General features: G+C 38.1%; 1 long non-coding RNA gene across 1 annotated transcript; it reads left to right on the top strand.

Annotated features, from left to right (window-relative positions):
• The first annotated feature begins 34,074 nt into the window (after positions 1-34,074).
• LOC142601252 (uncharacterized) lies at positions 34,075-62,548 on the top strand. Its single transcript, XR_012834855.1, has 3 exons — positions 34,075-34,348; positions 61,272-61,489; positions 62,246-62,548. It is a non-coding gene; the product is annotated as an uncharacterized LOC142601252 (long non-coding RNA).
• The last annotated feature ends 9,541 nt before the right edge of the window (positions 62,549-72,089 follow it).

The raw sequence follows: 72,089 nt of genomic DNA, 5'->3' as shown, positions 1-72,089 counted from the left end.
CTTTGCTATGCCTATCAAATGATGGCATCACATTTGTTTAATTTAGATATTATGGTCCAGATCCTTAACTGGGATATGAACCAACAAATACAAACACAAAACCTTAGAATTGATTCTGCATCTCCAGTTTAAAGAGCTGAAAGTCTGGTCCTGTTTCAGCTTTCAGTAGACATTCTTCTATATTAAACAAAGAAAGTAGGTTCACTTTCCTCAAGCTTTTAGACACAGCGGAAAGAAATGATAAAGAACAAATGTGTGGTGTTTAAGTATTACATTGCTCCATTCATTTTCATGGGTCAAAAATGCATGAGTACTCTGCAATTTACAGCTAAGCCAGGAGGAGAAATCACTTGCAATGAACAGCCTCCTCATTGTCAGTCCAAATATTTTGTTAACATAGAGGTTAAAATTCAAGTAAGCTTCAGATATAGGAATACTGTGTTACTGTATCTGTTGTATGGCTGAGACAGAAGGAACTCTCTATAATATGGACCAAATGCCAAAGGCACAAAATGTGCCTCTACGTAGTAACAGAGACGTTGAAGGTTTGTGAGGGAGTACTGAGGTAGGTGTGGCTCCACCTGTCCCAGCCTTTATAAGCCCATCTTTGACCCGCCTTGATAGAAGCATATACATTAAAGCATAGGATCAGTTCAAGGAACCTGTGTTCCATTTAACTGTATCGGTAATGCAGTCCAGAGGTCAAATGAGTAGTCCGAGATCTTCCTGAAAGGTAATGGGAGCTTTGTGCTAAAGCTGTAGGTTATATCAAGAGCTGAATTAAATCTTGTGATAGCCCTCTTTTCTCAGACAACCACAGAGCTCAAATCAGCACAGCTTTGGAGAATGCCACAGATGAACCTGGCATTAAAAAGATGGCAGCACTTCTTTGCTGAAGATTGTTACAGATTGTTACCTACAGCAGCTGACCTGGAAAAAAACAGGAAGGCTTTTCTGCACAGCATTTACAAATCTGAAGGTAGATGCTCATGGTTCACCAGGCTGTTGCAAAGATGCTTGAAGGTGCCTTCAAGAGGTCATTTAACGGGCATACTCCACTTATGGGGTGGGTTTAGAAACATTTATGATCCTGTCTGAGCAGGCCATGTACAACATGTCTCTGACCAGGTACTTGTACTAACTCCCTGCTAATGAGCAGAAAAGCCCTAATCTGTGTAGGCATGTCCAAAGAAGCCATTGAGTATTTCTATTGAGGGCCTAGAAATGAATCTGTCCAAGTGGGTTCCTGAGTCTGAACCTTCACTAAGAGAAAATAAATGCAGGTCACAAGGAATAAAACCAAGAAATATGTGTGTCAAAGGGATGTTTATCCAATGGGTATTTGCATCAGCACATAAGGAAGCAAAGGAAAAAGTTTATTGTCAAAATTAATTTTGAGCTATGTGTTTTATACATTATTTACATTTTACTAATTCCTTATTGCTTGTGCTCTCTTTCACCTTAATATAAATGTTTTGGGCTTTTTTTTATTATTATTATTTGCACACATTAGGCACTCCTTGAGAATAGAGAAGTATTGACTACCTTTGGCCTTCAGAGGAAGGGTTTCATTTTCCCAGGTGCTTGAATGAATACTCATCTGGTTTTGTTTTGTAATTTTACAAAGAAGTCATAGATTTTGAACCTGACCCTTGCTGCTGCTGACAAAACTTGGCAAAAATGTTCCAGTGATATAATGCAGAAATGCAACGCTGAGTTGTGCCTCTCCCTGTGATGTAATGCACCTAGAGTGACCTTACAGAGAGTGACTGATAATATAGATTTGTCATATGCTTAAAGCAAAACAGTACTGCTTTTATCTGAAGGAAAGTAGAAGGAAGTAATTGTACTGCAAGTGCAGCCATCTTCCTGCAGTCAAGAGGTACAATAAAAATTAGACTCGTAGCTTTACTTTATCAAGAGTCATTGTATTTCATTTGTAGCAATGTATGTGTTTTAAGCAGGTTATTTGGGGTTTCAACAGAAGTTGTTGCTCTGTTGTATGTACAATGAACTGGAGAATGGGATTAGTATCAGAGGCAGAGGAAGGAAATGCAATATTGGGAGGTAAGGAGGAGGATATGGAAATAAATACTCCATATTCAGGAGATAACAGGTAATAACCCTCCCTCTGAAAATATCCATGGAACTTGGGCAATATGAAAGTGAAGAAAACATTAATAATTATATCATTAAAATTTTGAATGCCTAATATTATTGATTAGAGTATTAATTACTGAATGATGAAAAATAGTAAAAGTCATTCAACTGAAGGCACAATTCAGAACCAGAATTTCAGAGGGAATGCTCTGAGTACAATTTCCTTTACACTAATTTCTTTTTTATACTTTCTGCGTTGGTTTAAGTTACCCATATGGGGGCGGGGGGGGAAACCCAAACAGTAAATATAATTAAAAGTACAGACCAACAAGGATATGTGTGGAAAACTAGATCATAGTATAAATGAAAATAAAGATAGTTTAGGTGGTATAGAATGTTGATTCTGAAACAAAAAATAATTGCATATTTATGTAAGTGCTGTATTCCATTAAAATCTCTGCTACAAGATCACAGTAACTGAAAGTATCTCTGATAAGGCTGACTCAACATGCTATCTCCACTTCCTTCAGCTAGGGAATACAAAAATACTTCCAAGGATATTTGTTAAAATTTTCCCGAAAGTGATTTGTAAGCAAGATAAGACCAGCAGTCCTCCACAGGTGCAGTGCTGCCAATTTTTACTCTTAGTTTTTGTCAAGGTCTCTGGATTTCCTTTATCCTGATGATGATACCAGCCTCCTCTCTTTCTATTTCCCTGTCCAGTTTTCCTACATTACTCAAATTTCTTTATCTTTCCCTAGCTGGAAACACAACATGACTTACTCCATATTCCCCTCAGTCTTCTTCACCATATATATACATATGTTCCCTTGAATTGTCTGTTCTAATGGAGCTGAATTGCCTGCAGCTGAAAAGACATAGAAATTTGATGTATATATAATGGGAAAATTTGATTTTACCGAATACTGAGTATCTCAAGTTTTGGTGGGTGGATCTGTGGAGTTCTGAAGTGGTGGATCATGCAGAGGCAAGATTTATTGCTGAGAACTGGAACCTGGTTTTAATGTCCCTGAAGAAGACTTCCCTAGCTGCTGTATATGCGAATATAATTTCTTCAACTGGGATAGCTTTTCTTTGGACATTTTGATGGACTGACTTGTGGTTGGGATTCTGCAAATCTGGAATGTCAAACTGAGTAGAGTGAGTGAAAGAAGATAATACTAGAAGTAATTGTTTCCTGAATTAGTCATCTTTAAAGGTTTTTTTTTTTTTTTCCATCAGTGCCAGTTTTTTAACTGATATATCATGAAACCTCACTAACAGCTGTGTGATCTGGTTGTGAAACAGTACAGGGGTCAGAAGAAACAGCTGGTAAGAAGGGAGGAAGAGGGGTCTGTCATCTGCACGCACTAGCCCTACTGCTGAAGGAAATTGCATTTAACCATACCTTGGGACTTCTTAGAGTGGGCAGCTTCCCTAACAATGGACATGCTGATTTACTCATTGCTGCGTTTCCTGAGTTTATTCTGTCTCCACCTTTTTCCACTTAATAATGGTTTCAAGATTCAGCTTATGAATGAGGAAGCATTGCTTGATAAAAATAGCCATGGAAGGCAATTTGTTGCCCAAATTTCTGGTGAGGGAATCCAAGACTTTGTGGATTTGCTGAAGTATCACGATTTATAATAAAGTGCATTTTTTGTTTATTGTTTGTTTGTTTGTTATGATTAAGTCTAGTAAAGGATTCAATGCAGTCTTAAAGCACTAATGAAGAATCAGATAGATGATGGAATATATGAGACCGCTAATGTGGTATGGTTTAATTCTTTCATTCCAAGTAACTTTTAAAAATTGGAAAATTTGACATACCTCACCACTTTTCCATTAATGTTTATAGTTCTAACAAATTACATTACATCTTTATTCAAATTTTTACTCTAGTCAAATATAAAAGGGAGTGCTTAGTTTTACTGCAAACAGAAGCCTCTTCCTTACATTATCATAAAGAAATTCCCAGCTGTAAGCTCTGAGTTTATACTTTTTTTACATAGAAACACTGTGTTTAGTGAATTAAAGATGAAAGTACTTGATCAAATTTGCTGATAAGGCAAATCTTGGAGGGATCACAGGCACTTTGGAGGACTCATAATGATTTTGGTAAATTGGAGAATGGTTTCTAACAGAAGAAAATCAGTACAAACAGACTAGTAAGAAGAAGAAGAAAGTCAGATACAAAATATAGATTAATAAGTACAAAATATAGTATAATAACTCCTGCTTTTTTAAGACCATGGATATTATAAATGAAAGGGAAGGAAAGGAGGCAGGCTTTGTAACTGCACATACAAATAAGGACAAGTCAAAGATAAGCTTTACTAATAACAAAATACCTGTGCTAGAAATGTTTTTTCAGGCACCATAACCTCAACCTTGTAATTTCTTAAACTAAAACCTTTCAGAAAGCTCTAATGAAATCTAAAATGAATTGGATTGCAGAAAGGGGTCTAAAAGTTGGACATAAAAGATCTACCATTTTTTTGTCAGAAGGAAAAGTATTTATGTTCTAATGAGGATTTCTCAGAGAAATCTTTGTGGGAATATTTTTTTATTAGATGATTGCTCATCTGTCAGCTAAGTCTTAAGAGGAATAAGAGTCACATATAATGGTGAGTTAGCCTTGGCTAGCAGCCAAAGTCCCACCCAGCTGCTCACTCACTTCCCATCTTCAGTGGGACCAGGGAAAGAAAATAGGATGAGAGAGCTCATGGGCTGAGATAAATTCAGGGAGATCACTTACCAATGACCATCGCAGGCAAACCAGACTTGACTTCAGGAAAAATAATTTAATTTGTTGTCAATTAAAATAGATTCAGGTAGTGAGAAACATACATTAAACCAACACTTTTCCTCACCCTCTCTCCTGGCTCCTCTAGCACCCCTCCGAGAAGCACAGAGGAGATGGGGAATGGGGTTGTGGTCAGCCCACAACAGCTCCTCTCTGCCGCTCCTTCCTTCTCACACTTCTCCCCTGTCCCGGTGTCAGTCCTTCCATGGGCTGCAACATGGACGTCTCACATGTGGTCCTACACAGGTTCCGGGAGATGCCTGCTCCACCATGGTGTCTCCACAGGCTGCAGGGGAATCTGCGCCCTGCCCGCTGCCAGCGCCTGGGCACCCACACCCCGCACACATACATGTGTACACACTCAACAAGCTGACTGCAACTTTTGTAATGACTGCTAGAATGAGCTTGAATGAGATCGTCTTGCTATTTTTTTGTTCTTCAATAATCCTTTACCCTCTGTAATTTTTTCTCCATAAAAACCTATAAATAGTTCATGAGGAGATAAGGTCATCTTTAGGTCTGTTACTGAGTCTGCTCAGGAATTGTACAGACAATAGGCGATTCAAGGCAAGGAAATAGTTGAATGGTTTCAACATATAAAAATTTTCCCTCCAAGGAATCACCAAATATCTTGATGTTCACCTGCCTTTTTTGAGCAGAAACCTTCAGTGTGGTTGTTGAAAACATAGGCAAAACATCTCTCTGTGTTGGTTTTGCATGGCAAGGTTTTGGTAGCGGGGGCGGGGCTACAGGGGTGGCTTCTGTGAGAAGCTGCTAGAAGCTTCCCCTGTGTCTGATAGAGCCAATGCCAGCTGGCTCCAAGACGGACCCGCCGCTGGCCAAGGCTGAGCCCATCAGCGCCTCTGTGATAACATATTTAAGAAAGAGAAAAAACACAGTGAGAGCGCGCTTTTGCAGCCAGAGAGAGGAGTGAGAAGATGTAAGAAACTCTGCAGACACCAAGGTCAGTGAAGAAGGAGGGGGAGGAGGTGCTCCAGGCGCCGGAGCAAGATTCCCCTGCAGCCCGTGGTGAAGACCCTGGCGAAGCAGGCTGTCCCCCTGCAGCCCATGGAGGGAGGATGAGGGGGTGTAGCGATTCCACCTGCAGCCCGTGGAGGACCCCACGCCGGAGCAGGTGGGGACACCTGAAGGAGGCTGTGGCCCCGTGGGAAGCCCGCGCTGGAGCAAGCTCCTGGCAGGACCTGTGGATCCGTGGAGAGAGGAGCCCACGCCAGAGCAGGTTTGGTGGCAGGACTTGTGACCCCGTGGGGGACCCCCGCTGGAGCAGTTTGCTCCTGAAGGTCTGCACCCCGTGGAGCAGACTCACGTTGGAGAAGGTCGTGAAGAACTGTCTCCCGTGAGAGGGACCCCACACTGGAGCAGGGGAACGATGAGAGGAGTCCTCCCCCTGAGGAGGAAGAAGCGGCAGAAACACCGCGTGATAAACTGACCGTAACCCCCATTCCCCGTCCCCCTGTGCCGCTGAGGGGGCGGAGGTTGAAGCCGGGAGTGAAGTTGAGCCCGGGAAGATGGGAGGGGTGGGGGGAGGTGTTTTAAGATTTGGTTTTATTTCTCATTCCTCTCCTCTGTTTTGCTTAGTAATAAATAAGATGAATTCCCTCTCTAAGTTCGGTCTGTTTTGCTCGTGATGATAATTAGAGAATGATCTCTCCCTGTCCTTATCTCGACCCACAAGCTTTCCGTTATACCTTTTCTCCCCTGTCTAATGAAAGAGGGGAGTGATAGAGCAGCTCTGGTGGGCACCTGGCCCTCAGCCAGGGTCAACCCATCACACTCTCTTATAATTTCATCTAACAGGTGCATAATCCTTTTAAAGACTTACAACTTCAATATCACAGATGTTTGGCTACCATATATTAGAAGCAGAGCGAGTAGTGTGACACTGCATCCTTTTAAAATCTTGATAAATACCATCTCTATTGTACATTTTCTTTTTTAATAATAGTAGTAAAATAGGGTTTGAATATATTAATTCCTTTTTCCTGACTCAAGTTCCTTACACCTGTTTCTTTAAATAAAGTTTAGGGGACCCAAATGCCTTCTGAGATATGGACCTTAGTCCCTAGCATTTATGTTTGTTTCTAGGGGTAACTGATTTAATTTTTACTTGTTCCAACTTCCTTCATTCTTAACCAGATCTGACTGTGCTTTTTCTAGAGAATGTATCTAATCAAGGCAAAGACACACATCCTGGGTACTTCTACGCAATTCACGGTACCAAGTTTGCTGTACAATAACCAGAAGTGAGGCAAGGATATAAGGCCATGACCCTTCAAAGTGCTTCATGCTATATTAGCAGGGACTAGCCATTAAACAGGACATTACAAAGATTGCTCTATTTCCCATTAATTTCATAAGCCTCACACTGAGTTATCTGTGAATGCATGTGTATCACTTACAGTCACTTTTCTTAATAAATGATTCATATTTAATGGGAATAATAAGTGTTGCTGCAAGTTTGTAATATGATTTTTTTTCACTGCAATTTCCTTCTCGCTGTTCTTTCAAAACACTTAATCTTCCATGCTAATAATTAGCAAATTCTTGTTAGCTGAAGGGGAAATCATATCTTACGGTATTTGCACCAGATAAACCAGATCCATTATAACCCATCTCAGTACTATATTTTGCAGGACATGGGAAATGAATTCCCAAAGCATAAAACTATGCATTATTTTTTTATCATGAGCCTAAAAAATTGTCTCTCCTGATCTTCTACTGTAAATATTTTCATTTGTCTTTAGTAGTAGCACTCTGGGTTAAATGATGAAGGAGAAATGAAACACAAAAAGCTGTTGAACTCCATAATAAATAATGTACAGTACCTTGAGTGGTTTATGCCCTCAGCTATGCATGTGCTCCTTTTCAACATATGTGTTTTACATATAAATTGGAGAATTGAGTTTAGTCAGTAATGCTTTAATTTAATTGATTTTGACAACAGTGACAGTCACCTAAATTTAATCTGCTTGTGATGGACTTTAGTACAAGCCAACAAAAGATGTCAGTGTACCAGCAAAGTAGGAACACAGAGTCACAGAGGCGCTGAGGTTAGAAGGGGCCTCTGGAGGCCATTAAGTCTGACCCCCTGCTCAGAGCACGGTTACCTAGAACAGGATGCCCAGGACCATGTCCAGTCTGGCTCTGAACATTTCCAAGGACGGAGACTCCACAATGTCTCTGGGCAACCTGTGCCAGTGTTTGACCACCCCCACTGTGAAAAGGTTTTTCTTATGTTCATATGGAATGCCTATGTTTCAATTTGTGTCCATTACCTCTTGTCCTGTCAGTGGACGTTACTGAGAAGAGCCTGGCTCTCTTTTCATCATTCCTTCCCATCATGTGTTTAAACACATTGATAAAATCTCCACTCCAGACCCTTCTCTTCAAGCTGCGGAGAGCAGCAATTTCACTGCTGTGCTCCCCTTACCCACCAAGCCAGTCATCTCAGGCTATAAGGTTGGTTAACATCCTAGAGCTGAACATACAAGATTCAAGAATGTTAAGAGTTTAATTGTAAGAGTGTTCCAGATCTGGATCTCAACCTGAATAAAAGACTTTAAAAAGGATGGATCCAAACCCTTAGATCCAAGTACAGGTGGACTGCACTTTATTAGAAATACATGTTCAGATCCAGACCTGGCAATCCAGACAATGATACAAATCCAGTTTCAGAATCTATGAAAATGTAATCCAGAAGATCATGTGGTAGTGTCTCCAGAAGGTATATTATTGAATATGTATGGCAAATATGTTTCATTGCATTACAGAACATTGCATTGCATTCATAATCAGTTGCTCCAAGACAATGTATACTTTGTTTACTATACTGCTTCCTGGGGTGACTGGGCAGTGGGTGGTTGAGCTTGTCCCCCACTACATGATTCACACCTCCTTCCACTGCTGTTGCTGAGAAATGAACTCTATTGAGTTGCAAATTGACTGCCAGATAAACTGAAGAGGAGGTACTTACAGATGAACAGTAGGTAACAGCTGTGGAATTGCACCTAATGAAGAAAGGAACAGGACCACTGAAAATATCATGCCACAACTGTGATACTCTGGAGTGATAAACTGGTGGACTGACATGATTAAGACAGGTATTGATCGATTTTGGAGGCGGGTGATGGTAAGAGAGCTATGTGGCTGTAGCACTCACCCAAATGTCTGTCATGTCCCTTGGAAGATAGAATTAGCATGAGTGACCTTGTGATACAGTGCTGCAAGACCATCCTATTGCAAATCATTTCAAGATATTTTGATACTCACATGGATGACATCATAGTGCAATTGTCCACATTCATGTAAATTTTAATTGTTTTTATATAATTAAAAAAAGATAAAAGCATCCTTTTTTATTATTATTATCAGAGAATATAACAAAAAAGTGCAATTCTGTATTTGTGTGTATGTTTCTCTGATGAAATACCTTCTTTTATTCTGAAAACAATTATTTCCTCTCTGATATCAAAAAGTGGCCATTACACCATCTTGATTCCAAAACATGATATAAATCAAGTAGCTACTGGTCTTCAAGTTATGACACTTAAAATTCTACATCAAAATACTTTTTAATGTGAATCCAATGGACACATTTTTACAAATCTATCTATCAAATGCAGTAATTCTGACAGAATAAAACTAATGCTCTGTCTGTGGTCTGAATTAAAGTTATGAAAAAAGCTGTAAGCCTGTAATATATCAATATTTATTACAAAGATGTTATAAAGCTATGACAAATATGTGCCATCAATAGAAGAATAAATATTCACTTTCTGTATGGTTAAGCCATACCCATATGCAAGACAGTGGATGGGGTCACCATAGCATACTCTAACTCTTTGACCATTAGTTAAAATAGTATTAATTATTTGTAGGTTCTGTTATAATCAATTAATAACCAAAATACAAATAACGATCAAGAACTCTTTGAAGTCACATGAGGTAACCACATCTTGGTTATGACATCAATTGTTTTGTTATGCCTCCATTCTGGACACATCTGTAGAAGAGTGATTTATAAAAATATAACTTTTAAATGTTAATATTATTATTTTTTTAATATCTTAGCATATTTTAGGGAAAGGAAATTTTATTTCAGTAAAAGCATTTTCACACCATCATGTGAATTTTCTCTGTATGTTAGGCATCATGCACTCTACAGTTATGCTCCAATAACTTAGTACTCTACACAGATCCATCAAGGCATTATGTCACTTCTGGGAAATTATTTGATTTAATTTGACTTTAATTCAATATATTATACAGATTTAATTGTATCAGCATTTTAGCTTGAACTATATACCATGGCAATATTTTATTTTAGAAGGCACAGAGAACAATCTAATTAGTATTATAAATACAAAATAAATGGCAAGGAAAATGGAAGTAGCTGGGTAGATCTATCTATTACATGAATAGACACAATAAGATAATACATAATATTTAAAAAACCCAGTACTTAGAAGTGTAAAGATGCAGGCAATATCTTGTTTACCAATAGTCACTATTTAGTTTTAAATCTTAAATTAGTGGGGAGTAAAATTAAAAACATAAGAGAAACTAATGTATTTACTGAATCAGAGTTTAAGATCTGTGGGACTTCAGCATAACGGTAGTTTTGATCAATCTTTTGTATTTTCTGGCAATGTAAGGTAACATTCATACTTACATGATGATTTTGCAAGTGTGTTACTGAGGTCACAAGACCATCATGGACAAATACATATTTTCGATTCAATTTGTCCTGTAAATTTAGTGATGCTTACTGCAGTTTTTTTACTACTAACAAACATAGGAAAAAAGTTTTAGAATACATGTCATAGAAAGAAAGCTCAGCTAGTCTTGCTGGAATACATAGTAAGCATATATACGTTGCAAATATCAAGTCGAAATATCAGTATGTCTTTTCACAGATAAACGTGTCTCTATTTTGTCATTATTTGGGATTATGCAAAAGGTATATAACCTTTCTCCATCTGAATTCTTTTTAAGGGCATAATTAAAGTATGTCAAGATCTCACCTCCTGCCTGTTAGTGATAGAAAATTCATAGCTCTGCAGTTTTTCAAAATGTGTTTAACGCCTTCTGAAATATGGGTGGTTTACTGCATTCCCCCTTTTCTGACAGACTAGCAAAACCTCTTCATTTCTTCTCAAATTTCATATCTATGTTTTCAGAGTTTATTTAGTATATATTCAATTTAAAATTTGTTCCCACTTCAGCTGTGATAATTTCTGTTTACACAACCCTCTTACAGGTAACAGCCCAGTCTTTGTTGTGGCGTAAAATATGCTTGTCTTCTTTGTTGAATATAGAAGCAAAGTATTCACTTCATTTTTGGATTCTGACTACATTATCATTGATGCCTGTGTCATCAAGCTCGCTCGCTTGCTTGCTTTCTTTCTTTCTTTCTTTCTTTCTTTCTCTCTCTCTCTCTCTCTCATTTGTTTTGTGTAGATGCTGAAACTACTGCTGGTTTAAAAAAGAACCTACAAAAAGTTGGTCAGCATGAATGTTAGCACCTCTCAGTCTAACTGTTCTTATTATGACTGTTAAAACATTTGATTTACTTTGTCAGTTTGGCCATCATACCATCTGTCTGTGCTGTTGGTTTATTCCTAAAATACATTTTGAAATAAGTTTTTATCCCTCTAGATCTGATCTACACCAATTTTCCGCATGCTCAAGGAAGCTGCAGATAGTTTTTCCATGTCTGACTTGTGATTCAGCAGCAATAGGAAAGAAATAGAGTTGTAAATTATGTACAGTAGGAAATAATAAAAAAAAAACCCAAGCCTCAAGAGCAATTTAGAAAAGTCTGCTGGTACTGCATCTACAGCATTACATGTCTTGACTTTTTTTATCTCCCAGGAGAGTAGATAATGAAGAGGAAACTTGGAAAATTACCATAGACACCAAAGTTTAGCTGAAATTATTTTCATAGGAAACACAAGTATTTATTTTTAAATTCAACCTTAATTTTACCCATAGAGTAAACAGAATAAAGCTAATATTTCAGAATATTTTTTTTCCTCCACTGGATTTTATATCATCTACAAACAAATATCTCAGTACTATCACTTTTTATTTTCTGCTACCACTGACTGTAAAACATCTTTATTGTTCAGATTTACTGTAAGCTTTCAGACAATATTAGTGCCTGAAATCTTTGCTCTGGTAAGCAAAACAACAGAGAAAGGGATGCGTTGGGAAGTGGCATAGTAAATTAAACTATAGCTAAGAGTCTAATCATAATTATATGAAGAAATTATCAGAAGAAGTTGAAATGATTCTCCTAATACGTAAGTGTTCAGGAATTCAAACCTATAAATTGGCTACTACTTAAGATTATAGACTTCTTATTCTGCACACAAGCAAGTAATTAACTTTATGTTTGCTTCTTATGACTCTCAGGCTCTTGTCCTTTTAATTATAAGATCCAGAGGGTAGCTTTTATGTTACTATTATCTCTATTAAACTTTGAATAAAAGCTGCATTGAAACTTGATATATTAGTCATATGTAATAGCCTGCTGGCTTCTTAAAAGATGTAAAGTGCTATTCTGATAAAGTAGCCAGGCATTAGGAAGAATGTACTTTCGTTTCCCTTTTGCACAGATATAAACATTTACTTTTTAAAATGTCAGATTGGTCATTTTAAGTAAGCAGTTATTATTTGGATTATCTATATTAGCATATTATAGAAGGGCCATCTAAACTTCCTGATTTTTCATGTGTTTCTTTATTGTTTCTGATCATGCTACCATAAGCTCAATTTCTACACTGAAATACACAAGCATTCAGTATGACATTACAGATTTGTGGAAAAGGACAATGAAAAGTTAAAAATTCTCATAGGTCTGAAAAGAAAAAATATTTTTTCTTCCTTTGTTCTTAAAGGAATAGTGTATGAATTGCAGAGCTACACACTGCTGACTTGTCTCTTAAAAAATAGATATTGATTACTATTTGGTGAAGGCTTGTCTTTGCTGTTTCTGTTAAAGGAAAACAAAAGATTCAACAAAAATATCTGAAAGATTTTTTAAACTAAAAAAAACCCCAACTGTATGAAATTCAAGCATCTTTGAAGTGTGGAAAATTTTCTCTCTTTGTTTTTTCCTGACCAATTCCTTTGATTCCCACAGGTGCGGAGCAAACACAGCATTCCTCAACAGTCTTGGGAGTTGTCGTTGTTTGCACTTCCGTTAGAAGGGCCTGACAGGTGGAAAGTTCTTATTAGACAAATTATCAAAGAACACCAGAGGCCAGGACAGCATTCATCTTTCAACATTCAGATGATAAAGACGTTGCTCCCATTTCTTCAAGAGAGCAGACCAAATGACAGCAAACAGGAACAAGAATGATTTTGTAGCTTGGTGGCTGGAAAACTCTACCAACATTTTGGTTTTGGGTCCTAGTTCCAGGACTGCTTTTGCATGGTAAAAACCCCATGATCTGAAAGATGAGTACCCATGCTCCCTACCCTTTAGCCAGCTGCTTCATTAGACTAGTCACGCTCTCCTTCCTTTGATCTTCTGTCTCTGCGACTCTTGCAGTTTTCTTTTCAGGGTGGCCCACTTTCAGCAGGAGAGGCACAAAGGTGGGTAGACCTGCCCTCTGTGACCTTCAAAGTGCTCCAATGCCAAGAGTAGGTGGGAGGTGAGCTGCCTCGCTTCTTCAAGGCCTGGAGGATCCAACTCTGTAGACTCTATATAAAGATTTCCAAACTACCGTCTTGTACTAAGCTCTAGTGAATGAATGGCTAATATGTATGAATTAACTGCACCAACTTCTGGTGACCCTGCATTGGATCTGACACTATGGTATAATATCTGTAGATATTTCCGCTAGATAAATCAATCCTCCCTAAAACACTCACAGCACCATGCTACAAAGATGATACAAATATAAGTATTAATCCTGCCTGTACCAAAGGAGTTTGTAATAAGCTCCAGAGAGAGGGAAAATGTTACCTAAGGCATTTTATTTATTGCTTTATTTATAACTCATATAAAGAGTACTTAAGTTGGCAGTGCTTGTCAAAACCATCCATGAAGCGACTAAGTTACAATAAAGACATGTCTACAGTGCCAACCACCGTTAGATGAAGGAGAGTAGGAGTATGAAGATCACAGCATGAAAATGGACAGTTGTGCACCAGCCAGAAGTTCTTCTGTGCTGAAACTGTTCACTTGAGGTTTGACAGCTTTAGGGGCTGGAACACTATCTGAGCTTTAGGGCTGGATTGCAGTCTCTGCTGAGCATTGATTCTTACAATTTATGATATTTACAGCAATTGCATTTTTAGTATGGGTGATGAAAATATGGGAAATAAGGAAATATAGGTAACTTTGGGATTATTGTTTTTTACCTAATGAAGGAAACCCTTGAATAAATAATTGAAGAGTGTTAGCAGAGGAGAAGGATTGCCAGGATAAAAGTTGTTGTTTTAATAAGATCCATACTGCTTTTAATACTGTTTGAGGGCAAAACATTTTAAATAAAAAGATATAATTTAGATGAGTGTTTGAACAGTGGCCTTATTACTTGGCTGTATTATATTTTCAGGTGGGTGAATTAAATAATTGAAGAAATTCCTGGCTGCATTGGACCTTTTAACATCTCTTACTTTAAAGGGCAAGATTACTAAATTATTTAGCTCACTTCATACATTTTGGCATTGCAGTAATAAGGAGCACAACAAAATCACCACATAGATCTGATAACGTATGTCATTAAAGAAATGTGGGAGATACAGGACTATGAATAAAACTCTGACCAAGAAAACAGTTTTAACTCCTCCCTGAATATCTTTTCACTCCCAAGTATATATTTCTTTGCCTATAATTTTCACTGTATTTTGAAGCAAGAGTAAAAGAACACAAATGCCTTGGGACTACTTTAGGCTACTTTAAATACTGACTTTTTACAAAGCAATAAAATGCACCTTCCACGCCTACCTCCCCTAGTACCTTTTGGTGTCTACAATTTTGTGCACCGCTGCTTTGTCTGTCAAGGGACGTTGGGACTGATTAGAAGTCATAAAATAGCTATCACCAGGGATCATAGACTCATAGAATCATAGAATGGTTTGGGTTGGAAGGGACCTTAAAGATCACCTAGTTCCAACCCCTCTGCCATGGGCAGGGACACCCTCCACTTGACCACATTGCCCAATGCCCCATCCAACCTGGCCTTGAACACTTCCAGGGAGGGGGCATCCACAACTTCTCTGGGCAACCTGTGCCAGTGCCTCAACACCCTCACAGTAAAGAATTTCTTTCTAACATCTAATCTCAATCGACCCTCCTTCAGCTTAAACCCATTACCCCTTGTCCTGTCACTACACTCCCTGATAAACAGTCCGTCACCATCTTTCCTGTAGGCCCCTTCAGGTACTGGTAAGCCACAATTAGATCTCCCCTAAGCCTTCTTTTCTCCAGGCTGAACAATCCCAACTCTTTCAGCCTGTCCTCATAGGAGAGGTGCTCCATCCCTCCAATCAGCTTCGTGGCCCTCCTCTGGACTCGCTCCAACAGCTCCATGTCTCTCCTGTACTGTGGCCCCCAGAGCTGGACGCAGTACTCCAGGTGGGGTCTCACAAGAGCAGAGTAGAGGGGCAGGATCACCTCCCTCAACCTGCTGGATCTCCCTGAAGGGACCTTTTCTGATGCACGTTCTCAGAGCCTCTTAGAAGGCAGTGATTACACTGACTTCAGAATGATGGGTATGCCAGCATTGTGACCAGCAACCTGGCGCAGAGGAGGAAGGGTGCTCTTTTCTATCGGGAATTTGGAGATCTGGATTCTAGGCTGTCTTTGGCTCAAACCTCTGAGGCTGAAACCCATGTGGGAGCATGATGTCTTGGTTGTACCGGGCCAGACTGCAGTGCTTGAGCAGTCTGTGTTGAAGCTGACAAGGATCTCTGCAGAAATCAATGCAGCCAGAGAGTCCTCTGGGGGGGAAAAAAAAAAAAAAAAAAAAAAAAAAAAAAAATTTCTTAGGAACTAGGTCAGACTGCCACTACATTTTGCACAACTATTCCTTAATGCAAAAGACAAGTGTTGTTAGCATCTTCTGCAGAGGAAGCTATGCTGCCTAGTGGAAGTGTTAATAGGCAAATTCCTTCTGCAGAGGAAGATGCTAGGAACAGCTACGTGTTCATCCTGTTACAGAGTTAGGAATCACTCTCTCCCTGAGGACCTTAGGTTTGCTAATGTGTGGTTGTCTGACTTCAGCACGTTTTCTTTGAGTGTTGCTGATCACCAAGTATCTGCTGATCCCAGCTGCCTGCTGGGAGAGGAGAGTACAGCTGACTCACAGACAGAGAAAGGCCTCGAGCTCTGGTGTCTCATTTCTGGATGAATCAATTAGCTGGTGGAAATGAAAAACACACATTGGTCTCCCAAGCCTTTGCCTATTATACTTCCAGTAGGGAGCATAGCTTCTAAAGGAGCACTGGAACAGCCACATATATATGTGGGCTGGTTTTGGCTGGGATACAGTTAATTTTCATCATAGTAGCTGGTATGGGATTGTGTTTCGGATTTGTGCTGAAAACAGTGCTGATAACACAGGCATGTTTTCGTTACTGCCGAGCAGTGCTTACACAGAGCCAAGGCCACCTCTGCCCCTCACACCACCCCAACAGCGGGTAGGGTGGGGGTGCACAAGGAGCTGGGAGGGGACAACTCTGGGACAGCTGACCGAGACTGGCCAAAGAGATATTCCATACCATAGGACGTCATGCTCAGCAATAAAACTAGGGGCTACTGCCCGGGGACTGGCTGGGCATCGGTCGGTTGGTGGTGAGCAATTGCTTTCACTGCATCACCTGTTTTTCTCAAGATTTATTTCACTCTCTCTGTTATTTTCCTTTTCATTACAATTATTATAATTATTATTTTCATTTTCATTATTATTTTCATTATTATTTTATTTTATTCCAATTATTAACCTGTTTTCATCTCAATGCACAAATTTTCTCACTTTTACCCTTCCAATTTTCTTCCCCCATGCAGCTGAGGAGGGGGAGTGAGCGAGCCACTGTGTGGTGCTTAGTTGCTGGCTGGGGTTAAACCATGGCAATATGAAATATTCAGACAATTTCTTCATATGGTGGTCATGTACCTTTTCTTTAGATTTTCAGTCCCATAAGTAAAAGCATGTTCTCCAATGCACTGTCTGATTTCTTACAGGTGTTTCTTACAGCATCAAGGAGCCTTGAAAGGGATACTGAGAAACATGAGAGTCCTTATGGTCAAAGGTTGTGATTACATGCAAGTTAAAAGAGATAGGTCTCTGAATTTTCTCATCGGGGTGTGGGATTGAGTGTTCTGTCATATACAGAGTTGTTCTTGATGGTTGGCTTTCAGCAGGGTAATACTTTAGAAAGGATTTTGTCTGGTCACTTTTGTAGGAGGCTTCTTCTCACATTGCTTTTGAGTATGACCCCAGAGCTATTCCATTATGTTTATTTTAGTCAAACTCATGTGCCAAGGGATGTACAAACATAGATGAATAGATTTGCTAAAATAAAAACTTATCAGATTAAGCTAAATATCTACAGATGGACCAGGCTACCCAAATCTACACCACGTTGATCTTATCAAAACATTTCTATTGGAACATTTTACTTTTTCTTTTTTGTCTGAAAAGCGTCAAATTCATATAGAACATTTTTCTATAAATCAAACAGCTATAATCCAAATTTGCAAGTCTGAAACAATGGGAAAAGTTCATGTGGTCCTCAGTCACCAGGTGCTGAGTTTTGCCCCAACAAGGTAAGCCCCTGAGCCAACATCCAGAACGTCATTGAGATGAGTCATTTCTTCGTATCCTGAATTTCAACTGATATAGAAGTGATGCACCTAAATCGTAGTGATGATTCTGTATACCTTTGTGGACTATTACTTTTTTCCAACTAGAATCATTAAAAAAAAAATAATTAGCAGTCTGTTGTTGGCAGCTGCACACTATTACCTCAGAAGTAAGGTTATGGAATCTGATTTGTTTGTACTGTTTGTACAGTATAGGAAGCCTTTCTAAAATCAAGATCCATGTTGTGTACTGCTTCATTTCTGCTACATTATTCCAGTGCCATCAGGAACATTCATCAAGTATGACCTTCATTTAATTAGTCCATCCAGTTTCCTCTTGGTATTATTTCCTACTATATATGTATGGGATCTACGTTAGTCAGCCTGCAGCCTCTGGTACTTGCTGTAGCCTGACGTCTTACATTTTTTCTTTTGCTGCTTTCACAAAATTAATGGATTCTCTTTCTATGGTTCTGGTTCCTCATAAACTTTTTACATTCTTAAAGATTTATGCCCACAAAGGCTTTAGAATGATGTCAGAATTCTTGCTCAGAATTAAAAAAACCCAAGCATTTTCAAGCCATGTCATTACTCTCATTCTTCTGCAAATAGGCAAATACAGTAATGTATTTCACACATAGTTTTTCTTACTGGACAAGAATAACAACAGGTGCAAACCAGCACCAACTCCAACTTCTATTTTCTCATGTAAACAGTGGCTTTGACTTTATGACAAACATGTGCAATGCATTTGCAACCAGCTTAGGAGAGAAAAAAAATTAAGGTTTTCATTTGGACCAGATGACCTTGAGAATATCTTTTCAACTTCCCACAGAGTGGCTGAGCTTTCTAATTAATCATGTGGATACCTAAAAAAAGGACCAGAGGAACATTTTGTGTGAATTGCTCACAAATGAGGAAATATCAAATGGTGACAGAGAATGACAACATGAATTAGAAAACAAATCAAGCTTATTGGAAAACTTCCATTACAACAAATGAAACTATATTTACATTGAAAATGCAAATATATGCCTATACTGATATCAGAAGTCTTATAAGCCTCAGAATCATAGTACAACGATAACAACTGTATTATGATATCACATGTCATGAAAAAGAGAAGCATATTACAATAGATATTTTTGGAGTATAAGTCATGCTGAAAGAATACAGATTTAGTTCCTATGTAGACAACTCTGGAGGTATAAAATTAGCTGGTTTAAAGATTTTGACCACATTAAACATAAACACAACCTTTCCGCATGACCAGCTTTCTTCACAAGCCCTGGGAACAGCTCTCTAATGTCACTTCCAGTCCAAACTAAAAAGACATGAATCTTATGTTTGCTTCTCTGTCATCACAGTTTCTTGACCACCTAAGGCCTCTTTTTTTCAGCAGTGGTCATAGCAATTTGATTTGCTGGAACACACTGAGAAAGGCTATGAGCCAAACTCCTTGCTCCCTCAGTTGGGCAGAATTAGCCCTAAAAAAAGTGTGAAATAATCAAAACAGCTGAGAAAACACAACACAGTCTCCCTGGTAAAATCATATTTGGTCTTTGGAAGAAAAGAGTTGTGGCTCAGGAGCTGCTGGCTGTATACAGTATGTGGCAGAGAAACGCTTTTCCTTACAGAGGCCCCAACTCTGCCACCTTTAACTGTGAGCAGTGAAGCGAACACACGCACACACTTAAAAACTCCTATGGTTTACTAAGATTGTTTTATTTGAGCAACATTTTATAGAATTTCTTTTAAAGTTACAAAAGGCATGAACAAGATTGTAGAGATCAATGCCCAAAGTCCCCTTGGTCGAGTGAGCAGCCATATACACTGCATCAGGAAGCCATGTACACTTGCAGAGTTTTTTCCTTGCCGCTCCTCCTTCATGTTGAAAATTTTGCATCCATCTGTGCAGACATCTTAGTTTCAGCAAGAATGTGACTTTTTTTTTTTTTTTTTTTTCCCCCCTGACTTCTGTGGACTCCCAGCAATCTGCAGACCCCACTGAGGAACATCTGAAGCCTGAACCCTCTGAACCTTGATACCACAAGCTGGCATTATCATCTCTTCTGAACATGTTTGTAAATAAAATGGACTGTGTGTGCATTTGATAGTCATCGTTCGTTTGTGCTTACCAGATTGGGTTTTAAGGTGGCAGTTCAATACCTGCAGAGAAGTTTAACCTCTTAAAATTTTCTGGGGAAAACACAAGCCCTATGGACTTTCAGGTGTCTAAGAGCTTGTTAGGAATTTATGGGTCTCATCTTTGACCTTGCATTCCTTGATTTATGCTTGTTTTCTGCCTTAAATGCCATTTTTTATGCTTAGTGTAATTAATATGCAGTTAGTTCCTCTGATTTTAACTGCAGCCAAAAGGCTGATCTGCTACTCAGTTCGAGCAAGGACAGAAATACAGTGATGCATATTTTTTCCCTATTTAACTGAAAGTGATTTGTAAGAGATTTAGAATTATGTAATGCCAAAGTGACAGCGCATTCAGCATATAAGCACCTTTCTAATTCTACCCTAGATTGAAATGTTATTTGCACCAATGAAGATAAAATGTAATTCTACTGAAATTAGATAAATTTTTCTCAGGTATGTGAGTTGCTGTAAAGCACAAAGAGTGGTGTTGTGGCCTCCAGACAACCACAGTTTTAGTATTTAATATTTGGCAGGATACAAAAGTAAGAGTAAGAGTAAGAGTGAGAGTAGAAGAGTTGCCCTTCATCATTTCCATAGTCAGGATTAGCTGACTGATTTCTGCATGTATCATAGCAGAACTGAATAAAAAAGAGAGATCTGGCAGAGCAATGTTTTCCTCTCCACAAAGATATTTTCAAATATGCTTTCTGAGATTTAAAGAGAAATCACAGCAAAATGGTAATCCAAACAAAAGAAATGCAGGCAACAAACAATTTAAAACAAAATTGCTCTCCCGTTTTTCAAACTTGTCCATGAGACATGAGTCCTGGACTTGTGTTAGCATCTCACTGTGTCAGTGCAGACCTCTGAAGAATATTCAGGGGAGGAAAGAAATTACCAGGTAGTTTGACTGGGAAAGATGTCTCTGATTTCATTTTCATGGCGATTTCACAGAGAGTATTTGATAAAAGGATGCTGTAAATGTAGGCCCAGGAGTGGAAAGAAGCAATACAAATTTTTTTTCCCAGACTTTTTATGTCCTAGAACTGTGGTTCCCAAGAAAAATGGGAATCTTGTTAGCATGTAGCACAAGCTAACAATTACAACCTGACTGGTACTGATTCTGTGGGAGAGGATGAGAAGATTGTAGTGGACCTGGAGCCAGAACAGGGCAGAGGGAAGAGGAAGAGCTGAACCAAGTGACATAGAGAGCAATAACTTTTAGTACTCTCAGGTATGAAGAAGTTACAAAAATATTGGATTCTGTTGATGCTGGGGCTCAGCCATCCCTATTACTGTATTAGCAGAAGCCAGGGGACTTCTCTTTTAATGTTTTGTCTGAATATTTAACTGAACAGAAACTTCAGGACCTAATGCTCTGTGAGTCTTCCAGACTAGCAAGGTTACTGATGCATACGGAAGCTAATCAAATCTCAAAAATAAATTAGCTAGGTACTGAAGCAGAGATAGTTATGAAAACTAAAGCCTTTGCTTTTAGGAGTGATTTTCTCTAGAAGAATCTTTAATTGCTATGTTGAGCAATTCTGTGATGCGGTAATGTCTAACATATGTTGGCTTGCACGATTAAGACTTTTGCTTGTGTTTCTAGTACCTGGGAAAGTTGACTGAGTCTAAGCAACTGTTTTCTAATTTGATTATATATGACAATATTAATGGTCTAGATGTTTATTCGATATATTTAAATTTGTTTATACTTACTTGGGACATATTCAGGATGCAGTGGAAACATGGCAAGTTTAATTAATTTCAAATTCCCAGCTTATTTCCTCTGTTGACGCTCGGCCTGATGTTAGGAGTAATGTACTGTGTTGTTCTTGGAACCCAGTGATAGCTAATGTATCTGATACTTGTGTGCTTCTACTTTGTTTTCCCTCGCTAGTCTCAGATATAAACAGGCTAAGTCTTTCAGAGGCATGAGTTCAATTCCAGCCATGCAGTTATACCACTTGCAGCATGTCAAGATTTGTCCCACATTCTCTTCTGAAATACTTTGTTTGGATGTTTGGAGTCAAACAGATCTCTGTTTCATATTAGCTTGATTAATAGACATGTAATTGTAATATAATTGAGCAATAAAGCTTCTATCTTGAGCAAGTTATACACATGCATTCCACTTTTATAGCTTGTAATTATCCAATAAGCAATCCTGAAGTGACTGTCATCACTTTATTACAGTATTCTGTGTTCTTTTTACATGGGATGAATAATAATGACAACTGATTGGGTTTTTTTGTCAATTAATTATCAAGTAATGTTTTCAGAAAAATGTTTTCTCCTACTCAGCCAACTCTATAGATGGTCAGGCAATATTAATAAAATTAATTATTTGCAATTTTGCCCATTATTTCATGAATATTTTATCTGGAAATAATTGGTCCAGATTCTCAGATGCTTTTAATCAGAAGAGCTCTATTGGAACCCAGAGAATTTTACTGTTTAAAACCAGCTGAAAATTTGACCCATCTGCTGCCACAATGGCCTTAGTGTTGAACATAGGCTTTAACATGGTATTAATTTGTATAAGCTAAGATTGCTTTACTTTTTAACTTTTGTTAACTTTCTTAACATGAGTACTCTCACAACCTTAGTGATATCATAACAGTATAGCATTCAAGTTGTTTCAGTTGACTAAATATTGAAAATCTTTTCAATAAGGTATCAGTTGCTCAAGAAGACATACACTTCTAAGAAAATCACAGACACACTATGATGTTTTAAGAGCAACATAAGGACAATCCCTTTCATATATTGATCATGACACCCACTGTCAATCATAAGTACCATGCTCTCAGTTCCTGCCCTATTACCCTCTGTGGGTACTATTGCAATTGCAAGATTCACAATCAAAATAACTTTGTACTGGCCTTCCCATGGCACCACTGTGAGGAACATTAGAGTTGACAAAGAAGGGTCTTTGTCCCAAATGTCTTTATTCTACCAGTAACAAATACAGTCACTGAACAGCAGCTCCTGTGGATAGTAGGTGGATCAACATCTCAGCATGTGCATTATCTAATGAAGCTGGGTGAGAATTTTTGACGTGTTGTTCGGAAAAGATCACAAAATTCAGATTGTGAGGTTTCTGCGTAATGCTCTAACTTGTAAGCAGACTAGCAAAAGTAAGGGATAGCTGAATTGTGTAGATGTCTGTTATATTGTAAAAGGCTTTCAAACAAAAATGGAAAAGTAAATAGTTTAAGAGGAGTTAAAGGCTATTTTTGACCAAAGCTTTTAGAAGAAAAGGTAATGTTCTCCCTCATTAAATTGCAAGAAATGTTCTCTCCTGTCCCTTCTATCAGAAACAACAATGGTGAAACCGAATTAAACTGCGGCATGAAAAACCTTTAACAATGTTTGTAAGGCTCCATTTTCCTTTCAGCAGAAAGGACAATATTCCTGCAAGGAAATGCCGAGATTGAAAGTGGCAGAATGTATTTATAAATGCGCTTCCTCAGTTTTATTCAGGAAGTTGGGAACTAGTTTTTGGGACTCCATATGGTTGAGCAGGGGGAGGAGGAAAGAGTGGGGTTCCACAGAACTAGGCACAAGAAAACAATTTTTTTCAGAGATAATTGGTACCCAAGTTACCAAAGGTACCAAATTTCCACATTCTTTCCCATAACAGAAGCTTAGGACAAAATACCGGTACCATCCAATTATTTCGGTTCTTCACTCCCCCTCATGAGGAAGCTGTAGGCCGTGATGAGGTCTCCCCTCAGTCTCTTCTTCTCTAGGCTGAACAAACCAAGGGACTTCAGCCTCTCCTCGTATGTCTTCCCCTCTAGACACATCACCATCTTTGTTGCCCTCCTTTGGATACTCTTCAATAGTTTTATGTCCTTTTTGTACTGTGGCGCCCAAAACTGAACGTAGTACTCAAAGTGAGGCCGCACCAGCACAGTGTAGAGTGGGACAATCACTTCCCTAGACCGGCTAGCAAAGCCATGCTTGATGCACCCCAGGACACGGTTGGCCTTCCTGGCAGCCTGGGCGCACTGTTGATTCATGTTCAACTTGCTGTAGACTAAGACCTCCAAGTCCCTTTCAGCATGGCTGGTCTCCAGTGTCTCATCGCCCAGTCTGTATGTATAGCCAGGGTTGCCCCTTCCCAGGTGCAGAATCCTGCACTTGCCCTTGTTAAACCTCGTGTGGTTGGTGATTGCCCAGTTCTCCAGTCTGTCCAGATCTCTCTGCAAGGCCTCTCCACCCTCGATGGAATCAACGGCTCCTCCCAATTTGGTGTCATCTGCAAACTTGCTCACAACACCTTCTAGTCCTACATCCAAGTCATTTATGAAAACATTAAAAAGAACTGGCCCTAAAACTGAGCCCTGGGGAACCCCACTAATGACTGGCCGCCAGCCTGATGTAACCCCGTTTACCATAACTCTTTGGGCTTGACCCATCAGCCAGTTGCTCACCCATCGCACTATGTTTTTGTCAAACTGTGTGCTGGACATTTTGTCCAGAAGGATACTGTGAGAGACAATATCGAAAGCTTTACTGAAATCTAAAAAAATGACATCAAAATTTGAAGAATCACTTTAAATTTCTTTCAATAACAATAAATTTCAATAACTTTCAATAAATTATAATTTAGCTAGTTTGAACTATTATTTCTTTAAAGTTCATATGTTGTGTCTGTTCTACAAAATGTAATTTATAATATTCCACATGTAAATAATAAAAACTACTCCCATCTAAAATTATCTGATTTAGCATTTATGCTTCATATTCTGAGTGCCTGTTTTCAGTCATATAGACTTTTTCATAGATTCATCTCTATGCCACTTCTGAATTTTAATTGCTTTTTTAGCAGGTAGGTGGATTTCTTTCTTTATAATGAGACAGAATAGCTAAAGGACTTGATGATTACCAATGGGACAGTTTACCATTAATTTCAAATACAGCTCTGTTTAATAAATTGCAAAGGAATTACTGAAATTTCTGATTTGTATTACTTACCATTCATTAATTTAATTGTGAATTATGTTGATACCTTGAATGTAACTCCTGCTTCATATTGGATGACAGACAGAAGGAACTGAATAACTGATTTGGTTGGATCTGTAAATGTTTTCCTTTTTTGTCTTCAAGGAGAGGGATGTTTCTTTTCTCTGCTTTATTAGCATGTTTAAGGATAACCTTGTTTTAGTAAAAGAATGGTCCATCCCAATACTCAGAAAAATAATTACACATGTCAGGGCATTAGCTTGGGTAAACAGGAACCTAACAACATAGAAGTGAGGACAAGCTACAAAGAAGGAATAGAAAAGCACTGTCTGGGCATGCAGGGATGGTGTTAGGAAGGAAAGACAAAGCTCTTCTGCATTTGAAACTGGCAAGAGTTGTCAAGGGCAACAAGAATTTCTACCACTGCATTATAGTAAAAGGTGAACAAGAAAAATGTCAGGCCATTGCTGAGTAAGGTAGATCATTTAGTGACAGCAGGTGAAGATAAGGTGATGCTTTCTGAGCCTTTGTGTTCAGGGGATATACCTATAAACTAGTGAAAGGGAAATCTTCAAAAAGGGCAAGAAAATGGGGAACTATACTCAATATTCAGCCTCACTTCTATCCTGCAAAAATCCCAAAGCATATCTCCCACAAAACCATTTATAAGAACAGAAAGGAGAAGACGATTGGCTGATTGGGTGGTGAGCCAGCAGGGATTGAACGAGAGTAAAAATGATTGCCTTCTGTGATGAACTAATCTGTGGATCTGTTGATCTGTGGATGAAGGGGGAGAGGTGGATATCTATTCTGATTTTAGCAAGGCTTTTGACATGGTGTCCTACAGTATCCGTGTATCCAAGTTAGTATGTTACAGTCTAGATTAGGAGTGTATTACATGAGTGAGATGTCAGGTTCAGATAGTATTGGCTAATGGTTCATATTCTGCCTGGATGCTCGTCACAAATGGAGTACCATGGGCTTCTGTCCTGGGATCTGTTCTGTTTAACATCTTTATCCATCACCTGGAGGAAGCAGTGCAGTACACTCTTTGTCAGCATTTTTTAAACACACATTAAGGATAGTGTAAATAACCATTAGACTGCACCTGGAAAACTCCACCCAGTTTTAGACCCCCCCAACATGAGAAAGACTGGAGTGAGTTCAGCAGAGGCCACCAAGATTGACAGAGGCAGGAGCACTTGTCCTGTAAAGAGAGGCTGGCCGTGCGCATCCCTGAGAAAAGGAGACTTCAGGTGGACTGAGAAGAGGACAGTGTGCCTGGAGACTGTATATCCAAGAGGAAGTTTCTGAGAAAAGAGCCAGGCTGTCTATACTGAAGTGCATGGTGGGATAACTACAGACAGTGGTCTTAAATTAAAACAGAGTGAGTTCAGGCTGGGTGAAGGGAAAATAATTTTCACAGTGAGGGCAAACAAGCAGTGGAGCAGGTTGCCCAGAGAGGCTGTGCAGTCTTCATCCTGGGATGTTTTCAAGGCTCAAATGGATGAAGTCCTGAGCAAACTGGTGTGGTCTCGTAGCTGACCCTGCCTTGAGCAGAGGAGTTGGACTGAAGACTTCCTGAGGTCCTTTCCACCCTGAATGGTTCTGTGAGATTCTGATTCCCAAACACTCCTTGTGGGTTTAGGTTGACAACTCCCATTGACTTTGAGTGGCAAATTTACACTTTATTAATCACCTACAAAAATCTAACTGATCGTGCACGGTCTTAGGCCAAGCACACAGGCTAGTATGTGAACTGCACCCTGCCCTTTGTGCTAGACATCACACAGAACAACATCTTCATAATAATTATTTTTGGTATTTTGAAAACAATTAGGACATTATAAGACACCAGGCTTTTGTGCTCTTGAATAGCTAATTTTCATAGCAGTGCAAAAATGAAACATCACAACTTGTTCCCATTTTAAATCCATTACCTTATATTTTTGTTGCATCTATGGGCTAGATAAATCAGGAAGAGCTTCACTGGCAGTAGCGATACGTACAGAAGCAAGAACACATCTTTATATTTTTCAAATGGTTTCATTGTTTCTGACTGTATCATTCTTCTTTCTTATTCTGTCAATGTTATTCCTGTATTTTGAGGTCCAATGTTTCAAATTAAACAATTCAAGATTTTCTGGTGTATTCTAATGCAGTCTGCTCTTTCAGTTTTCTATTTCTAATGGAATTACCTTGAGTCACTTCATCTAGAAATATTTTCCATCTAAAAACTAATTTTCCTGTAAGTACTAATAAAAGTACAATGTGACAACTGCAGATAGTTTCAGATACCCTTCAGCTATAGAAATATTTTAGAAAGATTTTCTCTTTCAATTACAAAATTAATATTTAGTTGACTTTCCATTAAAAATTCAAGATTTTTTTGGTAATGAGTACGCCTTTAATATCTCTTACTCCTTTATTTTTTTTTTATTCCTTAAGAAAAGTTGCTTAATTCATATATATATTTACTGTTTTACTAAAATACACTTCCTCATCAGATAATATCCCATGTTTGTCACTTAGCAATTTTTAGGAGCATCAGCATTTGGAGTTTAACAGGAATGTACCTTATGTTTTAGGGGAATTACATATTTCAGAGCTAGTAATGGTAGGAACTGCTTTGGCAGGCAAAGAATCTCATTAGTGAGAGTTCACCAGGTGTTCATAAGGATATTTTCCTTATGGGACAAAGGGAAAATTAGAAAATTAGGATTTTTTCAAATGACATAAATTGGGAGGAGTGCAGCAGAACCCTGGTCTACACTTTTTCCTGTAAATAAAAGGAGACAATTTTCTGGCGAGGAAGAAACACTCCATGTGGGAAAATGGGCCTGGTTATTAATTTTAAATAGGAAACACAGTCAAAGCTCCCCAAAAAGGCCTTCATTTTTCTGGGTCATTTACTTTTTCAAAAAGTTTTGAAATTCAAGAGAGAAACAAAATTACCATCAACTGACTTATACTTTCAGGGAGTTTTCTCCATCTAGCTTTTGTAAAGATATTGCCCAGCTTTGAACACCTTTCCAAAAATAGAAATTGGAAAAATTCCAGTCATCCAGATAGGTAGCAATTCACATGGAGGACTGAAATTAATTGTAGCAGGATAGAAATACATCAACATAACTCATTCAGTGCATTCCAGTAAGAAATGAGTAAACAGAGACCTATGGTGGGAAAGAAGGCTATGTCAAGTAACCCTAGGAAATTATATTGCATTTCACACTAATATAAACTGCATGAAATAGTTGTATCCAGCTGAGAAATTGATGCTGGAATAAATCTATTGATGCTGCTTTTTTTTTTTTTTTTTAATGTTTAAAAAAAATTTAAGGCCTTTTCATTTTTGCAATTATTTTGTGGGTTTTGTCTTTTCAATTAAAAATAGTTTTATCTAATAATATGAGGGTTTATCAAAATATCTGCAGCAGAAAATGAGAATCACATGATAGTGGATAGAAGTGAAAGACCAGAAATCCTCCCCAGGAGTCATATTGAATTCACCTTTCATTTTACTGTATTTCTGAGCATTTGGGATTGTCACTAGAAAGAATTGTGCAAGTTTTATTTGACATTGAGTGTAATTTGATCTTACCTGGATCAGCTAACTTCACGCCAGAAGAATTCTGCCAACTTCAGTAGCACAGATCTCAAGTTATTTCATTTCACTTTCAGCAAGTGAGAATTGTCCCAATTACTCTATTTTTGGAACTTAAATTCAGGGAACTTTTCATCATAGCACATGCTCCATAAATACCTGGGTATAATAGTTTCAAACTTTTCAACCCCTAAAGGCTTGGGTTTTTAACTCCCTTTAGAAATGCCATAGATACAGACTCCTCTACTACCTACAGGGAACTTGCTTTCTCTAGTTACCTTCTGTAAGTGATCGAGAACCACTGATCTCATCATTACTAATGTAGGATGTTGGAATTTACTGTTTGGAAGGGTTGACTGAAATCTAACCAAAGTTACTTCATTTTTTAGCAAGGACAGCTATATACTCTCCACCTTAGCTGTCTGTAATAAAGGTGTCACTGCAGAAAGTGTTGGTAGAGCTTCTAGAAGAATGAAGTCTACTAGAAGAGTCTAAAGCCTGCCTATTTGGCATATGAATTACAGTACACAAAAGACATGAATTGTATGTTTACTCTTCAGCAACAGGTGATCAATATTAAAAAATTAGAGGCAGAAAAAGTGTCTGAAAGAATGCAATAATGAGCTACTTAGCAAAATATTTCGGTTGTTGGGGGGGCTTATAGTTGGACTATTTCTAACTTCCTTGTTAGGTTTTAACAAAATAATTGCAGTACTGACAATGTCAAAAGCCAATGATTATACAAGATTTTAATGATAAGAATTATACTATTACCTGTATATATTTTTCACTGTGAAGGTTTTTATCAAAATAGAGTCATTCCTTTTCCTGTGACTTTGTGAAACTGATGGAACTCTCCTGCTTGTAGACCTATAAATGTGGGAAAAATACAGAAAATATCAAGGGATGTCAAATTTTTGTCTGTAGATCATGTGGTTAATAAATGAGTGAAACAATATATACTATGGTACTGGCAATGTGTATTACTCTTTTGAAAATTATATTAATGATGTTCAGTTTATCAGTATGTTCTCAGGACCTAGTTTTGTGGCATTATTCTGAAACTGTATTGCATTCTTTCTTTCTTTCTTTCTTTCTTTCTTTCTTTCTTTCTTTCTTTCTTTCTTTGATGCATGACTTTGCCACCTTAAAGAATTAACCTGATTTGCCAGATCATTTAAAATCTTTTTTTCTGGAAAACTCTTTCTTGGAAACTTTTAGGAAATTCAGGGGGGGAAGGCAAAAAAAAAAAAAAAAGCACTATAGTTTTAAAATAATAAAGGCATATAATTTGTAGTTTTGAGGAGCAATGAAAACCAAGCCCTTCTATTGTGTTCTTAAGACTTAATTTCTTAAAAATGTACGAAAATATTAGAAAAAGTGAAACAGTGTATCCTATAAGGCACTTTCTGTACAACATAAAAATGATAACATCAGCTTCTATGGCCAGCCAATCAACAACAGGGATGCGATATTATGGATGTGTGCTGCTACAGTTTCAGCTAATATGTACAAGTGCCAAAGGGGATCACACAGAAGAGGTGTTTGCACATGCAAGTGGTGACCAGTTATTAAAGATGAGCTGCCTTTAAATGACTTCCACACTTACACTTCACCTTGTTCCAATGGATGTGTTTCCCTACCAGCTACAGAAACCAGTATGTTTTTACTAGATGGTCACTACTCTTAGACAGACCTTTGAATTTGATTGTATACCCTTAACACAAATACACATGTATTCCATGCTGGAATCTGGACCAGAAAATATGGCAATAATTCCTTGAGCATTTTTGTACACTTTGCTCAGAATATTTAATCTATACTTAAAAGACCGTGCTCAACATCTATATTCTTGAATCTGAGTATTTGGATAAATACTTATTTGCATATTACTTAGAGCAGACAATATGACTTTTAGAAATACATGAAATGTTTCTGCATCTGTCTAGTCAGGTAAGCTGTTGATATTAAATGTAATGACATTATACAGGAGGAATCAACTCCTGATTTCAACTATTAGAGGTAAAACTTTGGGTCCTTTGAAGTCCAATGGAATTTTTTCTATGGTTTCAGTGGGACCAGCCTTTTTCCCAGAGTCTGCCTGTTTTTTGCTGTGTAATTCTTATTGAATCAACAAAATTTGGTACCTTGCTTTGTTCAGATTTAAATTGCTTAATACATTCTTACCTCACATGCCCAGTTAAGTTTGGACTTCCTTTAGAGGAAGCTGCTACCTTTAAGTAGCTTGCTCTAGACTGGTAGATTCTGTGTCTGGTTAACCATCAGATTGTCAGATTTCTGTGTCTAGTCATTTCTCGTGACACAGCCTCACCTGAAGCACGTCATCTCCTTGGGCACATGACTGAATGCTTCATTAATCATGACATTCGTGTTAGTCAGACACTGAGGTCACTCCTGCTAACAGCTAAATGTCAGCAGAGAAAATTCCACGGGCCTAATGGAACTTGCATTTAGAACAGCAATGTCTAAAAAAAAATCTTCTGATTCCTGATGTTATGGATTTTCTGTGTCAGTAAAAAACCTCATCCTTTAATACTTAAGCACAGTAATATTTAATCTCCTTTTAGCTAAACTGAAATGTATCGTGTTTTATGAGTATATATTAACTGCTGTTAACAAATATTACAAATTATCTGTGTTTTAAAGGTAAGCCTAACGTTGAAAAAGTATAGAAAGGAGAATCATGGAGAAATAGTTCCTATGGGTCATAGAAAATATGCATGGATATCTCCAAACTTTGAGGACATCCATCAAAATATTTTCTATTTTGAAATGCAGTGTCTCTTTGATCTGAACTGACTAGAGAGTTGGGCGGAGAGGAACCTAATGAAATTCAACAAGGGCAAATGTAGGGTCCTGCACCTAGGGAGGAATAACCCCAAGCACCAGTACAGGTTAGGGGTTGACCTGCTGGGAAGCAGCTCTGCAGAGAAGGACTTGGGAGTCCTGGTGGACAAGAAGCTCTCCATGAGCCAGCAATGTGCCCTCATGGCCAAGAAGGCCAATGGTATCCTGGGCTGCATTCAGAAGAGCATGGCCAGCAGGTTGAGGGAGGTTATCCTCCCCCTCTGCTCTGCCCTGGTGAGGCCACATCTGGAGGACTGTGTCCAGTTCTGGGCTCCCCAGCTCAAGAAAGACAGGAAACTACTGGAGAGAGTCCAGCAAAGGGCTACAAAGGTGATTAGGGGACTGGAGCATCTCTCGTATGAGGAACCGCTGAGAGAGCTGGGTCTGTTTAATCTGGAGAAGAGACGACTGAGAGGGGATCTTGTCAATGCTTATAAATATCTAAAGATGGGTGACAAGAGGTTGGGGCCAGACTCTGTTCAGTGGTGCCCAGTGACAGGATAAGGGTCAATGGGCACAAACTGGAATACAGGCATTTCCATCTGAAGAGGAGAAAAACTTCTTTACTCTGAGAGTGACAGAGCACTGGGATAGGTTACCCACAGAGGTAACCTCGAAACCTGCCTAGACATGATTCTGTGCTCTAGGTGATTCTGCTTTAGCAGAGGGATTGGATTAGATGAACTCCAGAGGTCCCTTCCAACCCCTACCAGTCTGTGATTCTGTGATTCTGTGATTCTGTCTCAACTCCTGTATCAATTATGCCAGTCAAAATTGGACTTGCTGTACATTCAACATGTATTTCTGTAATATATCAATTTAGAAAAAAAACAGTAATTGGTCATTTCTTACACTAACAAAACCTCTTTTATTGGTGCCAGGAATAACTGCACATTTTCTGCAAGAAAAAAAAAAAAAAAAGGAATGTTTTTGCTATGTAAATAATAGATAAAGAAGAACAACAAAAAAAAGCATAATCCAGCAATCTTTTCTCCAGGGAAAAATAAACCCCTATAAGCCCAATTTGTGTAGAAAGATCCATTAGGCAGGAAGTTAGTAAGCCAGAGTCTGTCCTATGACTCTGAAGGGAATAAGTTAATGTTGGGAGTTCGGTGCCTTAAATAAGAAATTGCGGAAGGAAGGAAGAAATTTCAGCATTTCATTATTTCTCATTAGCAATTTGCTCTAAAAACACTTTGTCTGGACAAACATTTTACAATACTAGTGTATAAGCTGGAAGAACACTGAGTGTGATAATAAAGCTATTACTACCAGAAGGCTGCCTTGCGACTCCCAGCACTTCCACTCTGAACGTGTTCTGCATCCCCAGGGGGCTTGCAGAGGTGTGTCATTTTAATACACACCAGGAAAAAATAATAAGGTCTGGAGTGTCATCTGTCTGAAGGTTAGATTCTCAAGTGGGTTATGTACAAGGAGATTTCTAAGCCTCAGAAGACTGTAACCTTATATGTTCTGGATACAGGTATGACATTTCACCGTTTTTATTCCATTAAGCACAATGGTCCATGCTGTGGCTTTTTTAGGCACAAAACTGCATTTTGAATGCCTAAAGGAGTTAAGACACATCTCCTTCCAGGATAGCAAAATGTGAAAGTAGTGGCATGCTCTGGATATCCTGACACACTGTGTATGCAAGTTCAGTGTTTCCAATCTTAAGTAAATGCATGTGGGCAAAATTTTTGTCATATGATAAGGTTACGTGATTATTTGTGTTTCTGTGCCTGACTTTGAAGTTAATGTGAAAGTATAGAATCATAGAATCATTTAGGTTGGAAAAGACCCTTAAGACAGTTGAGTCCAACTGTAAACCTAATGCTCACAAGTCCACCACTAAACCATGTCCCTAAGGGCCACACATATATGTGCGTTTACAAGCACACACAGTTCTAAATCTATTTTCCACTGAAGACAATGCCAACCACTGATGGTAATGCTGGCTGACTGGGACCATAGATACATGTACATTTATGTTCACGAGATGTTTTTAACTGATTTTTGTATCATACTTATAAGATTACTTGTGTCTGTATTTTCTAATTCTTCTTGTCTTTGCCTTTCTCCCCTTGCAATCAGGAAGTGGAACCTTAAGACCCTTTCATGCAGAAAGGTAAGGTGGAAATGGGGGATCAAAGATCATGAGAGAGAAAAAATCAGAACTGGAGGAGCAGTATACAACAAAAGTCCTTTTTCTTGTAATGTAGGGCAGGTTCCTCTAACCCAGTAGAAGTTTGAATCCCTTAGGTACTTCAAAAATCCCACTTTATTTGCCTCTAACAAGGCTATTCTCACAGATGGGTCTGATGTGCTGCTGATTGCTTATGAAGACCTTAGGACCCCATAAGGAACATTTCTGATACAACGGTTTTGTGAAAACTACCCAGCTCAGATTTCCTGGAAATGCAGTCACAATGGTACATAAAAGAGCAAAAGACTAGGGGTGTGATACAACTCTCATCAAAGTTACATAGGAATGGATCACTTCTTAAAAACACAATGACAATAAGTTCGTGAGAAATTCAGCGATGCCTCTATTATAAATCAGTCCTGCAAGGTTGACTGTGCATCTTAAACTTCTGTGACATAGAGATCAAAAACCACAAAATGGTCTTTGATATTTGTGGTGGATTGTGCAACTGTTTAATGGGAGTTTATTCACAGTTACTGTACATTAAGTTCCTTCAAAAAGAGTAGGCCAGGCTGTAGAGAGGAAGGCTGGTTGCTTATTTTGTTATGCCTGCTGCACACTGGGCTGCATCGGGAACAGCTTGCAAGGAGGGAGACAACTTCTCCTCTGACAGTAACAGGAGTCCTTTGTGGAAAGGCCGCTTCAGACTGTGAGGTGGGTTAAGGAGAGTGAAAAGTGAAGAGTAGAAGTCATCACAGCGAATTAACTGTCCTCAGCAAGGGCAGGAGTTGTCTCGGCAAGGGAGATCACAGTGAAGAGCAGGAAGCTCAGAAACATACAGCCTGGCCTGAAGAATAACAGGTATCAAAAATAGTGCCCAGAACCCAGAAATGAGTCTGGGAAGTGTTTTGTGACCTTGAAAAACTCGAAGTTGTTAAATTGAAACCATACTGGGGAAAACAATGTGTTGGTGCTGGACACAGAGAGTGGACTTATTCTGCTTTGTCTTGAGCTTAGTGCCAAATGTAGAACCTACGCATTGAGTCTTCCATGTTCAGCCAAATATAGATTATGTCTGTATTTGTATCAGATTATGTTTTAGTAATGAAGTCTACATGGTGGTGGGGAAGAAGTTTTCTCTCAAATGTTGATGTGACTACCAGCATTGAATTATCATAGTATCCAAAGCTCTGCTGTTAAGTGCTAGCTACAGGGAAGCCACACACTTGATATTTTACGTATTTGGGAATTCATGGGACTTCATTCTGTTTGTCGTTATACACTAGTAAATCACGATTATTTTCACTTGCATAAAAGTAATAAGGGGTGAGGATTAAGAGGAAAATTTTCCTAAGGTTTCTTTCTGCTATGCTCATTTTTTTTTTTTTTCCTGAAGACCTGCCAACCCTCAAAGACTTTTGGTGTGATTTTCTATACTTTGTGCAAGATGAGTCTGAAAAAACCTGTACGTGTTGACCTTGCATAGCATGCAATGTACAGTAAGTCTGAACATGCTCAACTGTGCTATGAACTGCAACTGAAGACACACTCACTTTGTCACTTTTGAATCATCACTTGCTGACATTTCCATGGCAATCCATGGCAGTACAACCATAGAGCTGTATTGTATTAGTCTAATCCACTGCAGCATTATTCTCAGTCAGGCAGCATATAGTGGCTGCACAGCATTAAGCAGTCAAGCATCATTTTATCTTGATCCAATCTCTACTGGCAACCACACCCTCCTGTTTATTCTGCATATTCACAGTTCTGCATCCCTCAGACCACTCTGTACTGTACTGCACTGCATACACATTCTTGTGCCTCAACAATATGTCTTCTTACTTATGTGCTTCTCTACCAACCCTACCCCGTGCTCAGAAGGTGACAGAAGGCAACTTCTATTTCAATACCAGTTAACAGCATGTGATGATCCATATGTCCCATACTGCTCCCTATAGCAAGTACCAAATTAGTACTTGGTGGTTCACAATGACTCAGTTTGCTGACTTAAATAATATGTTCCCACAAAACTACAGGAGACACAGAAATATGGAAGAGCAAGTTAATTCTCTTATTATTTGGTCAATCTGAGTGTTTGAAGTTATTGTTTCTCTTTCAGTCCTTTTTCATTCCAGAAGTTTGCAGTTGCCCCATTATTATATTTTTTCCCCTCATCATTTGGGTTCATCCAATTTGATTTGGATCATTTCACTGATACCATTGCCTTTCAAACAGCAGAATGCCACAAAAAATTACGCTGTATGCCTAAGCACAACTAAATGTTGTGGCAAATTATTTGCCTTATGGGAATTACCACACAGGAACAGATAAAAATAAGAACCTTTTAAATAGTTTGGGCTCTGGAGAACACATACGCTAAGCAGCACCCTGAATCTTCCATAGGAGGGGTTGGCAGCTGCTCTGAGGATGGCAGAACACCTGGGTTACTGTAGGAGTTGAAGGTTGATGAGGGGTATGCTTCTGTTCCTCACAGACTATCACAAGTATATTTGATAAAAGCTTTGAAGTTTCTAGTGGAATACTTTTAACTTCAACATAGATATATATTTTTGCCACAGGACCTTTTCCATTTAAAATCTGTAGTAAAAAGTAATATGAGGATGTTTGCCCTTAGAAAAGCCAATGCCCTCATAAAAAGCTTATAACATTTAGTGATTATTTCTTTGGGAAAACCACAACTTTTGGGTTTCTTGCTAGAAAATAACTTTTCCTTTCCTCATGCATAACTTCTAAACATGAAGTAACATCTTCATTTACCAAGACAATTATTTATACAGCTGCTAATATTTTGACATTTACTTAGCATCTGTTGTTTAGACAAAAATTATGTATATATGCGGCACGAATTTAAGCTACTGTGTAGCCCCATGCTATGGGCAAAAGATGGAGAGGTATCATTTCAGCTGTTCCTAGACTTCAGCAACAGCTGAAATGCTGCTGTGGTCTGCAGACCACAGGCATTACTTCACAGCTTGTCTGTCACAAGACATGACTGCTAATATCTGACAATGTGAAACTAAGAAGAAAAACTTGTTGCTAAATAAAGAAATAGTTACACTTTTTTGGTGGCAGAGCTAATTTAAGAATTTGCCCTCCCACCACACTGAAATTTCTGGCTCCCTCGGTTGGGATGTGGCAAAGTACTAAAACAAAACTCCAAAATAAAAACCACATCTTGACCTCCCTTTTGGTAAACTAAGCAGATGTAGTTTCTTTTATTTCTTACTGTTCTTGCAGCATTTTGTACAAATACTGTACACAAAACTATGTGTAGGTGGGGCCATCACCTCACCTACAAGCTCTAGATCACAAGTTTCCTCTTTATATATAATTTTCTTATACATCATTCTATTATACCAATAATAGCAAGCAAATTTGCTCGAGACTACAAAAACAGCTTAAGGTATATACTTGGAGATGGAACTTGAGTCTTCTTAATTCCCTCCTGTACCCTTTCCACTGGATTGCTCTACCACACCATGATGTACTGTCCCAATTAAGCAACTTCTGTTCCCATTCGAGAGAGTTAATCAATGTTCTGAGATACATTCCAGTAATCTAGGTGTCTTTTTTATTTAACTAGCATAATAGTTCAGATCTGACCTCTTACCATGACTAAGTATTGTTCCACTCCAGCACCTGGAGTTAGAGAGCCCCAGTCATCTCCTTACTGTGATTACTCTGCCACATTGAAGTTAAGTCTGAAATCTGGAAATTCCTAGTTTGTTTGAAACTGAACAATCTGGAGTACAGTCTCATACTCATCCATGTGAGGTTTTTACTGCTCTGTGACCAGGAAGCCACAAAATGTTTAGAAAAAATAAGGACAACAGTTGATAACACCTAAACATCTGCTAAAAAAAAAAAAAAAAGTGAACAGATATACTGCAAAAGCTTCAGCAGGTAGTTGTTTAAGGAACACCTCTATGAAGAAATCTACTACTCGGAAGTGTTCTACTGCTACATCAACTACTTGGAAGTGTTTAAAGCCAGGTTGGATGGGACTTTGGGCAACCTGGTCTAGTGGAGGGTGTCCCTGCCCATGGCAGGGGGGTTGGAACTTGATGATCTTTAAGGTCCCTTCCAACCCAAACCATTCTATGATTCTATGAAATTCAGGTTTTTACAAGGTCAAGGCCACTATGCATAGCTGGTCCCCAAGGAAGCCAGCTGCCAGTCCTACAGTTAAGTGCCATAGTCCTCATCCTTGGCACTCATGGAAAAATTTATTTTCAGGATGACTGTCCAAAGAATTTTAAATACAAGTGGCTATGTCAAATCTGTGTGGTTCAATGAGGTCTACAAGGGCCGTACTGTACACTGTTTCTGGCCTGCTAGCTAATCAGAAGAGAAATTCGGTGGCCATGCATCATCTCTTTCCCAACTGGTGTTAAACAGGACGTAAGCCCTGGGCTCTAGGTACTCAGTGTGACTTAGAGAAAGGGGCTTTTGTCCTGGTTTTGCAGTGAGCCAGCTTTGGGAGGAGTCTATCCTTCTTTGTGGGGGACTAGCACATTCCTTTCAGCCTTGCATTTAGACCTCAAGTCTTTTTTTCCACCATGTACATCCCCCTAAATGGACTTCTATTGTGGATACTTTTTTACAGCTTCTGCATGCTTATATTGTTAGGGTTTTTTACTCTGTGGTAAACTAATAACTGACGGTAACAGTAACAACACCTGTTTCGTTCCCAGGTAGGTATCAAAAAAGGATCAAAATACAATAATGTTCTGTATACCACATGCATATCTTTTATAGCATATTGCTGACCTCATATTTAGTAAATGCATTTCCACTTTTTGACTCTTTCCATTGTATTTCTGAAGAGGAACAGAGGAAACAGAAAAACAAAAAAAGATTTCATTTTATCTCTGACCCCTTTTCCTTGAGTTTTTTGTCTCTCTGTTTAGCCTCAAAATTATGTCTAGAAAGTGGTAGGAACAAGCTCAACACCACTGCCAAACAATACGAGGGGGATAAAATTGTGCTTAGTACATAGGATCCAGAACAGGCAAAAAACAAAACAAAGACATTTGTGGTAAGGATGACTGGGTGGAGGAAAGAAGCAGTAAAGGTGAAGAGAAAATAGCAGGGACTAGAATAAAGTCATTGGGACAGAGAGATTAGAGCTAAAAGTAGGTTAAAACAAAGAGAAGGAAAAGGTGGGCATGTAGTTGGGAGAAGAACTGGAACAATTTTACTGAATAACTGTTAATTTGTAGTCGTGCTTTGGAGGATGACGGAAGTGCAAATCACAGTTGCAGTACATAAACAGGAATGATGACAGAAGGCAGAAATATTTGAGAAAATCAAAACCTCAGTGGCATCCAAGACTGTACCAGGTGTTTTTCCATCTTGCGTATATTATTTGTCTGGACTGTATAGCATGTAAGGCAATCTCAGAGGATTTCAGGTACCTGTGATATTTTTCTCCTTTGAGACTATCAGGGGATCTTTCATTTCTCTGTCTCCTTGCCAGCCTGTAAAGTCTCTGGAGAAAAGTCCAATGTCCGAATGGGGAGATAGATGCCCAGGCACTTCACAAATCAGTATCATCAACCATATTCCCAAAATAGCCCTGATCAAATTGTTCACAGATGGATGGACATCAAACACCATTGCGTTATATAGAGAATACATCAAGATTTATCTCCAAAGCTTCTAGCAATGGTGGTACAGTTTTTAAAGGTATCTCTTATTTGTGAGTTGACAGCAATTACGTCCCACACTTTGGGTAACAGCTGATTCTTAGCAGATATTTTGTTTGCCCACACTTGGACCTATTGCACCTTTATACAGCTACATATGACTCAGCCTCTGTATTCAGTTTAGAAAGTTGGAAACTCTTCATAAGTGATAGATTAGCTCTCTGCTAGGGGAGGTTTGCCAGCAAACATATTAATTTTCCTCTGTTCCGAAGACATGATATGGAGACAATTTTGTTAGGTAACAAACACACCATAACTCACGTACTGAAAGGATATCCTTATACTATTTCTGCCTTGGTAAATGCAAGGATACTCTTTGTCTTGCACTGTGAGGGGTACTTTGATTGAAATTCTGGTGCTGGCAAAACAAATATGGTTCTGCCCTTGACTTCATGAGAGTGAAATTTCATTGTGTATTTGTTACATGATGAAATGCTCATATACAGATGCAACTGTCCCTTTATCAGCAATAGTATAAACTGAGATTACTTCTGTTTGGCACACATAAACTGAGGTTAACACTTATATATGTAATTGTTCCTAAACTCCTAAAACATGTCTCCTACTGACTAAAGTTTCAGGGAAAAAGATGTCAGCAAGTCAAAGTGGACCAAACCCAGAAGGTCTTTGCAAAGATCTTCTTTCTGTTAATTTTCAGTAAGACAATCAATATATTGACTTCTCTTTTAATGGTGATATGTACGACATAGCATGAGGACTTTTATCAGTTCCTTTAAGAACAGAAGGACAGTACTGAGTCATGTATTGTGGTGTGAGTGACAGCTATCGGGGGACTGGCTTGTAGCTATGGACCATGGCAGTCACGATCCGTGAGAAGCTTGTTTAAAAAGAAAAAAAAAGAAAGGAAAAAAACATTCCAAGTATAAACAAAGTACTTCCTAAATAGCTGAGTTTGTGATTAAAAGAGTGTAACAAATCTGGAAGCTCCAGTGAGACTCTTTGTTCCAGGCCATTTAGAGGAATGCAGCTGAACAAGCCACAGAATGGTGGAGACTGAGAATTTGTTGCCTGAGATGAGAGCAGGCTGTCTTAGCACTGACTGTATCTTTGCAAGGTGTGATCAAGGAACTGTAAACTATAGCAATTTCATTTACTATTACCTGGAGCAGGACCAGTCTGAGCCTGTTTCCACAAAGATTAAAACAAGAATCCCCAGGTTTCTCTAGCTGGCTTGTCAAACCCAGACTTAGTTCTCACAAATCCCACACCTTATAAAGAGCTAAACGGAAAGGCAGTGTGAGGCTTGCTAACAAGAATAATGTTGTTATTTTTCAGACTACAAGACGTAGGACGATTATAAGTGACAAGAGAACAATATAGAGCAAAGATTATGGAAACTGAATTGGTGCAGCCCACTGAAAATGGAAGCCCTACACAAACAGACTCAGAAAATTTCAAACCTGGCAAGTCCCTATTTAGAAGATCACAGGATTGCAGGTGGCTTGGCAATTCTACACAAGAAGGCACAGGAAGTTTGATTAGGCTGGAATATCTGTATGAAAACAGAGCCAAGTGAGGTTACTGAAAGCCAGAATTCAGGAAACCAGTCCAAGGTTGGAACACCTAAACTGGATAGAGACATGATCTTCATTGTTTAAATTTATTAGAATCCTAAGGTTTTGTTATTTTGCACATAAAATTACCCATCTCCATTTGAAAAAATAGCTCAAGCAACCAAAAGAACTGAAGTAGATTTTCTAGCATACCCAGTGGATCCCCTGAAAAAGTTAGGTTTCCATTACAGCATTCAGAATCCATATTTAGGTCCAAAATATCAAGCTCAGTTGTTTCTGTTATACTTTTCCACTTTTTTTGTTTTTTCTTTCTCATATGCATGATGAGAGCATTGGACCTGACCTAAAACCATTCTTAACAGATTTAAGTTTATACGAAGAGCCTTTTTTGGAAAAATTGAACTTTTCCTGTGGCATAGAAATGGAGAAATAGTAGAAAAAAATTAAAAAAAAATAAAAACAGGAAAAATGAAAATGCTTAAGGCCACTCTGAGTAAACATCATGCAATCTGTTTATAAAGAGACAGAAACAAGATATTACCACCATGAAGTAAAATAAACTACCAAAGCAAAATAAATTCACTCCTTGGATGGACAAAAAATGAAGCAACTTGATAACTAGAAATTGAAATGATCTGCTGTTGAAGAACTAATAAGCTCAGGAAATACTTATAATCATTTCCCAAACATTATGAACTATAAATGAGAATTGTAAAGGAGTTTACAGATTTTCTTCAAAATGTGTCAGTAGGAAATTCAGATGAAAAATATGATCTCTGCTACATGCCTGGTAATAATCCATAATGGCTAAAAGAACATTGGGTGCAAGGGCAGTCATTACTAATGAAATGAGAGAGCTGTAATCAAGTAGACAAAGAGTCATCATGTAAAACAAGAGTGTCAAAACAGATCTGGTAAACAGGCAAACGTGTTAATCGAGGCAACATTCACAGTGTCATTAACAAATGTTCAGTTGGAAGGATCTTCAGGTATAGCGCTGGATGCAAAGCAAAGCTACGTGTAAAGAAAATTTTTCAGATTACTAATTGACACCAAGCAAGGCTTCGTGGTTAACAGTAACACTGACAGTACTCAGTGTCCCAGAATTTGACTGAAGGGTGAGTTGAAGGACAAGTTGCCACGGCAAGTGAAAGAAAAAAAAAAACACAAGAAAAAAATACTTTGTACGTTCATTTCAGTGACAGAGTGTAACATTAAAGGACATAGTTGTCTTACCTCTGGGTGAATGGTAAAAATGTGTATCTCAGCATAGGATACCAGACTTACTGAAGAATGTTAGCTGTTAAAGGAACACTGGATGCAGTAGTAAATTGATCTGAAGTCCTTTGGAAAAGGTTGGACTGAAACAGCAATCCATTTATCACCATGTACTTTGAGGCAACTACCAAGATATGCATTCACAAGCTGGTGAACTGTGGGGAGACGGTTTAAATTCTGTGGGCTTCAGTGTCACGGATAATGCTATTATGGTGAGTCAGTAAATTATTAACATCCCTTTTCCACAATAAGAACAACTCTTCAAATGAAATTAAATGAATCTTCTTGCAGTGATCCTGGCTGGGGCCTGCCTGCCCGGGGGGCAGCTCTGCTGCCTCTATGAGGAAGAGGTCCTGGTGGGCAGCGAGCTGAGCCTGAGCCAGCAGTGAGCCCTGGCCGTAGTGACGGCCAAGAGCATCCTGTGCTGTATTAGCAGGAGCACAGCCAGCAGATTGAGGGAAGGGACTATCCCTCTCTACTTAGCACTTGCTGCCTCCGTCCTTGGAGTTTTTCAAGACCTGACTGGTTAAAGCCCTGAACAACCTGGCCTGATCTCATAGCTGACCCTGCTTAAAGCAAGAGGTTGAACTAGAAACCTCCTGAGGTCCCTTTTACCCCCAGTTATCCTATGATCCTACAATCCTAATCAAGGGAAAAAATATCATTAGTTTAATACAATGACGGACAAAAGGAGACAATATGAGGATGCGAAAGTGTTATCATCATGTTCTTTCCATGTTATTTGTTTTGGAGGAGAAAGATGATATGTTGTCAATATGTATAAGCAACAGAAAACTAACCCCAAAGATCTCTGGCTTTATATAGATTTTAAAGACTTCTAAATAACTTAGGCAAAAGCTTAGCAATCATATCTTCTGATTAAAGTGAAAGTGATCAGAAGTTTGTGATCATCACTTAGGTTGTGGCCTAAGACTCACAAGGAAAAAGTCACATTTGTATTGAACTCTTCCATGCCCTGCATCATTTCAGCACGGTTGGAAAAATTGCCCATAGGACCCCAGCAGAGAAATATCACTTCCGTGGTATTCCACCTGGCTATACCTGCGATTTCAGATGTCAGACTGAAAATTATAGGAAAGTTATAAAAACCTCTGAATTTACAGAAAAGCTGTATATCTTCTGTGGAAGGAGAGTGTCAGCTGGGGATTGTGTAATAAACCAAAAGACATAGCTGTTCTTCAGACTTTAAAACAAAATGCCTCTTTCTGATGAGGAAACCTAAATAGACAAATAAATAAATAAATAAATACCCGAGTCCTTTGAGGACTGCAATTCTATAATGGATTTACAAGAAGGGAAAGACACTGCTTGATTTTTCAGTCCCAGATAATGTGTCTTCTGTAATGATCCTAACCAAAGACTGTTGTATAATGAGGAGTTGTTGATCCACACAGCTGCTGACCTGAGTAGGTGCAGGTGCTTTATTGCATATATTATTTGGCCTTTAGGACTGTGCTGTACTGCACAAATCCCTTGACATAGGATCATTGGTGATGAAGCCACCAGCATATCCTTGTCTTATCTTGAAGTGAAGCAGCATGTTTTCATATAAACATCCTTTTGCTCAACAGCAGGAATGATGAATAGAGTTGTTTACTTGTAGGAAAACCCAGTAAGAACTCTAAAGACTGCAATGCTGGTGAACTTCACCATGGACAGGATACGTGTTGTGTGCCATACCCTGACCAGAGATCCATCAGATGCTGCATCATCACAGCATTCCCAGAATCAGAATGGGTGTGAAATTTTGTAACTTAGTATATCTTTTCTGGGATATTAATAAAATAGTTGTCTGTCTTGAAAGTTTGTGTGGCTTTCTTGTTGGGATCCAAAAATATCCAGTACCTCCTGGTACAAAACACCTTGTGAAAGAAAAAAGTCAAGTTATCAGGCAGCTAATTGTGAGCAAGAGAAGACCAAAGAGTTCTAAAATAGTTGATTTACAGTTTCATTAGTCCCCTAATTATGTCCTGCCCAGACCCCAGACACCTTACATGCCCATTCTTGAGTAATCAACCTGAGGGCATCCCAGTACCAGTACCAAGAACGCTTTTGTCACTGTCTATGGATCAAGATCTCGAATACTTACGGACAAAAGTGAAACAAGAGGCTCCAGTTGGAACATAGTCTAATAGGGAAGGATTCAGATTGTCTCTTCTTTGCCATTTGCAGTTTATAATGACACTGATCTAATCCATTCAATATCAGCATCCCAGCTAGGTGGTTCTAGATGAGTCTGGGGGTACTCAGATTTCAGCTTCCCTGCAACATACAGTCCTGGCCAGCTGGATGATAATCTTCAGCTGGCACAGGGCTGCATAACAGGCAGAATGCATGCGGAAAGATGTCCTGAGCTCTCCGCAAACTCTCAAGTCCCAAAAACAGCCCAGGAAGATAAAATGCATTAAAGTGAGAGATTACATGACTGACAGATTTATAGTGCCAAATAAAAGCAATGACATATTGAACTAGAAGAAAAAAAAATTGAAGAAAAAAGGGAATCCTGTGAAGTCAGATAATTTCTATCAGGGTGACCAATTTTGTACAGCTCTGATGGTGTTCTGAGATGCAGGATGTAGGATCTCCAGGGCCCACTTGAGCTGCTAAAATAAGGCAGGAAACTAAAGAGTTACAAAAAGAAATGTTCCACTTGGGAACAGAGCAAGCAATAAACCAAGCCAGACACAGTGGGTTTGGCTTGCGATGTGAGAGAACATACAACATTATATCACAAGAGCTTATGAATGTGTGAAGCAGGAAGCCCAGATATACTTAGCAGACATAAGTATTATTTCCACAACACCAACTTTCTTTCTAGCCCCATTGTTTCCTGGTTTGATTATGCCCCGAAGCACAATAGCCGTTCTCTTTATAAGTGATTTTATCTGTGGGTACTCCTTATAAATATGCTTTTAATACTGTTATACTGTTACATATCATGTGGCAATTCCTTACATAGGTTATTTACACAGTTTGTAAACAAATACTTTCTTGTGTTCCTTTCCATGCAATTACACTTTCTCAGATGCTGACGTAAGTAAAACCAGAATACCTTATTAACCATTATTTCATATGTCTCTTCTAGTCTTTCAGTCTCTCTTCTAATAAAGGGTTTTTCCTGACTCCTATTATTTTTATCATGTACATCCCCTTACAACTCCACTGTAATATTATTCATTAATGTATTTGAAGTGACTAGGTCAGACTTCTTTGTTAAGGCATGACATTATTTAAGACATTGTTGTCACGGTCTTTCACATGGATCAATTTTCCATGTCAATGTTCAATTTTTTTTTTCCAAGTAGTTACTTAAATAGTCTCCAAAAGGTGGCACTAAGAGTAGAATCTGCTTTTAGCAATGCTAACTTCCTCAGAAACAAAGCTTCTTTGACAATTTGCAGCCTCCTGGCGTAGTTTTGTAATGATGTAGACTAATCTTAATTTTTTTGGTTATAGAGTTTTTCCCTTCTCTTTTTTCTTGTATGATGAAAAGGAACTTTGTGGTTGTATATAAAAAGGCTATTTAAGGCACCCAAGTCTGTGGATCATGTTATAATATATCTTGTTTCTAGAAGTTAAGCAGTTTCTTACCTTGAATGTTCATTATCTCTTACCCTGTGTCTACTTAGTTCCATAATTGCTTGTTTAATGGATTGTTTGAAACACTGTCTGAAGTCCAAATAAATTAGTTAGATTTCCTTTACGAACTGTTTAGCTGAAATACTACAAGCATTATTGCCCATTACAAACCCATATGATTTTAACAAGATGATTTATAATTGTCACTCTAATTATTTTTTCAGGCTTCCTGTTCAGATCCACTGTGTTCATTTTTGGTGGTACATTAGAGGTTGTCACTGATTTAATCCTTCAAATTTTTCACTTTTTTTCAAAACTAAGCAGCTCAACTGTTTAACTGTTAAATCCTTTCAAAACTATCAGATCAAAGCTGGCATGTTATGTCATGGATGCTTGATGCTGTAATATCAATTAATCATTGAGTTCCTTAATTTTCTCTTTGGGTGCTTCTGTGTTCAGTGGGGCCTTAACTTTATGTGAAAAGATTAGCTTCCATCCTGGGTATCACTTTCAACAAAGAGAATCATGATATAAAATCATTAGTTCCTTTCATGCCATTTCCATATTTTTTCCATTTTGTTCAGACTCAAATCTCTTCCCCAAGGTTTTTGTGTGATTCACAAATTCATTATGCATTTCTAATTCTAATACTTTTCCCAAAGGATTATGGATGGCCCTTACTTGACATTGACAATGCTGCCGTCCCTCGGCTAGAGTGAATCATCTCCCAGGCAGACTGCAAACAAAACTTCTCACTGAAGTACCTAATACTTCACTTAATTTTTAAAATGTCTTTAAAGTCTTCAGAAGGAATAGACCTGTTCTGACTGGAAGCAGGATGCCCAAGCCTGGGCATGTAATCTTCTATATGTTAAAAACCGTGATTCGTGTAAACATATAGAGTGCTCATCAGACTTCATGCAAGCACATGGGAAGAATGTGTACGTTTCCCTACAGAGTCTTCATCAAGATGACACATAAAAAATAATTGGACAACTTTGTGTTGATAATAGGTGTAGAGTGAACTTTGGGATACCAAGGCAAGGTATTTCTGATGGATTTCTAACTGAATTGTTTAACTTACTCCTTTGGACCAAGCAAAGCTATAATTACTTTAGAGCTTTCACTTCTGCTATCCTATCAATATGACTTCTAGTACTGCCTTTCAAATTCCCTGTAATGTTGTATCTTGTATTTTGCCTGTCATAATTTACTCTGCTTTCTTTTAAATCTGGGTATGGTCCTTCTGCTACTCTTTGTGGAAAAGAGCTTCAGCTTTCATAAACTGACACACCTACAGAGTGGAGCTGTGACAGCTTTATAGCTGAATATTCAAACACTTTAACCCTACAGGTTTTTGCCATAAACCACTGATTTCTCCATGTTTTAAAGGCCTGGAAGTGTTCTTACATTATATGAAGAGATAGATCTTTAAATTGCACCAATGGATGTCTTCCCAACATGCTCACAGAGGTCTGAGCAGATGAGATACCTGTCCTGAGCACCACCGTGCCACAGTCATCTCCAGCTAGAGCCACGCTCACATGGTGTTGGAAACAGCTCTTTGATACAGGGTAAAGCAGCAACTGACACCTCAAGCAAGCCAGCACCAGCAGGTGTAATCACTGACTGAGTACCTCATCACTTCCTGCCATCAGAAACCAAACAGGATGGCTAATTTTTACAGAAATTGAAAACTTGAATATTATCAGCTGGACAGAACTTTCCATTTTGGATTAAAATGGAAATGATTTGAAATCAATAAAGAAGGGGAAAATTGTTAAGATACTGGAAAGCGACAAAATAGATTCTAATTTATTCAGATTACAGAGCTTTCGAAGTACAGAAATATTCCTTAATTCAAAGGAAACAGATGAACTGCTAGCTAAAAATGGCAAAAAAACTGCCTTGACTTTCACGTCGGAAGGACAGTTATTTTCTACAGTTTTTGCAACGAGCTAAAATGAGCAATTTATTTTGTATTTATTTGTCTTCAGACATGTTTCTATTTATGGCCACATCGTATGCTCAATGGAGTCTTAAAATAGCGAGGCCGGGTTCACTGGATGACTCAGTGGATCGGCATGTAGAAGAGGGCAAAGGCAGCTGCTCCATGACTGAGATGGGGGCAGGATGGCAGCAAGTGAGCCTCCTTACTCCGCAATGGATGTCGGCAGGCTTCTGTGGAAGCAGCTGGTTCTGTCCCAGCATGACATCTCTGAAATAGCCACAGTTAATATTTGACATCCCTGTTGGTTTTATCAATTGAGAGGCTAAAGGCTAAATAAACGGTGGTGAAAAATATTTTCTCTCAAATTTTGTGAGCACAGGGGTCAAGCTGAAGAATGATGATGGATAAGGATGGAATGCTTCCATCACAGTCACCAGCAGCCCACACACTGTTAGAACTAACTACAGTTTTGTATATTCAATAATACTGTACCAGGTGCAGGTGCCCAGGCGCTGGCAGCTCCGTGAGGAGAGTCCGGGGCTGTCCCGTCTCCGACCCACCCACCACAGGGCATGGCTGAGCCCCACAGCCAAGGTGGAGGTGTCTCCAGGAAAGCATATGTAAGAAAGGGCAAAACACCAGAGTGTGAGGAAAAAAAGGTGAGAGTACCTTTTCTCCAAATTAAGGCATTTTTTTGCCCATAATGGTTGAAGGTATGTGATCTCCCCATCTTTATCTTGATCTGTGAGCTTTTCCATCTTATTTTCCCACCTGTCCTGTTGAGGAGGGGAAGTGAGAGAGCAGCTGAGTGGGGGTCTGACAGGCAGCCATGGTCAAGCCACGACAGGCAGCTCTCATGAACACTAAATTCACTAATTTCTATTTTAAAGAAATAATTTACTTTTTTTTTTTTTTTTAAAAATTGAAGTGCTTCTCAGTTCTGAAAATAGAAGCCAACATTCTTCCCCACGTTGGAAAAATTGCATCCTAGGAGTGTGATCCTAGGGCTTGCTAATGGAGAGCAAAAGTTATCCCCAGAAGACTGTTACAGGATTTATCCAGTCTATTACCTTTGCATGTTGTGTAAATGCAATTGCAGGCCACTATGTGCCATCCTTTTTCGGGAACTATATCCAAGAATGTGTGTGGCCTGTTTGAGGCCAACTATTTTCTGATGAACAGGATAACTTGGTTCTACAAACTCAATAGATTGTATATAAGTCTGCCTTCTCCTCTTGTAAGGAGGTTTGTCAGGACTTTGTAGTTATTTTATAAAGTCAATCAGGTTTTTATGCTTCTAAGCATATATTATGAATACTCCTTAGCTTTAATTAAAAGAAGGGTTGTTTTAGAGACCAGCTTCTCATGAAGATACTTTCTGATAAGTGGACCGAGTGAAAATTCTCTGAGTACCTTCCTGTCCCATCTGCTTTCCCAATCAATTCTCAGAGCCAGATCCAGCTGGCCTGGACAGGTAGCTTCATTTTAGAGAATGTGGCATCAAATGATTAAAAAGATAGTGCCAAACTTGTGAAAGCTTCTTCAGGTGAATACTGATGTATGTTTCATCTGTGAATCAACACTCAAAACTCTGTACAGTGAAGGTATGCATAAGTCTGTACAAATGAATTGAATTAATTACACTCAATGAAATACCAGCTTCTAATTATGCCTTTCTTAAAAAAATTATGCCTTTCTCTTTTATTCTTACATTTCTATGAAATTCTTCCTCAAAACCTAGAGAAGAGTCAGATTACTTACGAGCTAATATTGTACCTGCTGTTGAGAGTCTGTGAGATCCATAGAAAATGGAAGAAATTTCTGCAGTTTTATTAAAAACAAGGAAACAAACAAACCTTAGCATTTCAATGGGAAGATATTGTAGCTCTCACAGCATTGTTTTTCTGCGCTCTGCTGTCCCCAAGGAAAGTAGGTATTGAAATGGACGTCATTGGTACAGATGCTCAGCAGTTACTTCCGGATATAGTTAAGAATAGACTGTTCTGCAATATTTTTTTAATGAATTACCAGGTGCATTTTTGATATAAGACAATATTTTCTTACAATTCTATTTTCCTTTGTAAAACTGTCCAAATTGCTTTTTCTTTACCCTGTTTTTATTAAGTTTTTATAACTTCTGTATATTTGATATCATTCTTTTGCAATTAATGCTGTGGATTTGTACTAACTTATGTTGTTTATTCTTCTGCTTCAGAAAGGAGTTTATTCACTGGCAGCAATAGCTTCATGTAAATATAAATATTTATTCTAAAAATACCTGGTGAATATTTGCCATCATGTGCTATGGTTCATTTATTCAGTTGGTTGCGGGTTTTTTTGTCATCACTGCACAAGCTTTTGCTATTCCAACTTTTCATCTTTGTTAGTATTGTTATCCCCCCCTCATTTTTTTGATTTATTGGGGAAGGGTTTTTTTCACTTACTAACTTTTAAGACTAATATTCAATTAGTGATTAATCCCAACTTTGTTATATACTTAAAAATAATCCAATACTCAGCCAGACAAATATATGAAGGATTCTTTACGCAGTAACACTCTTCTGCTGGAAGTATAATAAGAAATAAATAGCTCCCATACTTCGAGTTAAATGGTGAGGGATTAAGAGTAGTCCATTTTATTGACAGGCAGGGAAATACTGATCATGGCTATACTGTTGTGGCCAGCTGAATTCTGTGCTATGTTAAGGAAAATCTTAATATGAAAATTTTAATTATACAATCGATATTCAGTGATCACTATACTAATACATTATTCTTTGAAAAATCTATCATTTTCTGACCCTCCTCCCTCCATATCTTATGGTTGCAATAAGTTAATTAATAAATATGAGTTTCAAGGGAGGAATATCTGTTTCCCTTCAGGTCAGCAAGAAACTTTGTCCAATATTATATACCATAATCTGGCTGGCTGAGTACAGAGTAGGCATTAGCCAAGTTCCTGCTGTAAATTTAAGGCTGGCCATCTCATTATTTGCAAATATGAAACAAAAGAAAAAAAGCATGAACCATCTGAACTGTGTTCTTTCAGAATAATTTCACTGACTTTCTATATCAATATTTCAAGCAGAGATCCGTGAAAGAAAACTAAAGTTCATGCTGAATCTATCTTCTGTTAGATGGAGAGTAAAAGTGACCTCTTAGAAACTGAGAATGGGAATATTGTTCACTGGTCAATTAGTGATGTTACATTTGCCATAATACAGTCAACTTTTGAAGAAGATATAATGCTGTAACGTTTAAAAGGATCAACATGTAAAATAAATAGGAGGCTAAATAATAAATAGAATGCAGAAGAATGGTGAAATAAACAACTAGATTTGTTACTGGGATTTAGTATTTTCAGGAGATGCATGTCTTTCGAATGTAACAGCAAGTGTCAGTATAGGTAAATATGAGATTAGATATGCCTTGAAGAGAAGATATAGTCAAGTGTTATTAGATTATTTCACATGAAGTCTGGAATTAACTAGAAAATGAGTAATACAAACATACCAGATAAGGTGCTGAAGCAAGTCTATTGGGGAGTAGGCTGCACGTGCTTCTGTCTGTGTGTGGGTTTTGTAGATTGCTCAGATCCTTGTTTACACTAAGGAACTTCATGAGAAATAAGAATCAGATTATCATGGTAATTTAGACACAACCACTACAATTTACAGAGCTGCTTTATTTCTGGTTTTCCTGTGATTTGTGTTGTAGTGGCAAATTCTGTTACAGAACTTCTTGGCTGGATTTATTCATAGTTACCTCTTTCAGATTATGATTGGTCATATAATTCATGCACCTCTTTTAGCCATATATGACACTGGTTTTGAGTCTTTTGGGAGAGTATGATAGTGCTTTTTTCCTAAACAATTATATTGGTATTTTCATAAGCTTGTTTAGTTCTGTCTCTATGTTTGTATCTTTATAGCTTTTCCTTCACCACATCTAATGAAGTTAACCTATGCTATATTTAGCATATTCATCTGTATGCAGACAGATATTTCCTTGAATAAACTTACCAGAAGTTCTAAATGTGACATCAGATTAAAAATACTGCGAACAGTGTTTTTGCTAACTGAGGACTCGTTGAAGTTATGTTGTTAGAAGTTACTGGTACGTAAAAGAAATATGCAGCCGTTTCCCACTGGATTTGTTTCCATAGTGATGAGAAGATTTTGATGGTAGCAACTCTGTGGATATTTCAGATTTGGGTTTTGATCCAATTCCTAAAAACACCTTTTGGAACTAAGTTTTTGTATTCTGCTGGGACTATTCTAATTATGTCTAACAGCACAATCTATGATCATTTTTCTTCAAAGACTATGATATGAGGGTGAGATTTATCTTAATTGGCTTAGACATTTAAAATTAATTGTCTAAGTCTAAACTAATCATTGTAAACTCCTTTTATATTCAGTAGAAAATATCTACCACTTCAAGGAGAAGCTCTTCTTATCATACAATAAACATGTAAAGTTGCATAGGATGAATTTCACCCAACATCTAGGGCTTGTTGTCAGTGCTATGTTACTCTGGGATGTTGTTTGTGTTGCCTCTTATCTGACATCTGGACACACATGAGAATCTGTTGCTTGAAGTGATACGTTACACTTGAGGCACATGTATGATTTTGTGTGGCTTGAACATTGTTTCGATGTGTGATCACTCTCATTTAAGTTACGCTAGCTGAAGAAAAGTTAACCTGTGCATAGATAACTTCAGTCAAACATTGTGGAGAAAAAAATTCTAGGACCATAACTAACTCATATCATTAATTCTCTTCCATTGGAAGACTGACCTTGATAGCACCTCAGATCAAAGGCAATCAAAATATTTCTAAAGCCTAACTGTAGGCTTCAGTGCAAAACAGTGAATAATGACTTGGGAGTCATGAGAAGATGCTATGCTACCATCTGATGATCTAGGCACAAAGATGCTCAGATACCGGTCTGAGCCCCACTGGGCATATAACAACGAGCCACAGTTTGAGGTCTTCCCAAATTCAGTCCAGTGCCTTATTCAGCAGCTCACACTCCCTATTCATGAACTGGACTTGTTCAAAACCCCATGTGTATGAACAAATTGTAATGTAATGGTAGTTTGAGACTGGGAAAATTGTGGGCTTTGAGTATAATGGCTTGCTGGGAAGTATGGTTAGATGAAAGGCAAGAAGAGTTACTACTTTGAATGAGTTTTTTTAGTGTCACTAATGCTGAGGAGGTTTTTTGTTTGGTTTTTCTGCTTAGGATCACAGTCAAGAGTGCCCTGAGCATTCACTGGGTGCTTTTCCAGAGTTTCTTTCAGTCCAGATCATAAGTAAGATGGCTTGTATTCCCTGTGCTGGAATTCCCTCCGGGTTTTCTGGGTACTCTGTACAAACGCTAACCTTTCACATCCAAGGATAACATTTCTGCAGTATTTTCCCACAGAATTCAATCAGTAAATAAGTTCCATCTTTCTGATTTGCTATGCTAAAACCCTTCAAGTTGTAAGCCATTAAAAGCTTTCCTAACAACTCAGTCATGGTAGGCATAAACTTATTTTCTTGAAGGACTCCCACAGTCTGATAATAATACTGCATTAGATTATTTCTGTGTGTTTCTTTTCTTTCTTTTTTTTTTTTTTTTTTTTTTTTGTAATGTTTGAGCTCCTCAAGCTTTTTCAAAATCTAGTTGATGCAAAATCAGACAGGCGTCATTCTCCAAGAAGGAGAAAGCTGCTGGAAAAATTGAACCCTCCTAATATGCACTATGAAGTGCAGTGTGAAAGCTCTGGGCACAGCCCCACATCTAAACTAGAGTTGTTTCTGTAACTGTTTCTGGTTATCTCCATATGTGGGCAGATTTTTTTGTGTGATGTGAATACCAGTGCATGGAGTTAACTAGGAACTGTCAATCGGAAACATCTCCATATATAGACAATTATCCAAATACATTGTTTTGACATTTCAGACTAATGGATCTCTTAAAAATCATGCTATAACTTCTTGAATCTTTCCCACATAAACATGTTTGGCTTAGTTGCTTTTTGTATACAGTTTCCAAGAAGCTTCTGAGGAACATACCCATGTTCTTTCCTTGCATAGTGACACTGTTATTTAGAATAAAATGTTTAATCGGTTTCATTTCCCACACAGTTTTGCAGAGGTGTACTGCAAAAGCATGTATCCCATTATCAAAACAATCCACTTGTGTCTGAATAAGGGTAATCTTTCTCTAATACATGGGCTTCAGAACTTACAGAACCTGTTTGGATAAGATTTTAGAAACTGGAGGCTTCCAAGGAAAGCTATGAGAATGACCACTGAATTGAAAAATATGTCTTCTAGCAAAATAACTTAAAATTTTGATTTGGTTAGCTTACTAAAGGCAATGGTGCAGGATAACTTGCCCTCAGACATTTCTAAATGACCATACAAGGAGCAGAAATGCGATGGTGGAGGGCATTCCATTTTCACATGGAGAAGTGCTACAAGGACCAGAGGTTACTCCCAAAGTTACGTGAATTCAGATTACAGGTAAAGATGCTGAATTTTCAATGATGTGAGTAACTACCCACTAAAGGACCTTACCACTTATGCTGGAAATGTGTTCTATCAAAAGCAGAGCTTCTTCTATAAAATAAGTGCAAAATAGGCACCCACCAGCAAACAGTAAAGGAATGATAAAGGTCAAATGCTCACATTACAAACTCTGATTATTATCCCAGCTTCTCCAGCCTGACCATAAAATATGTTTTGATGGAAGAAAGCCAAAGTCAAAGAAAAAAGTGGAAGGAAATTACCCCTCTATGTGAGTTTAAGAGGTACGCTCCTTTGGGGAGAAGAGCAAAACAGAAAAAGGCAATGACAAAATTATGATCATTTTGGGCTGTGATAGGTATGTGGGCACCTTGTTTACTTTTCTTTTCTCTGTAGTATTTGTCTTTACTGCTAAATAGATAGTATTTTTGTTCTAAGGAAGATACTGTGTGACAGATCACAACCTCCTGAAAGGCATACAACATGCATCTGAATTCTCTTGGATCAGAAGGGGAGCAAAAGTCTAACTTACAAAGTACAGCAAGTCCTTTTCTGGTCTAGTGAAGGAATTACAAGCACTGACCACAACACAGTTTGATGTGAACATCAAGCTTAATGATTATCTGGGTAACTGTGACAATGATTAGACAACACTCCGGTTAATCAGTCATGGCACAAGTCTCTCTTCTTTAAGGAAATGGTTCAGCACAAGCTTTTATTTTGCCTTGCTGTCTGTGTGTTTTCAGAGTGCATTCTCTTCCATTCCTTCCTCCAGGACCTCAGGCATGACAACCTATAGTGGAAATAACCAATCAAACTTACAGTTTGGATAAGAATTATCCCAGTTTCTTTTCTCCAGTAATATTCAAACCTTCTTTTTCTTGATACGTAGACCAAGCAAAATTTCTGGATTTTTTACTTCTCTGAAGGACTAGTTTGTCAAATGGAAAGAATATGTTTTTTCTACCTTTGTTTGTTTGGTTGTTTGTTTGGTTGGTTTTGGGGGTGGGATTTTTCTTTGTTTTTAAATTTTTGGCCTTGTCCCTCCTAACACAGCAAGGTTTCAACAACACTTTCTCAGAATACATCAAGTGACTCACATTCCCTACCAAGCTCTGGTCCCTGTTGTGGCTATTAAAATTTGATTGATTGAAAATCTAGAATTAATTTGTTTTAAACAAACAAAACAGTTTTGGGGCCAAGATGATTTTTTCCTCCTGTGTCCAGCTAAAATCTGCACAAGAGGCAACATATGCCATGTATTTATATATGCTTGCTTTGTTTGGAAGATTTTGTACTTCACAGCTGTTACTAGCCAGTTTGTCATAGTACTGTACTCTGCCTGAACCTCAGTAGTGGAATAAATGGACAGAAAAATGAATGTTTGGCTCATATGCACCCTGATGTTAAGATTGATAGGTTATGGTTCCCAATTTGCCTTCTCTATTTGTAGATAAGGGAGGCGGCAAAGAGTCCACCTCAGTGCCAATACATTGCATTGCATTTTGGTGTCTCAGGTTCACTGCAAAATTCAGATTTTTTTTCAGTTGGAAACTAAGCTAAGCAGGAAATGAAATAAATGACTGCCAGGACATCCAATTGTTCATACCATGGACTGGAGCAGCAAGAATGACATAAGGGAATTCCAGCAACTCATCCATTTAATTGTATGACTGGGACCCGTTTAACAAAAAGTCTTAATCACTGCCCTTACTCTCCCAGTCACACCAAGGAGCGGCTCAGTTCACAGTCTAATTCCTACAACACACATTCAGCAGGACATCCTGCATTAGGGTTTTCTTCCACCTGGCTAGATATCCTATCATATTTCTAAAAAGTCCCATGGTGTGAAAGCGCTATCCAACATAACTCCCACCACATAAACAGTTATGTTCCTTCTGATAAGAAAAGACAGTGTGATAATAAAAAGTCTTCTAGTATCTTGTGCAAATGATTCCCAGGTTTGTGTTCCATTTCCCAACACGCAGGGTTTTATTCTTTCTAATACATTGAGGAATGGACAGAAAAAAAGAAATTTACTCTCTGCAGTGCCCAAACGTTACAGACAGATACCTCATTTCTCCTCCCCAAACAAAAAAAATCAATGAAAAAACCCAGCAAAACAAAAAAACCCCAAATCCCCAAGAAATTTTACTAGAGCAGGATTGGGTCCAAGCAGAAGCAGAAGGAAGAGGAAGGTGAGTGAAAAGGTACAAAGGGAATCTGAAAGCGGAGGGAGCTGGTTGGGCACTTCTGTTGTGGCAAAACAAAATGAAAGTTTACAAAGAAAAAAAAAATGGAATTAGGTTACTGGGAAATGGCAAAGAAGATAAGGAAGGGAAGTTTCCACAGACAAATAACTGTAAGCAAAAAAATTAATCAAAGTATCAAGCACTCTGTAGAATAGTAGAAGGCAAGGGGAAAAGGGCCAATGGGTTGGAAGGGCAAAAATAAAAGGTTAAGGAGAAATGTAGAAGAAAATGAGGCAGCATATTTCAGGACTCCATGTTATATGTTTTCCTGTCATTCTGAGTAACTGAGAGACAAAAGTAATTTGGAGTGACTGAAGAGATTCAGTAAAACAAGCCCCAATATACAAGTGTGCTTCACACATGAATCACCCCTGATAAATGCAGGAAGTACTGCAAATGTGTCAATGGCTCTTTTCTAGATTGTTTATTGTCTGCAGACCAGAGAAGTTTAGACAGACAAATAAGGGACAGGTAATTATCGTCACTTTGAGGCACTTACCTGAAATGAAATCCATCTCTAAGCTACACCTGATGAAATAGCTCATTCTTAATAATATTTGTGCAAACTTTAGCTTTCCTGTGGCAGACAAACCTGTGATGAGCCAGTTAGGTACTCTTTATTTCCAAGTACTTTTCAAATGTTTTCAACAAACACTTCTCAGCTTTCTGTTTGCCATTGGGTATCTGTTCTGTGTGAACAATCAAGAAAATATCTTTGAAAATTGACATATATGAGGATGTTATTGGTATGTGTTACCTAACCCAACTAATTTAGGCACTTTATTTGTGCCTGTTTTTAAGTACTGAGCTGGTTCTGTGAACCCCTGGCAGTCAGAGGTGGAGGGCTTTGAGGGTCTCCAGATGGTAGTCCTGTGCACTTCAGTTTGATCGCCACGTGTCGATCAATGAAGATTTAAAACACTGTCTACATGGGATTTTCATGAGGTCTTGGCAGCTTCAGGTGCCTAAATCCCATTCACTTGGCATTGTTATTCAAATAAAAACACATACATGAAAAATTAAACGGATTAGATATTCAGCAGCTTTCACTCTGTTCTTTTTGAGGTTTACTCATTGTAGATGACATAGTTTCTGATGACTAAGATTTTAAGACAATCATCTCCAACATATTCTTTTCTGAAATGGATTTTTCTGGGGTGATATGCTTACAGATGAAGTGTATGTGGTTTTACATTGGCAGTTCTTACAAAACAATGGATCTACTAACTTAAAGATCTTTTAAATCTTGTTGGGACAAAAGTATGTAAAAGCTGCATAGGTACAATTATTTTGGGGGAGTACAAATGGATATTATAATAACTGAGAATTTCTTCATTATTTTAACTGTCTATAAATCATCTTTGGGGAGCATATCTCCTTGTTTATGTCAAAATACTTGCAAAAGTATGAAATGGAAGAAGTGAAAGCTGGAAAAAATAAAAAAAATGTATAAAACACAGGCAAGTTTTCCATATCTTCTGTTACTAAAAAAAAAAAAAGATACAAAAATCAAAGAACAAACTTTAAACTTCCTAATAATCTAATTATCAGATACATTTTTCATTTTTAGGTCTCCTTTATTGGTGAAGAAGTTGAGTAGATGTAAGATAAATAGATAATAAAGAAATGTATATGCATTTGGAATCCTGACTGAGATCAGCATGGTTACACATGAGCAATTGGACTCTCCTCTCATCGATCAGAAGGCTTCTGAATTTCATGGAATGGCCAGCAGCCAGTGTGGCAGGACTGTTTAGGCTTGCCAAAGCTACAAGCTGATGGCACTAATTCTCACAGCATAAAAATGCTGTGCAAAATCTGGATAAGAAAGATTCTATTTTTTATAACAATATGATTGCAAGTTAAATTTCTCTGACTTACTCATATGACATACTTGTGTAAAGCATTGGGATTGAAGGCAGGCTTACATCTTAGAAGTAGAGCAGTAGAGTTATCTTTTTCATTTCCCAGATAATCAGATAGAAAACTGGTATGGGGGAAAAAGTGTCTTGTAAAATTAATTGTAAAGGAACAAGTAATTCCCTGAAAAGTCTGTATAAAACAGCTCTCCATTTTACCATGGTTAAATTGCTTCGACCTAACACGAAAATAACCTTTTTTACAGTTCTCATCAGCATTGTCAAAATACATGAGATGAGATATGTCTTTTGCAAAACATTTTGATTGCTGCATTGATTATGTAGTTACTTTAGAATTGTTGGGCCAATTAAAAAAAAAAAAAATCAGAAACTGTGTTTGCATAGACAAGATTCCACTGTCACATGCACAGGGTAAAAAATAGGCAGCTACCGAGCCATTAGGTTTGGTAAAAACCAAGGATCCTAAAACTATCTGATTTGGTTAAATACCCATGCTACTGAGAGCTGCTAGGTTTTGGAAGAGCATATTGAGTGTTTTAGAAACATTACTGATGTAGTGAAAGCACAGTGAGTGTGATTAGTATGCATAATCTCTAAGCTTTTCTGGTGGGTTGACCCCGGCTACCAGCCAAACACCCACCCAGCCTCTTGCTCTCCTGTCTCCTGTGGGACAGGCTGAAAATAGAAGGAAAGCAAGAAGACTCATGGATGAAGATAGTGACGGTTTAATATGGAAAGCAAAAGGTGTGTGTGTAAGCAAAGCAAAAAGAGGAATTAATTTGCTGCTTCCCTTTGACAGGTGTCCAGCTCCATCCTGGAAAGCAGGGCCTCAGCACTTGTAACATTTACCTGGGAATACAAATGTCATATCCATGAGCAACACCCTTTTTTCTCCTTTCCTTGAGCTTTTTGTTGCTGAGTGTGACATCGTGTGTTGTAGAATGTCCCTTTGGTCAGTTGGGGTCAGCTATGTTCCCCTACAAACTCTTGCCCACCTGATCTGTGACCTTAATGGCCACAGAAGGCTGATAAATAGCTTTTTTTTTTTTCTTTTTTTTAGGAAGGTATCACTGTCAGAAATCTTCTAGTTTTCACTGTCTGTTATGAGCCATGACTTGAATAGCTGCAGACTCCATGAGAACTTGTATGCTGCATTTACAGAGCCTTCTGTGAGGTGCTGCTGAAGAAAATATTGCAGTGGGACCTTGAAAATAGCTGTCTCTCTTTTAGAAACACAGTGCTAAAAGGAACTGCTTAGAGAGCTATGGCCTTATGAATTTTGAGCGATGCTTTACTCCTCCACATTATAACATGCTGCTTTCATTTTCATTAGGTTGAATAATGTGTCTTTTGCCCTAAGGAGAAGTCCAGATTTCATATTTTTGAGAACAGATTGTCAGTTATTTGTATACCTAGTATAATTTTAGAATATTGTGCACTTTTTCACACACACATGGCACTCAGAAACCTTCCCAAATGACTGAATATGGACCCCAATCTAGAGTGTTTCTGGTCATTTTGCTTCCAGCATGTTTTCATGGTCAGTAGCACAGAGGGTTGAGCACCCAGAATTAAGCAAAATGTGGGATGTTACACAAGTTTCCAGCTTCAGCGATACAGCCCGGGATGGCGGCAGTGGATCCAGCTCTGGGAAGGGTTTGAGCTCTCATAAATGTTAGCCACTGATAGCAATTCAAAGCCTTCTCTCTTGAATCCTCAGCCTATGTTTCTGACTTAAGGTATCACATATTTCTTTAACAAAGGGGATCTATTCACCCCCTGGCTGTGACTGCCAGAATATAACTAACTAACCAATTAACTAAATACTGAAGGCAGCAAATATATCCTTGTTCTTCATACTCTTACACACTCTCTATGCTCTACAAGTACTCAGATTTTCACTTCTTTCTTTCCTTGTATTTATTAAATCATCTCTCCTCTTTTTTTTTTAACTTGTCAATGTAAGAGAGTATTTAGAGCCAAAACTATTAATAATAATATTATAGGACTTCTAAGTGAAGTTACTTTGCAGAGGAGGAATGCGGCACATTATCCTGATGAAATTCTATCAAGTTCTAACATTTCTTGACCAGTTGAGAGTAGACACACTTGAAAGGAGCTTTGTGAGAGGAGATAGAAGACAGCTAGTAGAAAAAAAAGAACCAGTACAGGCAGCTGCACAGGCTATGCAAGGGCTTTTATAAACCATTGCTGCTGTTTGGAACGAACTTTGATATGAAATCGAATTAAGGAATCTGCCTCTCCACCAATGTCCTCATCTCACCCCTCCAATCATTTTCAGTAAGTTACAAATGTGCGAGAAGCCCTTTAAAGCATTTAACTACTTGATCACACCAAATGATGTCACCTTCATTCACTTTTTTTATCTTTGTTGGTTTATTTTTTATGATTGTTGGCTAAGAACTGAGGAAAGATGTAAAGATCTGTAAAATGAAATTCAGTGCCTTCCAAGCTTGACTCCAGCCTGCATACCAGTGTTTTGCAGGGTTCTCTGAACATGATACCTCTGGAAAGAGAAAAGGTGTAGCTGTCTTGCTGTCATCAGTAAGATGCTGTGACAAGAGGTAGTGATGCATTAACCTGCCTTTACTGCTTCCAGGATCTGAGCCTTTAATCTTTGCTTTAGGTTGCTCAGCAGTAATTCAGCTAGTGCATTCACTGTGCCATATTGTGCTGCATAGATATACTTAACAGCAGTCCAGAAAAGGGACATATCTTACAAGAAGAGCTATTTTTACCTAGAAAGGTGTTCTCAAATATGAACATATTTCAGGGACATGGTGCTGATATGCTGTGCAGTCTACTTCATCAATAAAGTAGTCCTGTTGAAACCTAGAGTAAAATATTTCTCACTTTATTGACTTACTAAACATTTTTATTTCCTAAATGCAAGCTACCACAAAATGGTTTTATAATTAGCAGAAAGACTTGCAGTGTAAAGAGATGTCCTTTCTCTCTTGTGCTTTTATTTTTTTTATTTTTTTTTAACCTCTTGTCATGTATGTTCTGCAGGCGGAAGAGCCAACCAGAGGATGGCAATTCTTTTTTACAGCACCCTTCAGAATTTCAATTTGCTTGTGGTCCAGTCCTCCATGAGAAGAACATCTGGTGGGGACACCATGTGAACAACATTGTATGGAAGTAGAAACTGATATTTTCAGGCTGAGGCAAAGGTTTCCGCATCTGACATGTGAAAGACTTTTTTTTCTGCATTTCCTGAGTGAAAACAGGCAAGATTTTAACCTAAGATTTCTCTGACGCACAACAGGGATCTGAGTTTTTTCCTCCCCACTTCCCTGCAATCCCTCGCATGGCCATCCATTTCATTTGGCCTTTTAATTATTTTGGACTACTATTAAAAGTTTTAGCCATATTTTATATTTAAAAATATATTACAAAATCATACGCTAGCACTCAGCATATTATGATTTGGAAAGGAATATGTGTGCATACACTAATATAAACAAGAATTGATAAACTAATGCACGTGAATATCAAAGTAAATATATTCTGAATTTACAGAATATCACTGCATTAAAAAAAAAAAGTCCAAGGTATGTTTCTAGTAGTAACTTTAATTCCTGGGATCTCTATTATTTCTAATTGATATCCATATTGGTGTGTTTTATTGTGATATCGCATATTTTATCAAATGGATCTTTGAATTTATGCAATATATTATGTCTTGAGAGATGGATACATGGCTCATTCCAACAAGTTGTCACAATTCTGATGTGATAATGGAAGTTAACATTATGACATGTTTAACTGTAGTAGCAAAGAAGCCTGCCTGTGAACTAGACTGTTGTTTTGGCTTTTTTTTCTCCTGGTGGAGGACACATAAAATACAAAAGGGGCTTGCAGCCTCAGTATAAAACAGAGCTAGGTGGACACAGGCAAAGACGAGAGTGAAAGGAAAGCTGCGCACCACAAAAACTGCTGTTTTGCACATCAGGAACTTAATTGGATTTTTTGTTGTCTTGCAGATGTGAAAAATCAGTGGACATCAAAGATGGAGGTTTTTCAAACAAGGTAATGTTGTAAGAAAGTTTTTTTCTTCCTTATGTCAGCCAGGAAGACTAAAGCAAAGATCATTTTCTTGGTCTGTTTGTTTGTATGCCTCTTGTCCACTGAAGCAAGCATAAGATTTTGTCTTTGTGGTCGTAGCATTTTGCAGTCCTGTCCTCCCTTAACTGACCATCTGCCAGTTGCCCACAAAATAGTGTCTCCTTTCTTTCCCCCACTTCAACGTCACGATGCCAACCTCTCTCCTTGGCTTGTTAAATTGTCAAACACATACCATTGTGCTTTTTTCTGTATAACCCTTCCATACTGAGGATAAAATCCTTACAAATAAATACAAAACTAATTCATTTGTCAAGACCAGAAAGAAGCGTTTAGGAATTGAGGCATGAGAGCTGGAGCAAAACATTAAGTGTATAACAGAGCAAAGAAAGTCTGCATCCTAGAGGCTTGATGCAGAAGAAATAGATCCCAGCCTGGATGTGGGATCTGGAAGAAAGCTATGAAAGCTGACATTCAAATTACAGGCTTTTCAAATGGAAAGGAAGAGTCCTTCTAACTGAGAAAGAGCAAGTGTTATGTTTGAGGGTAACTGGAACACTGCAATTGTGTTTGAAATGCTAAGCAGAATGAAAACCTTCCTTGCATACTCATTCTAACAATACACGCTTTCCCCCAGTATTTTGGTAAGCTATTTCTTCTGCTCTCTCTGAAGCTTCACAGTAAAAAAAGTTAATTGACTTCTGTGGCAGTTGATTCAATAAAATCACTATCACAGTCTCCAGATTAAATGCCTAGGGTTTTTTATTTTTATTTTTTTTTCCCTGCAATATATGCTACTTTTTTGGTATAGAGTAATAGTAAAATTTTTGACATTATTAATAGGACTACTGGAAATTACATTCTTTATCTTGTAGAAGGAAGCCAGTATATAAACATATTAGGTACAGTTTGTTTTCTGGCATGCTGGCCAGTCTTAACAAAAATTACAGAGCTGGTCTTTGTCTTGAATACTTTTTATGACACAAAATCTGGCCAGGCTAGAACATTGCATCCACTACTAACATCTCTGATAAAGTATTTTATTACTAGATTTTGCAGGTCTTATACATTTGATAGTAAAGTAGTCCTAAATTAACAGCAAAAAATAGATATTTTTAAACAAGCTGGGGATGAATTGAGCTTAACTAAAAAAGCTGAATAATAATTTCTTTGGTTTATCCAATGCCACTCCCATGCACCATTTTTTTTATTCTTCCCCAGTTTTCTTGTGTATTTAATTCAAATGTCATTTCCTTGCTTTTGGCATTCAGACTGTGGCTCTGTATTTGAGGTGCATTTCAATCCATCATATTCTATCAAGACACCCATGACAGTTTATCCTGTGGATAAGCCTCAAAATTGGAAAAAAAAGGTAAGGCAAAAGGGGTCAATATCTATTCTTGTGTAATGTATATATAGCAATGATCATTACATATTGCATAGTCATTGCTATATTGATCTCTTATTATCTATTATTGGTGAAACATACCTTCTGGAGAAGCACATATTCTTGTTTTGAAGGTATCAGCAGGAGAAAGCATACACATTCCCTTTTTTCACGGTTTATTTTCCTATAGGTATTCCCTTTTAAGCAAATGTCTTTGACATCTAACTTCTTTTACTTCGTCCTTAAGTAAAGAACTATAAAAACTTTTACTTTTTATGCAGATGGTACATAACACATCTAGAATCATGTTGGTTTCTAGCATTAGAGGCTTTGGTATGGCCAGAATGGTAAGCTTCCAGAATCAATCATAGAATCATAGAATGGTTTGGGTTGGAAGGGACCTCAAAGATCATCTAGTTCCAACCCCCCTGCCATGGGCAGGGACACCCTCCACTAGACCATGTTGCCCAAAGCCCCATCCAACCTGGCCTTGATCAATTCATTAGACCATTTGATTTTCAAAAATTATTATTGGTTTTCTTTAATATGTATACATAAACCATTTGAAAATGATGTCATCTTCTGAAGATGTGCTAAATATTTTCTGAAATTGCATTTTAATTTGGGTGTACATAAATGTTAATGCCCTTTGGAAACTCTGTGACTCATCATTGTGACTTGACTTCTGAGGTTATCTCAATTTTATTCTACAGACTTTGCTGTTTATAAAGTTCCAGCAGACATGAATAAAAACAGTAGAATATAGCCAAGTTCATAAACTAAAGCAAAAATCATACTGATTTCTGCAAAGCTACTTCTAATTTATAGCACTACGAATTGGAGCCCAACTAGAACAGATGGTAATAATTCTTAATGGTAAATACATTAAATTAAAATAAAATAGAAGAAGGTTGTGTGGCAACAAATCACCTGAGGAAGTCAGGGAGAGTAAATTTATTTCATTGTCTAAGTTTCTCTCTATGTTGAAGTACCTGCTTCCAGATGTATTATACATGTTTGTGGATTTTGTATGCTTTGTTCTTGATAGTAAAATGGAATTGAAAGTTAGAGCTGGACAGAAAATTATTTTCCCATCCCAAAAGAATTTTTTAAAATATATTTCAAACATTTTTCCCAGACTAAACCAGAATGAAAAATTGGACTGTCAAAAGTGTTTAAGAATGAAATTAAAAGATAAAGAACAGATTTTGCATAAAAACAATAAATAGAGTTTTCAAGGGTTTTTCAGCCTAGGAAACATATGTATGGCTGGCTATGATGTGAGCTGCTGAGAAGGTAGATAGGCAGTTATTCATTGTTTCATATAAAAAAAAAAAGGGTTTGGAGCATGAAATGAAGCTTAAAAGTGGCATAAAATGCATAGCTGTACTTGAAATGCTTCATTATAAGATGCTGTAGAAGCTAAAATTTGCGTATGTTCAAAAACAGAGATTACATCCTGGAAGAAAAGTCATCCATGCTTATTAAATGTTTGGTAGTCACTGAGCAATAAATTCCTGCATTTCAGAAGGCAGTCTGAAGAAGCAGAACTGTTTGCTTGTTCTTATACTCTCTCCTAAGGATTTGCTGTTCAACACCTTTAATCTGACTTAACACAGACATGGTATTTTTATGTTTATCATATGAAAAATGCACACACAGATGAACATTAAAATGACATCAAATTGAATTGTTTCCTTCTGCTAAATTTGAAAAAAAATATTTTTTGGAGGGTCTTTGAAATACTTTTCTTAGCTGCTGTAAGTAAGGTTCTCTTAATCAGGGAAAAAATACAATTTTTTTTTTTTTTTTTGAGAAAATATTGTAATAGATAATTTCAAACTTTCAAAAAAACCCCTCTGATATTAATGGAAAGTTGTCAGAAGTTTCCCTTTCTGATAAACTTTATCAGTTTGGGTGAACTGGTGTTTCTAAGGAAAGAAATACTGACAAGAATATGCTAAACCATTTCTTGGTTTAGATTTTGGAGGAATTGTTAATCTTTTAGCAATCAATTTTAATTTAAAAAAAGCTTTTTTGCTATAATGAAAGCATACTGAAATTAATAATAGACATTGGCAGAGCACCTTGTCTTCAGGCATTTTGTATATTAACATGTGGCTGTGTCATGCTCCAATGCTGTTAGATTACCCACATAAGAAACCAGAAGACCTATGAACATGTTAGATGTTTCCTTATTTGGAGAATGGAATCTACAGGATCCATACAATGATTGATAAAGCCTATCACTACTATTCATATAAAAGAAATTAGAGAGACTACATAAACAGGGTGAGGAAATCAGTATCTTCTGTATGAGACTTGACTAATGAGATGTTCTCTGCCCTTAGCTGAAGTCTGTGAGCAAACTTGTGCTAAGAGATTTTAAATTCAACACTGATACTCACATATGTGAAACATCTGTGTACTTGTCTGCCCATGCATGTGTATGCATTATATGTTCGAATATGTGAAAGAATATAATCCCTTTTCACAATGGCAAGTAGTTATGTCCAGCATTGGTTCCCTGAAGTCAGTAGACTTGTCCTATGCTCATTCCAATTCTCCTTTTACAACCAAACCTCATAATTCCTTTAATGATTTATAAAATCATAGAAATACCCTGGTGCTATTTGTGGAAAAGAGACAGCATGGTTCATTTAATATTTCTGTTCTGTCTCTTTTTTTTTTTTTATTAACTTGCTAGATTTGCTGATAATAGCAGTACTGTTGTAGCAGTATCTTTAAATTCAACTATTTGAATGTGTACCTAGTGGGATTTACTATTAACAAACTAGGAATAACATACATGTAACATATTGTAAGGCATTATGTTTTGAGATCTATCAGACAGATTCCATTTTAACACTAGATGTGGAATCCCTGTCCAGTTTCCACCGGGAATACGTTCTCAAACCTAGATGTTGACCGTTTTTATCAGTGACTCACAACAAAACCTGAACTTATGAGAAGGATTGTATAGATAACACAAAAGCCTGGGAAGCAGTAAGAGTGAGTTGAAAGTCATTGGGATGGTATTACTTTACTCAGTCCTGAGACGAGCAAAAAATATGTCAAATATATTAAATCTTGCAAACCATGTTAAATATGCTATACATTTTATCCATATGTATATGGATAACAAAGATGCACGTACTACAGTGAGAGATGTAGCATATATACATGGATGGGGAATTGCATCCTGACTTTGGTTATGGAGGATGAACAGCAGAATGTGATGTCTTTTGGGGACACTGGACAAATAGGCAAACACAACTGCTGAGTACGTAAACTGAGGAAATTGAGTAGGTTAAAGAAATTTGCATAAGCAGTTTTTACTAATCCTACCACTTCTGGAATACAAGAATTTATTGAAGTGATGTGGTTATCTACAAATAGACACTTTTAGGGTATTATTCATGTCATCTCAAATGTACAAAGTATCCAGTGAACCACAGACAAAAAAAGACTCTTTCTCCTCACTGACTACAAGAAGAGCTTAGTGTGACTACCTTGGAGGGAGCCGTCTGGGTTGCAATCTAAGTGAGAGGAATCCCACCCACTCTGTCCTGTTTTGGAGTGTGTGGTCTATACAGGCTGTTTATCACTGAAGAGTGTTCATGGAAGAATGATTAAAAAACAAATGAGCTGATGTTATTGTACAGCACTCAAAGAGCTCAGTCTGTTTCACTTATCAAAGAGCAACACAGGGTGGGGGCAAATAACATTCTGAATGTAGCAAGAAAAAACATAATAAAATTGTAATGGCTGAAAGTCACAATTAGCTAAGAAATAAGGTGTATATTTTTGGTTACAAGGATGACTTGTTATAGGGAAAATGCATTAATATTCTTGCTATCTGAGCTTTTTTCACTGACATTGAATGATTTGGGGTGTTTTAAGATCTTTCTCACTTCAGACAAATATTAATTCAAAGACATTTTAAGAGTGCTACTGTGTCTGATAGGAGACCGTGTTAGATTTGAGTAATTCTTTCTCATATTATAATTCCTTAAATTTTAAATCCACCTACGAAAACAATGTAAATATTGCAAAATAGTAAATAATAGTTGCACACAAGTGAGGAAAATCTTAACAGAAAGATCTGTTTTCACGAGTCATTAGATATCACCAGTACCTGCTACAGTACGTTTCTTCAGTAGTTTCACTATTTCCTAGACACAAAAAGATCAAAAAAGATCAGCTTCAAGGACCACCACCAAGAATTGTGTAACTGAGAGACGATATGGACAGCTTCTGAGACGTGAGTGTAACATTAAAGTACCTTTTTTCATACAACTAGTTTCATGAGGCTTTGGGCAACCTGGTCTAGTGGAGGGTGTCCCTGCCCATGGCAGGGGGGTTGGAACTAGATGATCTTTGAGGTCCCTTCCAACCCAAACCATTCTATGATTCTGTGATAACATATAGGAGTATCATCAGAGAATAGGGAACTGTTGGGAAACAGAATATGACTTTAGAGACTAGCCTTAAGTCATGGGTTTTGTATACTGAAAATCCTCTTTCATTATGCAGTGAAGTTGAACATGTTTCTTTAGTAAGCTTTTAATGCTGAAAAGCAACAGTATTAATCAAAAATGTTGAGCAAAATATCCAGTAAATCACAATCCTGTCTTGGAGTTTATACTACAATTTACCAAAATTAGTTGAGATGCCCAAAGCATTCCCCATTTCTCTTCAGGACCTTGTGGGTTTACAAGCCCTGGAGTACATTCTCCCTAATTAAGTAGCAAAGGTCACATGTAATTTGTAAGGATTTGGATAATCAGCCTGTCTTTAAAGCTGGCGGGTAGTTGCAGGGACATAATGCAGTGTTTGGAGAAAGCAGAGGAATCCCATCTTCTTCAAGGTGCAGGGGATCACATCTGGGTGGGGATTTACCAGGGGACTGCAGTTAAGAGGGCTGTGACCTCTCCATTAGCGAGCGTGGAATAACACAAACGCAGCGCCACATGAGGAAGGAGTGGTCCAACGACACAATCCCGTCCCGCTCCCTCATCATCCCTGTGGCAGTGATACAAACAAAATCTCGTCTTAGGCAGAAAATGAGCCATGGGCTTGGATAGCATTGATTATTCAGTGTATTAGCAGAGGGCAGAGTTTACATGCAGTATCAATTAGAAAATATTTGGCAATGAAAACAAGGCCAAAGGGCTTTCTATTTTATGGCCAAATCCTGCTCACTTTCCTCACATGAGCAGCTCTAATGAAGTCAGCTGGAGCTCAATGATTTCATTCCAATCCTTAAATCTCTTATAAGTTGTAGCTGAAATTTGAAACTATTTTAAAAGGAAACTTTCAACCTCTGTCCCCAGTTACAAATTTGGCTGCTTCCTTTATCATCCTCTTCTCAGATCATCTCTATCTAAATGTTCTAAAAAAGCCTTCTGGGTATTTTCTTCTTCTTCTTTTTCTTTAGATACTGTAATTCATATTTATTGCCCTTAATTCTGTTACAGGTTTCTTACAAATTCAATGTCATAGTGATCAGAGCTGCTCTTTGAACTTTCCCACAACGTAGGAGGATTCAGAATTACCAAAGACAGTCTCAGATTCCATGCTAAAACATACATTTCAGTCCCCCTTCTATAGGTTAAGCTGTGACAACAAAGGCAGCGGTTTGTTGAACTTTTCTAGGGGAAGCGCGGCCACGACTTGGGTGGAAGAGGCGAGCTGTGTGGTGTGCTCTTGGTGCACGGTGTTAGCGGGAGGGTGCAAGTGCTCCTTCACCAGCAAATACCTTAATGCAGGGTGGTCAGGGCTCAGGGCTCCTTTGTTCTTTGCCTGCCTTGTGATTAACCAGCCTTCTGAGCATGCTGGGTGGGAGTCCCCACAGCAGGGCAGTGCCTACCCCTGCCCCTGCCCCTGCCCCTGGGTGAGGGCAGCTCTCCTGCTGCTACCCTGCTGCTGCCTCCGCTCTGTGCAGTTGGAGGAGTGTCCCTTATCTCTTGTAACGTGCACATCCACCTTCACCAGAGAAGAGATCAGAGGAGATAACAATGCTATTTTTTTTTCCCCTTACTCAGTTAGCAAAAGATTGTCATTGGCTATGATTGCTAATATTAATCATAAATAACAATACAAATTTAACGTTTCAGTTTGCAACTGATTCAGATGATTTTGAATGTATTAATTATTAGGAATTCCTAATCAATATGTTTGATGATCCTGTATACTGCCCTGTGTTTGAATAAGAGAAGATTAATATCTAACTAGGAGCCTATTTTCTTCTGAAACACAATGCAATCATGGCAAACTCTTTCATTGGCAAAAACATGAGACTATTTTTCTTGTAAAGTACTGAATTACTTGGAAACTGTTCAAACCTAACACCTTCCTAATACTTGGCTTGTCATGTAACAGTTCCCTGTGATTTCTTAAATTCCTCACATCCTCCTTTGGATTCACTGAAAAGTGAACAATGGGAAGAATTGTTTTGTTTAGGGAATGTAGGAGAAAAAATTTCTGATTAAGTCTCTTGTACCATGCTTTCGTGTTTTGTGTTTTCTGTTATATACAGAGATTGTGCAAACCGTCAGTTGGGCTTTGGATATTAAATGCTGTGTTAAAGAACGTATTATTTCATCATAAGACTAAAGATATCACAAAAAGGTTCAAATGTCACCTTTTTTTTTACATTGAGAAAAATCTTTCATTGTCCGAAATATTTTTGAGAAATAATTAAGCTAAAATACTGGGTTCGGTTGGGCATGTTTCTTACTCAAAATAAGTTAGAAAGAAAGAGTTAAGCAATACCAGAATTTCAAGTTTTCTACAGTCAGGTTGTTTGCTTGAGCCATGCGAGCAAAACTCCAAATTGCAGAGAACAAGGACCTAAACACAACTGGGTGCCCTGAATTCATGTTTTTAGGGAAATAGACCTTTTCAGTTAAGTTTTTTGAAATCCCATTTTCCATTGTTTTCAGAAATGAAACACTGCCAAATCCTTGCAATTTGGGGGGAACAGGGCTGTTTCCCAGCTCCTCTGGCAGCCTGATCTCCCATCCAAGTCAGTAACGAAGCTCACATTAATCTCAGAGGTACAAGCCTGGCTCTGTAGACTCTCTGTAAAATGTCTCTGCTAAAAACCCCTAATGGCCTCCCAGCTCCTAAAACAAATGGATCTTGTCACGGCTGTTTCTGAGGCCCTACCTACCAGCTGAATAACGACCCAAAAGAGAAGCCTTGAACAGGATCCTCTACCCAGAGGCAGGAAACAGAGCAGTTCATGCTCCATGATGATTTTTCCACTTCTGTAGCATCCCATGTAGTGGCAGGAGTTGATGTCTATTTTATTTTACATACCTGCAAAGCACCAGAGAGTTACAGTCAATTTGGCTTGCAATGCTATTTTGCTGTCTGAAGTCTTCACACCTCTAGAACAAAGAAATAAATCTCATCCATTTTGTCTTATCAGGTCCTTTTCTTTCAAAGCTTCGAATCATAGAATCATGGAATAATTTGGCTTGGAAACCTTTAAAGGTCTCCTAGTCCAACCCCCCTGCAATGAGCAGGGTCATCTTCAACTAGATCAGGTTGCTCGGAGGGACCCCCATCCAAACTGACCTTGAATTTTTCCAGGGATGGGGCATCTACCACCTCTCTGGGGAAACTGTTCCAGTGTTTCACCACCCTCATCATAAAAAATTTCTTCCTTATATCTAGTCTGAATCTACACTCTTTTACTTTAAAACCATTACCCCTTGTCCTATCATAGCAGTCCCTACTAAAAAGTTTGTCCCCCACTCTCTCAGCCTGTCCTCATAGGAGAGGTGCTCCAGCCTTCTGATCATCTTCATGGCCCTCCTCTGGACTCACTCCAATAGGTCCATGTCTTTCCTATGGTGAGGACTCCAGAGCTGGGCGCAGTACTCCAGGTCGGGTCTCACCAGAGAAGAGTAAGGGGCCGAATCACCTCTCCCGACCTGCTGGTCACACTTTTGATGCAGTCCAGGACACGGTTGGCTTTCTGGGCTTTCCATCCACCAGTACCATCAAGTCCTTTTCCTCAGGGCTGCTCTCAATCCCTTCATCCCCCAGCCTGTATTGGTACCGGGGGGGGTTGCACCATCTGATAAAAACACTTTATCAAGTGTCGTATGTGTAGGCAGTATGGACTGTACAGGTTTAGTTATTTTTTTTCTTATCTCAAAGCTGATATGTATGCTAACTAAACATATTAGTTTTACAGCTTTTGAAATTTAACTGCTGTGAAGTCTGTCTGTCGTTCTGGCAGTCTGTCAACTTTTACAAGGTACCAATTGTTACATATTGGCTTAGAGCAACCCTGAGTCTTTTTATAGAGGCAATAAAAGCAGTTCCAATCTGACAACAAAGTAATTCTTCGAACAAAAATC

Source organism: Balearica regulorum, chromosome 3 (assembly GCF_011004875.1).
Source record: "Balearica regulorum gibbericeps isolate bBalReg1 chromosome 3, bBalReg1.pri, whole genome shotgun sequence".
NCBI lineage: Eukaryota > Metazoa > Chordata > Aves > Gruiformes > Gruidae > Balearica > Balearica regulorum.
This window is presented reverse-complemented; position numbering and strand designations above follow the sequence as displayed.